We start from the raw sequence: 71,353 nt of genomic DNA, 5'->3' as shown, positions 1-71,353 counted from the left end.
TCCTTCTGCTCCTGCATGTCTTAAACATACCTTCCTTCCACCCTCATTACTGAACTGAGATTGATTTTCCCCACACAGCTTCTCCTCCAGTGGATCACAAGCCCCTTGAGGGCAGGAACAATCACTGTGCTTCCAGGAGCTGGCACAGGGTTGGCACATAGTAGGTTCTCAGTGAATGTACGTTGAATGAACATGCCTCTCGCTCAGGCCCTCAATAGCCCTCCTTTGCCCTCAGGACTTAAACCCCTCTCCAGATCCACAGTGGAGGCCATGAGTCCCAAAGTCTTCCCAGAAGGAGGGGATGTCATTCTGGGTCTTGGGGGAGCAAAGGGGCAAGAAGGGCACTTTGCCTGACCCTGCTCCTCTTTAAGGCGCCGACCTCTGCTGGAAGTGCTGAAGCATCCATTCAGTTTTGTTTTGCTTTGTTTTTTTAATTTAGAGGCATCATTGCAAGACCAAGGGATGAATTCATACTTTTTAATAAAGGAATCTTCAAATAGCCCTTGTAGCTATTCCATCAATCCACTGGAGCACCAGCCACAGAGACAACTCATTCACTAGGTAATTGCCATCGTTCAAGTGTGGGATGGGACACTGTGAGATGTCACTTAAGTGAATTTTTGCTTAATCAAGTGCCTTTTCCCCATAAGACTTGTACATTCTGAAAGCCCAGAGGATATCAGTGAGGGATGGACTTGGCTAGCCCTGCTTACCAGGTCTCCTTATCCCTCTCCTAAGTAAGACCCCGCTGGGATGTGACTGTGGGAGGGCCTGGGGTCAGATCTCTCTCCTGGAGGCCCAGCAGAGCACACGTAGCTCCAGGTTATCATTACGTGCTCCCCAACCCCCATCTGGTTGCTAGGAAGCTCCAGGTTTGTAATGAGAGCCCCCTTCATTATGGAAAAGGGAGCTTAATGTTCTAGGACACCTTCCTCTCCTCCCCCACCTCCTACTCTTCCTGGTCCTCCTCGATTCACAGGTGCAAGGCAAGCACTGTCCAGTCATCCTTCACGAGGAAGCTGACACTTCTCTGCTTTTTTAAGATGTGAGCTCTGGGCTGCAGACATAGCGATAGAGAACGGCTGTGTTGAGTGAATCACTCTTTCACCCGATTACCCCTGTGATCAGTGGCATTCCTGGGATGGTTGGATGAGATAAAGGCTCAGTTGCTGGACAGGCTGAGTCTACATTAAGAATTAGGGCTCAGGGAGAGGCCAAGGATAGGATCAGTCAGGGCAAGGGAGGGGCTCCGTGTGTGAGCAGGGTCAGGGCTCAGTCTGCTCTCCCTGACTCAGCTCCTTGATCTCTAGTGTAAACTGTACTTCACATACAAAATGCGAAACGACTTGTCACTCTCCTGCCTTAAAACCTCCTATGAAAGAAAGAAAAAAGAAAAAAATTTCAGTGGTTCCTCGTGGCCTTTAGGATCACAAAGCAGGACATTTAAGGGACTTTCCTGGTGGTTTAGTTGTTAAGACTCCCGTGCTTCCACTGCAGGGGGCACTGGTTCCATCCCTGGTTAGGGAACTAAGATCCCACATGCCACGTGGCCAAATGACAACAACAACAAACAAACAAAAAAACAAAGCAGGACATTTAAGACCCTCCTAGCTTGGTGTCTGCTGGTCCCTGCCCTCCTTGCCACTCCCATCCACATAGCTTTCATTCAAGGCAGATGAGCCGCTCGAAGTCCCTGAAGTGCCTGCTTCCCTCTTGCCTCTATGTTCTCAAGGCCATTTGCCTTCGTGGGACTGACCCTGCTTCCCCCTCTGTAGGGCCTAGAAGCTCCAGCTGTAGAACTGAACAAAGTTGGGTTTGATCCCTGCTTTATCACCTGCTGGCTGTGGGACTTGGGGCAAATAGCTTAGCCTCATTCAAGCACAGAGGCAGCCGTGCATGAGCCAGGGTGAGGCTTTCAGGGTGTGTCCCCAGACAGGGTTTTAACACATATGACTCATTTGAATCATTCGTTGTTCCCTGTTGTGTTTATGTCTGACTAACACTTGGCATCCCAGTCCTACCCCTTCCTAGTGGCCTTGCTAGACTGCTGTGACTGGAAGGGTAGAAAGGACACTCCCCAGGCCCTCTTACAGCTGAAGTTGTGTGTGAACGCTGCATTCCAGAAGTTAGAGGCACTTTGACAAGACTGGGATGGCAGATTTGGAGGCTATCTATGGCTGCTTTGGGCTGTTTGGGGCCAGCAAGCCTGGGTGTGGAAAGGCAGCAGCAGTTCAGGGTTGAGTCTTCCGACTCACGGGTGTGGGGAGGCAATAGCACGATCCCTGCTCCCCGGCCCAGCTACGGCAGCAAGGTCCTGAACCCAGTGATTCCTCCCCTACATCCCATATTCTTTTTGCTGCCATAACCAGGTGCCACGAACTTAGAGGCTTAAAACAACACAAATCTGTTCTCTTAAGGCTGGAGGTCAGAAGTCCAAAATCAATCTCACTGGACTAAAATCAAGGTCGGCAGGCCTGGGTCCCACCTGGAGGCTCTAGAGGAGAATCCATTTCCTTGCCTTTTCCAGTTTCTAGAGGATGCTTGCATTCCTTGGGTCAGGGCCCCTTCCTCCATTTTCAAGTCAGCTCTTGCTTCTGTCATCCAATTTCTTTCTTTTTCTTTCTTTGTTTTCTGGCTCTGCTCTCCCGCCTCCCTCTTATATAACCTCCCTCGTGGTTATATTGGGCCCACCTGGATAATCCAGGATAATCTCCCCATCTCAAGATTCCTTTTTTTTTTTTAAGTGAAGTATAGTTGGGAATTCCCTGGTGGTCCAGTGGTTAGGACTCCGAGCTTCCACTGCAGGGGGCAAGAGTTTGATCCCTGGTCAGGGAACTAAGATCCCACAAGCCGCGTGGCAAGGCCAAAAATAAATAAATAAATAAATAAGCGAAGTATAGTTGATTTATAATATTGTGTTAGTTTCAGGTGTATGGCAAAGTGATTCAGGTGGTTATTTTTTCAGATTGTATTCCATTACAGGTTATTACAAGATGTTGAATATAATTCCCCGTGCTATACAGTAAATCTTTGTTGCTTATCTATTTCATGTATAGTTGTTTGCATCTGTTAATCCCACACTCCTAATTTGTCCCTCCCTCCCTCCCTCCCTCTCCCCTTTGGTAACCATAAGTTTGTTTTCTATGTCTGTGAGTCTGTTTCTGTTTTGTATATAGGTTAATTTGTATTACTGATGTTTTTAGATTCCACATATAAGTGATATCATATATTATTTGTCTTTCTCTGACTTACTTCACTCAGTATAATATTCTCTAGGTCTATCCATGTTGCTGCAAATGGCAATATTTCATTCTTTTTATGGCTGAGTAATACTCCACTATATACATATATGTGTGTGTGTGTGTATATATATATATATATATATATATATATATATATATATATACACACACACACCACATCTTCTTAAGCCAGTTGTCTGTTGATGGGCACTTGGGTTGTTTCCATGTCTTGGCTATTGTAAATAGTGCTGCTATGAACATTGGGGTGCATGTATCTTTTCAAATCAGAGTTTTTGTTTTTTCCAGATGTATAGCCAGGAGTAGGATTGCTGGATCATATGTTAGCTCTATTTTTAGTTTTTTAAGAAAACTCCATACTGTTTTCCATAGTGGCTGTACCAATTTGCATTCCCACCAAGAGTTTACGAGGGTTCCCTTTTCTCCACATCCTTGCCAACATTTGTTGTTTGCAGATTTTTTGATGAGAGTCATTCTGACAGGTGTGAGGTGATACCTCCTTGTGGTTTTGATTTGCATTTCTCTAAAAATTAGCGATGTTGAGCATCTTTTCAAGTGCCTCTTGGCATCTATATGTCTTCTTTGGAAAAATGTCTGTTTGTCTTCTGTCCGTTTTTTGATTGGGTTGTTTGTTTTTTCAATATTAAGTTGCATGAGCTGTTTGTATATTTTGGATATTAACCCCTTATCAGTCACATTATTTGCAGATATTTTCTCCCATTCCGTAGGTTGTTTTTTCATTTTGTTGATGGTTTCCTTTGCTGTGCAAAAGCCTTTAAGTTTGATTAGGCCCTGTTGGTTTGTCTTTGATTTTATCTCTTTTGCCTTGGGAGACTGACCTAAGAAAATATTGCTACCATTTATGTCAGAGAATGTTTGGCCTATATTCTCTTCTAGGAGTTTTAAGGTGTCATGTCTTATATTTAGGTCTTTAGACCATTTTGAGTTTATTTTGGTATACAGTGTGAGGGAGTGTTCTAATTTCAATGATTAACATGAGGCTGTCTGGCTTTCCCAACACCACTTGTTGAAGAGACTGTCTTTTCTCCACTGTATACTCTTGCCTCATTTGCCATAGGTTAATTGACCATAGGTGCATGTGTTTATTTCTGGGTTCTCTATTCTGTTCCACTGAGCTATATGTCTGTTTTTGTGCCAGTACCATGCTGGTTTTTTTTTTTTTTTTTCAGTTTTTAATTCTTTTTTTTTTTTAACATCTTTATTGGAGTATAATTGCTTTACAATGGTGTGTTAGTTTCTGCTTTATAACAAAGTGAATCAGTTATACATATACATATGTTCCCATATCTCTTCCCTCTTGCATATACCATGCTGTTTTGATCACTATTGCTTTGTAGCATAGTCTGAAGCAGTGCCTCCAGCTTTGTTCTTTCCCTTCAGGATGACTTTGGCAATTCTGGGCCTTTTGTGGTTTCATATAAATTTTAGGATTATTTGTTCTAGTTCTGTGAAAAATGTCATGGGTATTTTGATAGGGCTTGCATTAAATTTGTAGATGGCTTTGGGTAGTATGGCCATTTTAATATTAATTCTTCCAACCCAATAGCAAATGGATATCTTTCCATTTCTTTGAGCCATCTTCAATTTCCTTTATCAATGTTTTATAGCTTTCAGCATATAGGTCTTTCACCTCTTTGGTTAAGTTTATTCCTAGGTATTTTTTTAATGCAATTTTAAATGGGATTGTTTCCTTACTTTTTCTTTCTGATATTTCATTATTAGTGTAAAGAAATGCAAAAGATTTCTGTATATTAATCTTATATCCTGCTACCTTGCTGAATTCATTGATTAGTTCTAATAGTTTTTGTGTGGAAACTGTTCTCTACATAGAAGTATTATATCATCTGCAAATAGTGACAGTTTTACTTCTTCCCTTCTGATCTGGATACGTTTTATTTCTTTATCCTGTCTGATTGCTCTGGCTAGGACTTCCAATACTATGTTGAACAGAAGTGGTGAGAGTGGGCATCCTTGTCTTGTTCCTGAATTTAGTAGGAAGGCTTTCAACTTTTCACTGTTGAGTATTATGTTGGTTGTGGGTTTGTTGTAAATGGCTTTTATTATGTTGAGATATGATCCTTCTATACCCACTTTGGTGAGATCAAGATTCTTAACTTACATTGGCAAGGTCTTCTTTACCATTGTAAGATAATATTCACAGGTTCCAGAAATTAGGATGGGGATATTGGGGGGGTGCATTATTCAGCCTACCACAATGCCTTTCTAAAGTGGCCAAGGTAGCAGCCTCCTGGCTGGTCAGTTCTGTAGTATTCTGGGAGTCATTCCTGGAGACCCAGCCTCAAGCCTGCTCCTTCAGCCCTTCCAATGATTTTGTGAACACCCAGGACCCTGCGTTCAACCTCTTTCTGCTTAAAATACAGTAGCTTCTGTTTCCTACACCCAACCAAGACTAAAATACCAATTATCCTTCAAGTCTCAGTTCAAATGTCACCATCTTTGGTAAGCCTCCCCCAGTTCCTCCAAGATTCCTTCTCCCTACTCTGGACCCCACAGATCCTCTTAGATCAAACCTCCCTAGTGGATCATGACCTCTCTACCCAGCTACAGCACGGGATCAAACATAAAGGAAGGCTGCATAAAGAAGTGAACCAGAGGCCATCAGCTGAGAGCAACTTCCTAAGCATTAAGCCTTGGATGTGGACTGAGGCAGGCATGGCCTAGGAGGGACTGGGATCAGCCAGGGTGGAGCCAGGCTACCTGGGAATCTAGCAACACAAGGAGGGAAGCCTGGGATAGGAACACCACCTCAACCTTGCAAAACTCCCGGGGCTCAGAGGAAAAGCAAAAGGAATCTTCAGATGCAGAAGCAAGCCAGCAGCTGCACACACGTGAAACAGTACATTTTTCAGCTCCAGGGCTGCTGTCCAATCTGGGGCTTCATGGCCCTGAATCCAGAAATGCAGAAACAATGGCATGTGACAGAAGGGACTGATCCACAGTGGATCTCCTGATCCACAGGAGAATGTGGAGGGTCAAATCTAGAAAACAACCAATAAGCAGAAGCTGAATCTCCCTTGACGAGGCAGAAAAGGAAACAGGCCAAATGATGTCCTCAGTCTATGGCAGGCCCTGACCCTACCTCACCTGGGACAGGACAAGCAGTCTGGCCCCAGAACCCAGAAGGGCATGCCCATGCCTGGGTGTAAATGGAGCAAGCAAACTGTTCCTTAAAAGTGTCAGATGCATGCAACGCATCAAAGAAGACTCTGCATGCCACCTTAGATGACGTGAATATGAAGATGGGACAATAGGGAAAGACAGCCCTGCAGAAGACCACCTCCACTGGCAGGCAAGAACTAAAGAGTCCAAACTAGAAAATGCAGAGGTTCTGTCCTGCCTGTGGCTGTTGTGTGCTGCGACATCAGGCAGACCCCACGCCCTCCCTGGGCCTCAATCTCTTCCATCTGTACAGTGGGAACGGTAGACTCCATGCCTAAGGGTTTAGGGAAATAAGGAAAACAAGAGAGCGCTGCGCAAAGTAGGGGGTTAGGAAGGGCAGAGAAGTGGGAGATGCAGACTCTGCGCCATGGCAGGAAAGAGGCTCTGCCCGAGGAGGGAGGTCTGGGAGGCCTGGGGTGTCACTAATGAGGTCCCAGCAGATAGGGCTGGGCATGAGTGAGCTTAAGGAACCAGCCCTCCTCCATTCTGACACTAGGCACACTTCAAATTAATAATTAAAATGCTTCCTGTCAGATTCCAGCCTGACACATAATTAGAGCAGCTCCAGGCTTTAGGCGATGGTGATGAAAACAGTTCTTGTTAGAAAGAGGCTTTTCTGGGGATGAGCTGGGGGAGGATAGAACCCTCCTCCCCAGATTTTGCCAGCACGTCCTCCCTCCATCTGCATTCCGGATAGATATAGACAGGGGTTTTCCTTCCAGCCTGGGGAGGGGTGGAGGTGTGAGAAGGAGCATCCATTTCCCCATCTGCCTGCACCAGGGGGGGTTGGACAAGGTGCATCTAGCTGACATGAGAGGACAGCGCAGGGGTCTGGGCAAGGAGGGCAGGCGGGGACTCCTTGGACTTTCAAAGGCCAGATAGAAGAATCTGGGGCCAGCTGCAAATCCCGAATGCCACCCCAACCTGTGTATACAAGGTATGGCTATCATATCCTGTCTTCCCAGGACTGCTGGAGAGTAGCTGAGCTCAGCCACCAACTCTTCAGTGGTCAAAGCAGCCCAGGCCCCTCCCCATCAACCCACGGCAGCCATCACTTCCTTCTAGAGCAGAGCCCTTCCTATCAACAAAGTGGGGCATGGACCCAGGAGTCCTAGCTCCCAGCCCCTGGGCTTCTCAGCCCCCCAGGAGCAAAGCTTGGAGGGGCTGTCCATGGTTCCAGAGAAACTTCCAGTTTTCAGGCTCTTCCCCTATCAGGAGTTCTCCCAGAGCCTCATCCAGTCAACTCCTTCCTCCAGAGTCCAGTCCCTAGCCCTATCAAACCGTCCTACCTCCTCACCTGCCACCAGGTCTGGCCCCCCAAGAGAGGGAAGGGACCACCACCGCTTAGCTCATTCAGGGAGAGCCGTGAGTGCCAACCCTGGGGCTTCACCCTGATGGGGATGCCCTTAAGAGCTTGGCAATCAGCGCTCATGCCAAAGCTACCTATTAGAAGAAGCAAATCATTTTAGAGTAATGTTGTGTTGCTTCATTGAAGTTGCCTTCATAAATATTTTAAATGTGTTTATTAGGAAAACCACAGGAGCAGAGAAGAGGCTGCTGAGGCTGGGAGGAGAGATGGCTTGTGAAGTCTCAGCCGCCACTGCCACCACCACCAATGAAACATCTACTCCCTCAGAGGGGCCGACCCTGTGGGGCCTGCAAAGAGGAGAAGCCCACTTGGTTGGGCTGCCCTCTCCCCCTGGTGAAGCTGGCTGCTCTGATGCCATGTTCCTGTCCTCAGATTGAACCCCAGAAGGCAATATAACAGAGTCCTGTGGACCCAGCGCTGAGCTGGGGCAAGAGCCCTCCTCTGAATGCTGCTCTGAGTTGCTGGGCAACTGCTCCCCTTCTCTGACTCAGTGGTACAGGGGAAAGAGCTGGGAGGTCCCCTCCTGGGCAGGCTGAGGTACCCAGATTTGTGGATGCTGTCCTTCACTCTCCTCCCCCCGACTCCTTCATCTACTCCCTTCTCCCCATGCACGTACCCATCCAGAGCCACATCAGACCAGGAGCAACAGAGCCAGAGCAGGTGCACAGAGCCAGACAACCATCCCCGGGAGGCCCTCAGCCCAGGCATCTCAGCCTAGCCTTGTGCCACTCCAGTGGGCAGGGAGAGCCCAGCTCAGGGACCTGGGGAAGGGGTAAGAATGGTGTCTCCTGCCCCATTATCCCTCTGTGGGGGTGGGGCAGGGATGGAGGTGCCATGGCTGCCTCTGACACAGCTCCTCTCCTTGGGTAAGAGCCTCTTTCTGTTCCCCAAGCCAAAGCCAACAAGCCAATTAAACCCTGAGAAAGCAGAATCGATCTGCAGGCCAAGGGATTACATTGATCTGCTGTGCTGGTACCCAGGGGGCCATGGCTGCCTCCCCCTCGAGCCTGGAGCTCCTTCTACTGCCATCTTCAGCTGAGCAATGAGCAATCCTCCCCCTTCGCATCTCTATCCTCCCGCACCCCTCCACCCCTGCCACACCCTGTCCGACTGCCTATCCCCTCTCTGTTGGTCTGGGCTGAGCCTGAGGCCATCTGTTCAGACCTATTCATTCACATCACATAAGTGCCGGTGAGGTGATGCCATGAAGCCTCTGTCCTTTGGGCGATCTCTCTTCATCTCAGTCAACCAGGGAAGGGGGCTACTGCTCTTGACCTCAGTTTGCAGTTGTGACCTGCAAGGACACAGAGTACCCAGCACCCCAAGGGTTAGCAGGTAGCATTCCCCACACAGAGCGTGGGAGTGGGTGAACATGGAGCTTAGGGAACCTTCTCCGGTAAATAAAAAAGGAGAATGACTCGCAATTACCATATCAATTGTTTCTGGGTAAATAGGTGCTGAGATTTTTTAAATAGATTGGTCCTTTAAATAGGTTAAGCACCCTTTGGCAGCCTCATTTACATTATTCATTTGCTGGGAAATCCTTTTTTCCGGGGATGGTGCAGAAATAAACTTCAGCCTCAGTCTGAATTCCATTCAGAGACTGGATTAATGTGGTTTGGGTACTTCGCTGCCTGCAGTGTACCAGAGGACAAGGGCTGCTCTGTGCCCTGGGCTGGGTGGGGGAAATCCAGACCTGCTCTAGGGAGGATATGAACTCCCAGAGAGCAGCGAAGGAGCCAGTGCTTTATTATGGCTGTGAAACACCGAGATGCAGTCAGGGATCCAGGGGGATACACAGGAGGGAGTACATAGGATTTCCATAGGCAGAGAAGAGAGAGGGCAGACCCAGTGGAGGAAGAGCTTGAGCAAAGGCTTTTATAAACAGGATTGAATATGATCCATAGGACTTCTTCCGCTCCCTCAGTCACCTGTGTCCCCTTCTCCCTCATCACCCATCCTCCAGACAGAGCAAAATGGACCCCTCTCCCAGTATTGCCAAGCCCACTCCTCAAATGCCCCAGGTCTGGAGTCCCTGGCCACCAGCACATTGTCTTGTAGGGCTGACCCAGATCCTTCCAGCTGCAGTGGACGGGCGGACACTCAGAAGGGCAGCCTGGATGGAGATACCAAGGAAATCAGCACCCTGGCCATGACTCCCCGGTCACCAAAGCCCTCAGCGTGGTCACCCAAGGAGGCTGAGCTTGCTCTGCAGCCTGGCCAGCTTCAGGTTCTCGGAATGTTTGCTGAAGCTGTCACCAGTGAGCACGTGGACTTCAAAGTAATTATGAAAGCTATAGGAACAAGAAGTAATGCGTTCATTCATTAGCAGCAAATTACACGAAATTATCCTAGCAAATAAGGCAAAAATGTCAGCTCAGTGGCTGGCAGAGACACATGTTGGTTCTTACTCCCAGCGCCCTGAGAATGGGGTCACGTTCTGCAGGAACCGCTTAGGAGAGGATATTGAAACACAAGAGGCAGGAAGGGAATGGGATAGGGTGCAGACTAGGACCCTGGGAGCCTGACAGTCTGTGAATCATGGGACTAGACAGGTAGACTCCAGATAGGTAAGTTTTGAGACTGAGGAAGGACTAGAGGCCAGAGACCTTGCAGGAGGGTGGTGGAAGGCAGTGGAGGAGGAAAGATGCTATACTCTTGTCACTCTGGATAGAGCAGGTCTGCAGAACCATGGAGGCCAAAGAATATCCTGGGGCAGAAGCAAGTTTGAGACAGGGAGGAAAGAAACAAGAAGAACGTGAAGGGTGCTTCCTTGAGCCTGGCACACGCGCACAGACTGCTGGGCTGCAGCGAGCAGGACAGATGGTCCTTCCCTTCGTGGTGCTGGAGGGAGGGAGGGAGCCAGAACCTGCCATGTGACTGTGCACATCTGGAGGCCTGGGGGCGACAAGGGAGAGAGACAGAGGGAGAAGGGGAGGCAGTGGGAGGAAAAGGAGGGACCCCCCCCCTTTCTCCTGTCCTCAGGTGAAGGGGGCTGAGTCATCATCCCTGACACCCCATCTTTTCTCACTTCCCTGGAGCCTGGGTGCCTGGTCTGACCAAGGGTAGGAACTCAGGGTTCTTGCTCTCCTCCGGGTCCCACAACACAGGGAATAGGGTCCCGCTCTTCTCCACACTAAACAAGATCACTTCCTTTAACCTTCCTTGCACCTGTATTGTCTGTGATTCCTTTAGTGAGAAAACAAATACCCTTTGGTCTGATTCAGTCATCACTGAGAACAGCTGGCTTGTCTCATGTGCCTGGTCTCCAAAGCCTCAGCTCAGGGCCGTCTCTCTCAATCCTATTTCGCATTAACTTGTAAGCTAGGCAGGAGCCCCTGGGGTACGCACATCAAATATTTAGCAATGATCTCAACCAGCTGCATCAGAACTTCTAGGGGTGGGGCCCAGGCACTACTATTAATAAAACTTTCTTAAGTGATTCTAAGGTGCAGCCAGGCTTGAGAACCACTGGACGAACGTGATCTGGAGTTGTATCGCTAGGAGCATAGTGCTTAAGGATCAAGGAAGTGAGAGGCTGATCTACTGTGAGCTGTAACATTGTGATCCATGGCAGGGCCTCCATCTGAAAGGGACAATAATGAAACATGTCCAGAGGAGGGCAATAGGGGTGAAGAAATCATATCAGCTGAGGGAAGTTGAGGCGAGGGGGGGTTCTTTTGCTTCTCAGGTGCTGGGGAAAGGCTGGGGACAAAGGTCACAGACCCTCTGTCTCTGAGGGCTGGGATGTGCACGCCCCATGAGACCCAGTGCTTCCTAACGAGCACCACCTCATTAGTGGTGAAATAGTGTCACCATAATTACCTGGACCTGGTGGAGCCAAATGGCCAGGTCATGAACACCCTCAGACACAAGTGCAGGGAATTTAACTTGCCCTGAGGCACCTGCATCCAGTGAGATGCTGATGAACGTGGCCCCATTCCTGTGGTCAGGTGTGGTGGGTACAGGATGCAGGGCTCAGCCCAAGGCCCAGCACACAGATGGCTGCTCCCACCCCACCCAGCAAGAGGCGGACGCACTCACCTCCAAGACTGGGGTCCCAGAACCACGAAGACCGCTAGCTCCTGGGGAACGGAGGCGGGGCCACCACAAGGTAGGTGATGAAGGGGAAGGTGGTGCAGGACGGGTGGGGGAGAAAGAGAGGCCCACAGGCCCCGTCTGCTGCTGAGTCGGGCTCCGCGGCCGAGTCCCTGAGAGCCTGGCTGGGGCGGCAGTTCCCAGCACCATTTTTGCCCTGTCTAGAATCCATTTTGCTAGTGGCCCTAAGTGTTCTTCATTTGTAAGTTCTTGCTGCCACAGGGACTGGCTACAAAGGCAACCCAGGGGCTTCCCTGGTGGCACAGTGGTTAAGAATCCGCCTGCCAGTGCAGGGGACACAGGTTTGAGCCCTGGTCCGGGAAGATCCCACATGCCGCAGAGCAACTAAGCTCGCGCGCCACAACTACTGAGCCTGCGCGCCTAGAGCCCGTGCTCCGCAACAAGAGAAGCCACTGCAATGAGAAGCCCACGCACCGCAACGAAGAGTAGCTCCCGCTCGCTGCAACTAGAGAAAAGCCCACGCACAGCAACGAAGACCCAGCGCAGCCATAAATAAATAAATAAATAAATTTATTAAAAAAAAAAAAAGCAGCCCAAACAATTGGCAGCTCTACCAACATTTAAAATCCACAGGCCTATGACCCCATGATCCCACTTCTGGGGCTCCATACTGTAGAAACTGGAGCACGAGGCTGCATTATTTGTTTCCAGACTATAGAAACTGGCAAAACATATAGTAGAACAGCAGTGCCATGAGATACTATGTAGCCATTTTAAAAGAATGAGGGAAGTCTCTTGCTAGGAGCTAGACACAAAATAGTATATACAGTAGGACTCCACTTACATGAAGTTCAGGAACAAGCAAAACAAATCCATGGTGAGGGCAACCAGAGTAGTACCTCTGGGTGGGGCCATTGACTGGGCAGGGGCAGGAGGGAACTTTCTGGATTCTGAAAATGTTCTATATCTTGATCTGGGTGATGTTTACATGGGTAAATACTTCTATAAAAATTCACGGAGCCATACCCCGAGGACTAACATCTTTTACACACTAGATGTGTGATACACCTCCACATAAAAAGTAAAGAAAGAGAACTGACTTGAGAAAATGGTAAAGAAGACAGAAAAAAGGTTGCAGAACTGTATGTACGATTTCATTTTTATAAATGTGTAAGCCTGGGGAAAAGTCTGGAAGGATATCGAACCCTTAGCAGTGCTTCCCTCTGAGTGGGGGGACTGGAGCTGAAGACAACCACTCTCTACATTTCTGTATTGTTTGCGTTTGTGGTGTTTGAAGCCTCTGCCCCCCCACACTCTCTACGTTCCGGCTGCTCACTTCACGGTAGCTCCGCTCCTGCTCCTCTGTGAGTGCCCTGCACTTGGACGCCTGGGTTTTGGACTCCTCGGAGCAAACTTTGGCTTCATGTCTCAGTTTAAGACTTGGGCTTTGCATCAAGATCTTTGGCCATTGCCCAGCTCAGAATCTGCCAGGGTCTCTGCTCATTGGCCCACATGTACCAGCATCCCACTTAGCAACCGCCTCCCGGGATGAGCAAGGTCAGGTGCCTCTCCCCGAACGGGCCCCGTGGAAGGTGCCGTCCCTGCCTGTGAGCGGAAGCAGAGCGCTCTGAAGAGGAAGCAAGCAGGTAGAGAAAGGTAGGGCATCCCCCCACACACACCCAGTCCCCTCCTCCTGAGTAGTCAGGGTCACTAATTGGTCTTCACAGCCTTGGTTACATATGGTCCTGGAGGTGAGTTCTGGTCACGCCTCACGCCAGGAAAATGAACCCTTGCTCTGTCCCCTCTTTAATATGGATGTGACACCTGCAGGCTACAGCTTGTCACACTGTGAGAATTATTTCTCCATTAAAACGCAGGAGTTGGAGTTTTGCCCAGGAAGGCAGCTAAAAGTACTGCTCTCTGGGGCACCAGTCACCAGGGGACTTAGCGGCCACCTTCCTCACCCTTCAGCCCCCAGGGAAGTCCCACACCTGCCGGGTCCCTCCCGTGAGCATTTGATACAGCATCATGTCTGAGCCATATCCCAGCCCTGTCAGAGAGAAAAAGCACTGGTTACCGTGCCTGTTTTACTGACGGGCAAACTGAGGTTCAGACAGCTTACTCTGGGTCACTGTGCTCCATCTACAAAATCACGGAGGGCGCAAAAGTGTGCAGCCCGATTGCAGGGGGCGGGGGGGGGGGGAAGATAAGCCGTCACGCGTACCCAGCACTTTACAGTTTGTAGTGCCTTCTTCCTGCTTTGTCCAACCCTCGCAACGATCCTATGAAAAAAGAACTACTATTGTCCCCACATTACAGGTGGGGTTGATGCCTGGTGAGGTGAGAACACGCTCAAGGGCACAGGGGGAGATAAGGGGCAAAGGCAGAGCCTCAGCACAAGGCTTTTGATTCTAAAACCCACCCAGAGGACCGGGGTTGGGACTTCTAGCAAGGTGACCGGTCTCATTCCCAGGGTCATCGACTTTAGAAGAAGCACCCCAGTTTGTAAAGAATGCCACATACTTTTCAGAAGAGGACTCATCACCCCTTCTTAATAGATAAGGAAATGAAGGTTTAGAGGGATGAAGGACTTGGTCACGAGTTAGTAGCAGAGCTGGGAAAAAAAAAGTCAAGTGTCCTGACCCCCAGCCCAGTCTCCTCCAGCTGCCCCAGGGCCTGCGGAGCTCGGGGACTGACTGGCTGGCCAGTTCTGAGACCCTGGCACCCAGGGGCAAATGAGCACTGTGCACTGCAGGCTCCCACGTCCCTGAACCCGGTTCTCTGGAAACTGTTTGCCTGCCACATTCAACCCCTCTTCCCAGTCTTTGGCGCTGGAAGGTGGTGAAAACCTCAGGCCCATTTTTCATATAAGGAAACTAAGGCCCAGAGAAGCTAAATGCCCAGCTCAGGATCACAGGGTAGAACTAGGTCCTGGACCTGGACCTCTGACTCGGGCCTGGTGCCCATTCCACTGGGTCAGCCAAGAACAGCACACAGAGCTCCTTTCCTGTGTCAGCTTCTTATTGGGTCTCAGCTTCCCCATCCATGAAATGGGGGCATTAGCCCTTAAACAAGCCTGGGGTCTGAGTCTTCTGAGGCAAAGCTATTAGTCTTCTGAGATAAAGCTATTTCAGGGTGGAACCCCAAAAAGTGACCAAAGGGCCTGGCTTTCTGGACAGCCAACATCACTTTACCAAGGGGGAAACTGAGGCTAGAGAGGGGGTCATGGAGACCCAGTGACTTAAGGACAGTGGCAGTAAGGAGATCCAGGTATCCCTACTCTGGCTTCAAACGTCCAGGAGGGAATCCTTCCTGCCAAGTCCTGCTGCCCGCCCTACTGCCACACATTTTGCAGAGAAAACGCTTTCTACAAAGGCATTTATTTTTCCCCAAATACACCCCCAGTTAACAAAATTACTCAGAGTCCCACATTTAAATTAGAAATCCCCACATCTTTCATTCCTGGTGAAGGGAGGGATGTCAACAGGAGGACATCAGATCATCAGAAGTTTACTCCACTGGAGGCTGGGGACCGGCCAGAGACAAGCCAGGAAGTGGCTGCCCAGCCCCAGAATAGCACCATGGTGGGAGAGGGGGCTGTCCCTGCCCCCAGGCTCCAACCAGTGAGGAGAGGCCCCAGGCTTCCCCTATGCTGCGGCTCTCAGCTTCCCGGGGTCTGTCAGGCCTTGGCTGCCTGCCCCCCTGCTCATGCCTGGAAAGACACTTTGGAAACCATCCGATTCTCCAGTCGTGGTGAGAGGCTTTGTCCCTCTCTCCAGGTTTCTGCCCCCACCCTCTGTTCTGGGTAAGGATTAGGGACGGGATGGGAGTGAGGTATCCAGGGAAATGTGGTACAGAACAGGAGTACAGTAGGGAGTGAGGCAGGAGCCCCCTCACAACCACTCTTTCCTCACGGGTTTCCCAGCTGAAGGGCAAGCTCCTTAGGGAGGGGCTTGTCTTCTCACGCAGGGTCCCCAGCACCTAACACAGTGCTGACACCCCATAGATGCTCAGTGAACATTACTTGAGTGGATACACGAAAGGAAAGTCAGGAAAAGCAGAGGGACAGAAGCTGACCCCAAGGGGGCCCACGCAGCTGCCCAGAGACCCAGTGTGACCAGCACGTGCTTCCCGTGGGGAGGGCGGGCAGAAGGTGGGGCTCACGGGGCACAGCCCAGGGCGCCACGGAAGAGACGGGGCCAGGGGAGGTCCTCACGTGTTCCAGCACGTGCACCTGCATGCCTGCATGCCTGGGGGAGGGGCCCTGTCTTCACTTAGTAGGACAGGGCAAAGGCCAACTTTAGGGACAGAGCAGAAGGAGAAGCCTCTAGACTCGAGGAAATGCTAAGGCTGCAGTGGCCCTGTCAGAGGAGACAGAATTACGGGCAGGTGGGAGAAAAGGCTGAGAAGGGATAATGGGTGACTGTGTATCACATCTTTGAAGAAAAAAGGCAGCCAGCTGGTCCATGTAGCATATCCATTGGAGAAAGAAGGCGGCAGGATGATTTATGTATCGTGTCACTGGAGAAATAAGGCAGCAGGACGACTTGGGAATCATGTCCATCGGAGAAATAAGGCTGCGGGGTGGTCTATGTATCGTGTCCTTTGCAGAATGAGTAGACCCGCTAGAGTAGAAGCCATCTGTTAAGGGCAGAGAAGCCCCCAGCCCAGGGCTCACACTGAGGCCCCAGTGCAGCCAGAGGTGGGAGCCCCAGGGCAGGGCAGCAGCTCCCTGGTCCTCGTGGTCAGGCTATTTCTGGTCCATCATCTGCATTTCGTGATGGGAAGGAGAAAAAGGGGGGAGAGCATTAAATGCAGGAGTTCTACTGTCGGGAGCGTGCCAGAACCCCAGGGATGCGGTCACATACTCAAGGGGAAGAGTATGTGTGACAGGGCCCAGCAGTCTGACTAGCAGCCCCCTGCATCAAGCGCTGCCCTCGAGGCTCAGACACACACACACACACACACACACACACACACACACAGCAGCTGGGCATCAGACAGACCACGAGGGTGCCTGGGGGAGACTGCCCAGTCCTCGCCAGCCTCTTTCTCAATCCCCAGGGGTTCACCCACCCTGCACACAACCCTCCCCTCTGTCTGGCACACTCTTCCCTTCCCAACCCTGCCCCCACACCCTCCCCGTCCTTCGATCCATCTTCTTCACCCCATAGATTCACACCCCTGGCCTCACTCCACTCCCTGACCTGAACGGAGAGTTTAGAAGACAGACCGGGGCATGTGCGACCCTGCTTCTCCCTCTCCCATCCTTTGGGCTCCGTCTGTCCCTGGAGAAGTAGCTCTCCCTTCTGGGGACTGCCTCTGTGCTTGTCCGGCCTGGCCAGAGGCCAGGGGGCCAGGCTGCCACACTGGGGCGCAGGATCAGGAGGCCCACTGCTCCACACACCCAGGCCGACGTTTCCATCTCCATCTGCTCGATCCTTCTATGCCTCATTTGGTTCAGGACAACGGGGAGGCGGATAATTTATCTCCATCCCTCCAGACCCCAACACAGGCCTCCACTCCTGCCATGAAACGTTCTACAGCATTTTGAAGGACTTGCTTTACAGAGCACTTCTGCATTTGGCACCTTGGCATCTCGTAAGGAAGGTGTGACAGGATTTCACTCTATTCCACAGATGAGGAAACCCCCTGGGAGGTTATGGGCAGAGACTTAAAGCGAGGTCTCCCCTAGGGGGCTCTTTCTTCTGCATGATGCTGCCTTTCTGAAGACCTCTCACCCAGCTTTTATCTTGAATTCTGCACAGGTTTCTGAGGGCCCCACTGCCCCCCACCTCTGGGAGTTTCCTGAGCACAGGGCCTATGTCCTTTCTTCCTTTCTTCCCAGAGAAAAGCTAAATGCAGGGATAAGCCTCCAGGGACTTGGTGAAAGTTTATTTCCTAACAGGGACAACAAGGCAACCTGAAAATTATTTAAGGCTCCATAACCTCTGGCCAAAACTTAAGGTCCCAAAACCTTTGATTTTCTAGCTGGAAGCCACTCATATTTAATGACAAGTCTGCATCAAGGAATAGTTTGTTCAAAATACACACGCACACAGACACACACACACAGAGATACACATATATTTATACACAAACACACATACGTAGGTGTGGCTCTCGGTTACTTTTAATAAGGAAGAATCTCAAACTAAACTAACCTCCAACCAACCACTTGCTAATGTAACTGCTGATGTTACAGTAATCTAAATAATAATGATTGCTAACACGTACTAACCACTGACTATGGACCAGGAACGTGGCTGTCTAGCTGAAAACCACATTTCCTAGCCTCACTTGAGTTAGGAGTCATGTGACTAGGTTCTGACAAATGGACATAACCGGGAGTGACAGGAGCTATTTCTAGTCAAGCCCTAGAAGAAAATGTCCCCTCCCTCTCCTCTTTCCCCCTTACTTCTGGAGGGGGTGTGGGAGCTGGAGCAGCTACTCTGGACCTGGGGCTGGAAGCTTTGAGTGGAAGAAGACAGAAACCAGGTAAGTGGAAGTTGGTTCCAGGGCACCAGTGGCCTTAAGACAACCTCGACTCCTGTCCTGGTTAAGCCTCTATCATATTTGCGTCCTGTTAGAGCAGCGGGGACCTTGGTTTCTCTGCCATTTCAACAGGGGGGAATCGAGGCTGCTCTTCTGGGGAGGGAGCCTCAGGGCAGCAGTGAAGGGTGATAATCACCCCCACCAACAACAACCCTCCCCAGCCTCCTACACACAGGTGCACAAACACACAGATACACAATCTCAAACACCACGTGTCTTTACCTTCTTTGCTTTCAGAGTGTTTCAGAGGCCGCAGGGCTGCAAAAAAAGGAAGGAGTACACAGTGAGGGGGGCACCGTGAAAAGTGGTGGGGTAGGGTGTTGGGCAGAGGCACAGGAGCCAAGCAAGAAATAAAGGCTAGAAGAACTGGGAGGAGAAGGCAGGAGGGAGAGTTGAGAGGGTGAGGGCAACATCACAGCACCAGAAAAGGGGCCCTCGGCTGCTATCCCAAGTCCCAGCTCCACTCTGTGGCTTGTCACTCCTCCCCCGGGCTTCAGTTTTCTGCATCTCTATAATGGGAACAACTCCCCGGCCCTCCTATGAGCTGGAGATGTGAGAGTACACTGAGCTGGCTCTACAAATAGGGTGAAGTGAGGCACTAAAGGAGGCTGCAAGTGTCCCCTCGTGGGCCCGGGATTGTGCAGAACTGAGACCCAGTGCTCTCTAAGCCTCCCTCTTCTCCCCACTCCCTCCTTTCTGCCAATTATACCTGCCTCTGAACATGAAAAATGAGGCCTGATCCCAGGGCTGTCTCCACACTGGCCACAACCGGGGACACCAAAGGCAGAGAATTAATTGACATAATTTACAGCAGTCCCCAGGGATCAATTTCCTGCCCTTCCTTCTGCGGGTGTTGGGGGGAACCTGTGTCAACTGGCACCATCCCAAATGGCTCAGTGGGAACCTGCCTCCCCCAGCCAAGAAGCCCAGGGAAGAGACGGCAGTGAGGCCTCCAGTGACTGTGGGGCACCAGTACCTTGGCACCCAGCCCCCGCTGGGCTCCAGGCTTGTGCCATGCCCTGTGCAAAGTCACTCGAGATAGCTTCAAAATGGCCCTCTGGTGCCATCAGGGCAGGATGACATTTTACAGATGAGAAACTGAAGCCCAGAGGAACAAAGCACTTTGACCAAAGTCACACAGCCTCTAACCAGAGTGGGACTGTGTCAGGCTGATAATACAGTCCTAATAACAGGACTGCAAAGTATGGAGCCCTTATAGGCGCCAGGTATGATACTAGGCCCTTTAGATACATGATCTCATTTAATTTAACCCACACAACCTATGAAGGGAGCAGTTAGGAGGAAACTGAGACCCAGAGAGGCAAAGTGACTTGCTCAAGGCCACTCAGCTTATATGAGCTGGAGCTGGAACTAAAACCCAGGCTTCCCTGTCTCCTGAGCCCTCACTCCACCCCTAGGAAGCCACCAGACTCCAAAGCGCAGGTCCCTCAGGGTGGAGTGGCCTGGTAGGCAGGTAAAGACAGAGGCAGGAGAAACGAAGCAGCACCCGGGAGACCTGCCTGAGGTCTAACGCTGAGCAAAGACAGACGCACCTAGGTTGGGAGGCCTCAGTCCCCGGGACACACTTCATTCAAACCTTCAAGTGAACGTGGCCCCTCCAGACTCTGGAGTCCTCTCCCCTGTTCCAGCTCTTAGCTCAGACTTACCCGTCTTGGATCCTTCTCCATCCCCATCCTGGTCCTCAGCGCCTGGAAGAGTGAAACAAAACTTCCTCAGCCCCACTTTCATCATTGAACTTCTGCTCCTGGGAGCGCGAAAGCAGGTAAATGGGGCTGAGCAGGCCTGGTCTATGGTCCAAATGCTGGACACAGGGTCAGAGCCTGAGACCAGCACAGAGCAGAGCGCTGTGGCAGGACGAAAGGGACCCCAGCCTGGAGCCCACCGCTCACCTGGCCAAGGACCATCTACTTGCCCCTGCACCATCCACCATCCACTCACTCACCAACCCAGTCAACCACCACCTCCAACGTGCATACCCACCCGTCCATGGCTCCCCATCCTTCCGCAGCCTGCCCAGCCACCTGCCACACAGGCAGCCACCCACCTGTTCCAACTGACCGGTCTCCTCTCCGTTCACATACGCTCTCCTTCCTGACACCCAGTCATCTCCCACCCCTCACCATCTACTTCCATGTTCACCCACATACCACCCACCAGGGTCAACGCACCCACTCGCCAATGTCCACTCACTCACCCACCACTCACTGGAGTCAACTTACCTATCAAGGTCAAACCACCTACCTATCAATGTCAACTCACCACCTACCAATCACCAAAGTCAACTCCTACTGACCCCCCAGCCCAAGCAAACAGCAGCTGCTTCAGACTCTGCCCACTTGGAGGCAGACACACCCTCTCACGGTGACACGCAAACCCACGAAGCATTCACGCTTGTGCTACTCGAGTTCCATGTGCTTTCACTCACAGACACACTCATGTGACATAGGCTCTCACAGTCACGCTTGTTTGCACAGACACATCCATCCCCTTGTCACACATCCACCACTCACTCCCAGTCACACTCATATCCACACTCATCCTGCCATGTCTGCACACTCACGGGCAAGCTCACACTTGTTTACAACACATGTTCAGCCTCAAGATCACATACACACACACAGTCTAGCTGCATTTGCACACCCACACTCATTCTGTCACTGGAGAGTGACACTCGTGTTGATGTCACAGACACACTAACATACCCAGAGACACACGCACGCACACACGCACCTCCCCCTCTCTCACTCACCTGCATTCTCCTCCTCACAGCTCTGTTTGATCTTCCTCCAGCACACGAAGGCCAGGGCCACCAACAGTGCGACGAGACAGACAGAGAGCCCCACGGTCACCCACAGGGCCTCAGGGGGGAATGTCATGGGCTGCCCTGGGAGGGGAGGTGGGGAGAATGGAGAGAGACTGTCATGCCTGGCCCCCAGTGGCCCTGAGGACAGCCCCTCTGGCTCCAAGGTGCGAACAGGGGCTCCTACCCTCATTGGGCCCCGACACCATGAAGAGAGCTTACTTAAGTTCCCGTGCCCCTTCCCTGCCCATCCATACACCCTCTAAACCCTGACAGCCGTGGCTGCCGTGGACATGCCTCAGCCTGGGAGGGCTGAAGAGTCTGTGGTTGATGATGCTCAAGAACCTTCCATGGCTCCCTACTGACATGAGAATAGCGCTTCAATCTTCTTCTCTGTAATTCCACTGCTCCAGCCAAACTGGTGTCCTAACCTTTCTCTGCAGAGGCTCCTTCCAGCCCCCTCACCATTGCTGTCAGTTTCCTCTACCTAAAAGCTGCTCCCTAACTCTCCATCTAGCTTACGATTCCTCCTCGGGAGGCCCTCCCTGATTACCCCAGTCCCACCTGGTGATACCCCCCATCTTATAGATCAGGAGTTGGCAAACTACAGCCCGTGGGCCAAATCTGGCCGGTGGCCTGTTTTTGTACACCCTTGAGTTAATGATAGTTTTACATTTGTAAAGGGTTACCAAAAAAAGGAAAAGCAGCAGCAGCAGCAACAAAGACGGTATGTGGCCCACAAAACCTAAAATATACATTATCCAGCCCTTGACAGAAGATGTTTGCAGATTCCCGTGTAAAGATGAGGGCGGACACTGAGGGTGCCAGAGTGAAGGTTCTGGGTTTACCCAAGAGGAGGAGACTTGCCAGGGGAATGTTTCTGTGCAATGCTGAGAGCCCTCCTGTTAGCTATCTCAGGGCAGAGGGAAGGAGCTGAGCCACCCTCGACTGGGTCAGGGCCAGCAGCTGTTCTGAGCACACCATCCTCCAGCCCAGTCCCAGGACCCACGCGGGGTCCTGAGCAGAGGCCCTGGAGACAACAAATCTAACAAAAGCCAGGGGGAAGGCAGCTCCTGCAGAAGGTGCTGTCAGGGCAGACAGCAGTGCCATGAACCCTTGGGCAGTGGAGACCGTGACACAGATGAAGGGATTTGCCGCCGACGTCACTTTCAACGGGCATGGCTGGCAACGCTGCCGCTCTGGATATTGGCAGCAAAGGGACCCATCACCCTGGCGAGCAGGAGCAGGGGAGGAGGACAGGAGCTGATACGAGGGGCCTGGAGGGTCAGTCCCTGAAGCTCATGGAAGGGACCCCTGGGAATCCCAGGGTGGGGCTCCTGCAAGCAGAGCCACGGAAACACCCAGGAGGAGGGGCTCTTGCTATGTCCACCCTCAGGCTGGTGTTGGTGCCTGGAGCACAGGTCAGACTTGCCCTCATCCCACCAGTCAAGGACAGAGCGGGGCTCAGACCTGCATCTCCAGGCTCCATGTCCAGTGTTTGCTCCATAAAGTCCCCTCCACCCACAGCACCCGCAGGTATGGGAGAGACCAGGCTGGAGGACTGAAAGTCTGAATCCCAGAGTGTTTAACAAGGCTCAAAGCTGCCTGAAGCAAAATACAGGCCAAGGGCTCCAAAGTAGGCCAGACCTGCTCTCACAAACACAGGAGGCTGGGTGGTGGGGAGGAGAGAAAATGAGGCTGAGAGGCTAAAAGTTGGATTCTGGTCTGGTTCATCTGCTCACTGCAGGCTGCCGGAGCCAAGGTCCACAGACCCCCGTGTTTGAGTTTAGAGGGGCCACAAACCCTCAAAACTTAAATGCAAATGACTGCATTTATCATGTATCCAATTTTCAAAGAGGTGTCTAATCACCAAAAGAGTCAGAGCCACTGTGCTAGCCTGTGGCCTTGGGAAAGTTCTCTCTTCTCTCTGGGCTTCAGTTTCCTCACCTGTGAAATGAAAGCACTTTAAATGTCAGCTACTAAAATTTTCAATAAAGATTCTTCTCTTAGGTGGGGTAAATGTCCCCAGTGAGCAGGAGCAGGAAAGGAGGATGGCAGCTGACATGAGGGGTCGGTCCATGAAGCACACTGAAGAAACCCCTGGGGATCCCAGGGTGGGACTCCTGCAACAAAGCATGGAGCAGAGCCACAGAAGTACCCGGGAGGAGGGGCTCTTGCTATGTCCACCCCTAGGCTGTTGTTGGTGCCTGGAGCACAGGTCAGCCTTGCCCTCATCCCACCAGTCAAGGACAGAGTAGGGCTCAGACCTGCATCTTCACGTACACGAGTATAACCACATTTATATTCACAAGCCCTTTCTACACAGTGTGGCGAATATCCAATTCAGCTCGGTGTGCAAATTATCACAGAGTTCACCAATCCTTCAAGGTCCCCTCAACTCCCACCTGTCCCTAGAGACTTCTCCTGAAACTCCAGCCCATTCTGACCACCCCCCCTTCTCTGAAAGCTTCACATTCTCTGTCAATCCTGCTCTATCTAATATTTCTGATTCTCTCCTGTGGATACATCAGACCATATACTGTTCTCTAAAAGGTCAAAGAGACCCCTCGGGACATCCAACAGCCCAGGGCAGTGACTCCTCCACAAAGTACACACCTGAGGGTCTCCAGAAAGAGGGTGGGATCAATCTTGGGGAGGGGGTGGGCAGAGGGAACACAGCCTTGCCAGAAGGAAAACCCTAAAAGAGAAGGAGGAATGAGCCTGAATTCCTAGAAGGCAAGTGTGATGGGCACTGCCTCTGAGCTTGCAGAAGTGAAGGCCACGTAATGTCCATGTAAGTGGGGGGAACAGGAAGATAGGAATAAGTCTGTGAATCCTGAGGCTTATGCAGAAACTGGCCACCAGGGGGATCGGGACTTGCATGGGCTGCGGGTCGGGTGGAAGTCATGGAAGAGAAAATAGGAGAACCAGATGGACAGAACCTGCTGTCCTGACCCCAGAGAATGCAGGGAGACCCCTGGGAAAGCTTAGTTAGCCCATGAGGAGGGACAGAGGAGCCAGAATGAGGTCCAAACAAGGATGAAGACTGCCTCCCCTGGCCTGAGTGTGGGCCTGAGCCCTCTTCACAGAGGGGTGCCCACTCAGGTGGGCACTAAAGGAAGGGAAGTGTGTCTGGGCTAGGACCCCAAAACCAGAGATTGAGGCAACTGCCAAAGGGGCAGTGTTGATCTAGTGTTTGACCACATGGGGGCAGCAGAGAGAGCCCGGCTGTTCCAAAGGCTGCCTGGGTCCCGCTCAACTCCATCAGGAGAGCTGACATTGATGGGGTGAGGGGTATGGCCACCTGGAGAGGCCCAGCTGTCTCTCAGGGCCTCGCAGTCAGATGGTGCCCAGCATCAGATGGTGATGTAGCAACACCTTCCCAGCACTTGGAGAGGTTACCGTAGGGAAGCACTCCAGAGCTATGCCTTGTGGCTGCTCCAGAACTCCCGCCCACACCTCCAGATCCAGGCAGGTACTCAGTCCCCTGTACAAGAAGCACAAGTACCACCTAAGACACTCTTAGAAGGGCAAACACTACAAATGATTCCTATCAGCTCGATAAAGCAAGTCCCTTAAGGACTTCTTGGGGGAGAGTTTGAAACACCTGAAATATATGAAAATGTTTTAAGTCTTCTGACCACCCAAGCCTACCTAAATTCCAGCTCAGGGTCGAGATAAAAGGCAATGGTCCCCTCTATCCTTCCCCAGCTGTTCGTCTGCCCCTACCTGTGATGGTGACAGAGCCATGAGCGTCCTGCTGCAGCACAGGGTTGCGCACCAGGCAGCTGTAGGTGCCATTAGCGCCCAACACCACCCTCAGGACACTGCGCACGTCGAACAAGCCCTGCTCGTTAGCCATCTGCGACGTGGTTACGTTGCCGGTCAAGGGCGCACCCTGCCCATCCTGCCAGAACACTTCGGCCTCGGGGTAACCCCGGTAGCTGGAGCACGTGATGGTCACCGTGTCCCCGGGCCGCAGGTCCTTGTTGGGCTCCAGGGTCATGCTGGGCTTTGAGTAGGGGGCTGGAGGAGAGCAGAGGGTAGAGGGCAGAGGTCAAGGTAAGGCAAGGGCAGCGGGACACAGTGGAGGGGAAAGGTGCCTGGGGCTGTGAGGACTCGGGTTAGCACTGGGGCAGTGGGTAAAGGAGCTGACGTAAGTATGAGGGGTGTGCAAAAGGGAGGGCACCCCCCTTTCGCGGCTCTCACCTGCCACCTGCAGGCTGACCGCGGCGCTGCCGAAGTCCCGGATGCTCACGAAGCAGGTGAAGCTGCCCTCATCAGCCACGCGCACGCGCTGCAGCCTCAGGGACGCGTTGCCCTGAGCCAGCAGGTCTGGGAAGAGCGCAGTGCGATTGGCATAGGCGCTACCCTGGTCGCGGCCCTCGGCGAAGCTGTGCACCAGCTGTTTGGTGTCTGTCAGCTGCCAGATGAGGTTGAGCTGTGCCAGGCTGAAGCCGGGCTCGGGCGAGAAGGAGCAGCGCAGGGTGGCGTCAGTGCCCACGAGGGCTACCACGGGGTCTTCGGGAACCTGGACTTCCACAGCGCCTGAGGGCGAGGTTGGAGTGGCAGGCAGTGAGGAGGGGCGCCGACACTCTGGGCTACCACCCCACAGCACCCTGCTCCTCCTCCATCAACCCCCGAGTCCCGTTCCATCTTCCCATTTTCTCCCCAGACCTAAAAACAGATTAAGTCTCAGCACTTCCAGACGTGGAGTCTCCCTAGTCTTCTGACAAGAATCACAGCAGTTTGGCCTTGGCCTGAGAAGGTCCATCCCCGGGGGTGGGGGGTGGGGGTGGGGGGGGTACCCGGCCTGGAGCTGCCTCCAGCCCTAGCAAAACTCCCCTTTCCGCCAGGATCCATTTCCCTCTCCTATCCTTCCGCTCTCTTCTGAGATCTGAATGCTTCTCCATTCTCTCCAGAGGTTTCCAGAGCCCTGGAGTCAGGGGACCCAGAGAGCTGAGAGGACCTGTAGTCATCACCCTCACCCACTCCCACCACGGTTAGATTGCCGCCTATGCACCCTGTTTATCTTTTCCGTTATTATTATTAGGCATCTCACTGTTCCGGGAGACTGAAGGTATGGAGCTAGATTCAGATACCGTGACCCCTGCACACAGGACCACCCCCACCCCCAGGGGGACATTTAAGAAAACAAAACAAAAACCTGTGGGGCTTCTATGCGGTGTAATGGTGACAGAGCCATGAGCGTCCTGCTGCAGCACGGGGTTGCGCACCAGGCAGCTGTAGGTGCCATTAGCGCCCAACACCACCCTCAGGACACTGCGCACGTCGAACAAGCCCTGCTCCTTAGCCGTCTGCGACGTGGTTACGTTGCCGGTCAAGGGCGCACCCTGCCCATCCTGCCAGAACACTTCGGCCTCGGGGTAACCCCGGTAGCTGGAGCACGTGATGGTCACCGTGTCCCCGGGCCGCAGGTCCTTGTTGGGCTCCAGGGTCAGGCTGGGCTTTGAGTAGGGGGCTGGAGGGGAGCAGAGGGTAGAGGGCAGAGGTCAAGGTAAGGCAAGGGCAGCGGGACACAGTGGAGGGGAAAGGTGCCTGGGGCTGTGAGGACACGGGTCAGCCCTGGGGCAGTGGGTAAAGGGGCTGCGGGAAGTATGAGGGGTGTGCCAAAGGGAGGGCACCCCCCTTTCGCGGCTCTCACCTGCCACCTGCAGGCTGACCGCAGCGCTGCCGCTGCCAAAGTCCCGGATGTTCAGAAAGCAGGTGAAGCTGCCCTCATCAGCCACGCGCACGCGCTGCAGCCTCAGGGACGCGTTGCCCTGAGCCAGCAGGTCTGGGAAGAGCGCAGTGCGATTGGCATAGGCGCTGCCCTGGTCGCGGCCCTCGGCGAAGCTGTGCACCAGCTGTTTGGTGTCTGTCAGCTGCCAGATGAGGTTGAGCTGTGCCAGGCTGAAGCCGGGCTCGGGCGAGAAGGAGCAGCGCAGGGTGGCGTCAGTGCCCACGAGGGCCACCACGGGGTCTTCAGGGATCCAGACTTCCACTGCGGCGCCTGGGGATGGGGTTGGTGGGGTGGGACGGTGAGGAGGGGACGGGACACTCCGGGCCTCCCCTGTCCACCACCCCCCCCCCTTTTTTTTTAAGGCCTAAGAGTTTATTACCTTTGGTTCTAATTCAATCAGCAGGAATATAGTAAGCACCCGCTATGCCAGGGGTAAGAGTTAGGAATGCCACGGAGAACAACACCAAGGTCACACCTCTACAGAGCTTACGTTTTAGTGGGAGAGAGGGACAAACTAGCACACAAATTCTTATTAGTATGTGATTAGGGGTATGAAGGAAGAAAGCAAGCCAATGGATAGAAAGCAAGGAGGTAGCTTTTCGAAACTCTGGCAGGTATTTTACACCTGTCTGTGCTGGTTGCATTTCCCAAATATATATTATCTTTATAAATTGTAAAAAGGGAGTCTTAAAAAAGTATGCACCAAAATGTTATTAGTGGTTTTCTCTGGATGAGAAAGAATCACAAGTGCTTTTTCATTTTTCTTTTCCTAAATACACATGATTAGTTTTTATGCAAGAAAGAAAGAATACCCATGCATTTAAATATGGTGGTGAGCCACTTTCTCCATAAAGAGATATTAAGCTGAGATTGAAAGGGAATGAAAAAAGAGTATGACATAACCAGAGACAAGCCCGGTGGGGCAGGTTCCCCCGCTCCTACCCCTGCCCTCTATCCTGTGGATTTACCCTGCAGCCTCCCACCCAGTCACCTCTGCCTCCAGTCCAGCTCTTCTTTTAGAGCCCTGGAAAGTTAAGTAGGGGTTCCTGATAGCTTTTCTTTTGGTGAGATGTGTCCCCTAGCCTGGCACTGCCATTCTTGGGTAATGGTTAGATTGTGTGATTTGGGCATCAGCAAAGCAGGCACACTCAAAAAGTGTGAAGATCAAACAGTCTCGAAACAAAGCTAACTGAATACTGCACTCATTAAAGGTTTCTCACACTTAGAAAAATAGCATTTTATAGTTAGTATTTTCATCATGAATAACATACAGGGAGTGGGTATCATCATCTTTGCAGTGTGTAGTGATCTCTAAAGGTCTTAAGTGGGCATTGGATCTCTTGCCACAATGCCAGGTGCCCCTCTCCAGTTGGAGACCAACAGGGTGCCCCTTGTATCGGGCATTTGGGGGATGAAACCGGAGGAATCACCCAGACAAAGCCCTTTGTCTAAAGAAATCAAAGAATCAATAGCTCTGGGTAAAGCGGTGCTTCCTCTTTCCGACCACCAGATGGCACCAGACACTCAACTTTGTCTTCCCCTTGGCGGGAGAAGGCAAACTCTCCCTAAGAGCAGAAACTGATTAGGATTTGAATTATGATGATGCTGTTATTAAAGTAGCTGCCATTATTGAATGCTAACTCTGTGCCAAGAACTGTGTGGGAAGATTTACACACCTGCTATGTGGCTGGCATCAGTCTTGGCCCTGGGGATACATCCTGCTCTTTGAGCAGAGCAGGCAATAAGCAAGCAAACATATAATACGTCAGGTAGAGATAAATGTTGGGAAGAAGCATGAAGTAAGGTCGGGGAAGGGGAGGGAAGATGAGCTATTTTATACAGGTAGCCAGGAAAGCCTGGGGAAGGTGGCATTTGAGCAAAGGCTTGAATGAAATAAGGGATCAAGTCATGCAGACATTCAGGGGCAGAAAGTTTCAGGCAGAGGGAACAGTATGTGCAAAGGCCCTGGGGAGGAAGCACACATACAGTTTGTTCGAGAAACAGCGCTATCACATTTAGTGCTCACATTACCATTTTACCAAAGAGAAAACAGAGGCTAAAAATGTAAAGTAAGTTGCCTGTTGGATCCCAGAGGCAGGAACGAGGTGGATAGGGCAGAGAGGAGATTGGGAGGAGGTTAGCCAAAACCTCCCCAGCCCTGCTAGACAGAGAGACTTGGTGGGAGTGGTCCCCTCCTCCCCCACCTCCAGGCCCCACTCTGCTCCCCTCACCTGCGAGGCAGAACCACAGCACTCCCAGGGCAGTGGCCACACGCATACCCGTGCTGCCTGGTCCACACAGCATCTTCCCGTGAGGCAGCTGACAGCTGGGCTCTCCGTGGTGGAAGGCTGCCCCTGCCTGCGAGGAAGAGGAAGTGAGGCCTTTGTCACAAAATGTCCTCCCCAGGCCCTCTCTCACCTCTTCTCCCCTGGACCAACTTGGTGGAAGGCTGCAACTGCCCGCTGGGAGGTCCTCCCTCCTACACCCGCACAAGGCTCCCTGCTGAGGGATATTTTGAGAGATGCTGGCAGGAGGGAAGTGAGTCACTGGGGAGGCTGGACCAGGGGAGCAGGGCAGGGGGCAGCTGGGACCCACCCCTTCTAAGATGTTAGTATGCAAGCAAAAGGAAGGAGAGGCAAGGCGGCAAGGCAAGTCTGCCTGCTCAGGCCAAGGATGTACACGGATTGGCTCAAGACAACAGCTAGTCGGGGAGAATAAGACTTAGAGATTGGCTAAGAGGTTGGAAGTTTATCCTAAAGGCAGCTGGGAGCCACTGAAGGTTCTGGAATAGAGGAAAGGATATGGTCAGAGCTGTGGTTCCTAAAGATTACTCTGACAGCATGTGCAGGATAAATGAGAAGAGCTGGACAGAAGAGACAAAGCAGGTCTGGGGGAAAGTGACAGCATGGTAGGACAGGGGAGAGAGAGAGGGAGCAGTCAGGGTGTCTGTGGTTTTGAGCCCAGTGACCAGGTGGGGCACTCACGGAGACAGAGAATGTGGAAGGGTTCAGTGTAGGGCACGTACAGTGAGCAGTGTTTGTGCAGGAACTTCCAGGTGAGACTTCTAGAAGGCAGCCTGGTATATGAGTACGGGGCTGAAGGGAAAGGACACTGGCTAGTTTAACTTGTGTGTATTGAGTGCCCAAGACAGATCAGAAATGGACGAGGCCTGGACTGGGGCTGACCCCCCAAGCGGAGTCAGGACCGAGTGAGGTATTTCTGTGATATACGTCAGACCTGAGCCAGGGAGGCCCAGACCTCCCTGGGTCCAGCCCTGCTCCTGGTCCTCGCTGCCCTCCTGCCCGCCCCCAGCCCCACCAAGCTGTCCCCCTTCTCCCTGTGTCCCACAGCTGCTGCCTGATTGTTCGTGCCACCTCCTGACCAAACCACGTCACCAGGGTCGATTCATGCTATCCAACACGATTTCACAAAAATATAAAAGGTTTCACATTCTCCAAACCACCCAGGGAGCCGGGCTGCCTTACTTGGTCCCATTCTGCAAGAAGAAAAAAATTAAAGCCCAGATAAGGGAGGGGACTTCGTTAATGTGATGTAATTTGCCAGCGAGCACAGATGAGAAGGGTTTGAGTTCCCCACCTCCTGACACACCTCTCTGCCCTTCCAGGGAGCAAATGTCATCAACAGCCATTAGCATCAATTCCAGTCACAGGCACCCAGCCTCAACCCTCCCAATCCCAGCCTAGCACCCCACTCCCCACCCCATACACACACACCCAGCAGCTGAGCTGAGGGAGTCCCTTAGCCAAGCCGGGTGCATCCTGCCCAGCCCATCCTCCACCCCCAGCTGTCCGTGGCGGGGAAGCCCTGAGCAGCCACTTCCTTCCCAGACACTTCCGGTCCAAACCTGGCGGCCTCAAAGCCTTGCCGCCTGCTGAGTCAGCAGCCTTCGCGCTCCATTCATAAAATCACCCTTGGCGGGCGCCACATCCTGCCTACAAGGGCCACCACAGCCCAGAGGAAGTGCTGGCAGGCAGCGGCCTGCCATGCTTGCCTGCCCACTGAAGGAATCACAGGGACTAAGGTTAAGAAGCTCCCAGATTCCAAGTCTCCCTTCCTTTCTTTCACCCCCAGACAGAACCAAGGCCTGTCCTTCCTGGGCCTCCCTCACCCTTCCCACTGCTGCCCATGCCCACCGTCTCCCACCCTGACCTGTGCGACCAGCACTCCTGTGATCCTCCTGAGACCCTCCAGTCCGTCCCTGACAACCCCACACTTTACATGTCTCCTCTTAGGACCTGAGGCAGGAATCTGCTCACATCCTTCCCCCACAGGGACCTCTCATGGTTCCCTATTTACCGCAGGAGTAAACCCACACTCCTCTGCCTGGCACTCGAGACCTTTCTTGTGACCTCTCCTTCATCCATCAAGCTAATTCCTGCCACTGGGTTGTACTTGCCAGGGTCGCTTGGGACTGCCTGCCACCTCCACGAATGTGGGGAGGTCAGGGAGCACCTCTCTTCCGACCAGACCTATCAGGTTCCCCAAGGGCCGAGCTGTCCTTCCCTCCAGAGGGAGGATGAGAGGTTCCCAGGGGTGGGCATTGGATTTGCTCCCTTCAACTCCCTTCCTAGACTCTGGACTCAGGGAAGTTCCCACTCTCATGCTTTCCCTGGGGAGAGGCCCTTGACAGACCAGAACCGAGGACACCAAGAGACTCCCACCCCGATAGCTGGGCTCCCAGAGCTGAGGGCAGGAGGGAGGAACACATCTCAGAGACACGATGTTGCCAGGGAATGGGCGCATGGCCTGTGACCAGTGGGACAGATGGGCTGCCCAGTACACAGAGCCCCATGGAGACACACAGACCTCACGCTGCATTCATACCACGTTGCCCACCTTTTCTACAAAGGGGAATTGTCATCCCCAGGCAGGACCTGCCCTGGAGCCAGCATGTACAGCCCCTCCCAGTGAGTCAGCAGCCGGTTCTTCCTCCTCCTCCTCCTTCCCCCTCGTCAACCCCAGTTCCAGCCGAATGTGGGAACTCCACGGAACCCTGCCAGGAAAGACCACAGGGTGCCTTGGCTTTCCCAGAGGAGCAGGAGTGAGGGAGCCAGGCCACCCTTGGCCTGAGGGTACAGTAAGTGCATCCAACCTCAGCAGAGGTGGAGCCACAGGGAAGCTCCCAAGAGATGACCCAAGATGTACCCCCATAAAGCCAAAACCAAAAATCAAGGGCTGAGGCTGGGCTCTATATCAAGATGCCCTGGACCTGGGGATATCCAAGAGGAACTCCTTGCCCCTACCATGACCACCAGTAGCACCCCATATTCTCTTAACCCCCTGCCTCTTCCAAATTCCTGCAGGGGCTGCTTGGACAACATTTCCCACAGAGAGGGCAAGAAGGGTCAAGCCACATAACCAGTGCCAATCTTTGCTAGCCAGCATAGGATAGAAGCACACTTCTGAAAACAGCAGTTAAGCCTCTGGATCCAGCTATGCCTGAAGCAAGCTGCACACCTAGACTGCCCAGATACTTGAGCCAATCATTTTTTTCCCCCCTCAGGCCAGTTTGAGCTAAGTTTCTATTACCTGCAATTGAAGGAGTCCTTGAATATACATTCATTTGTGTATTTAGTTATTGACTTAACTATTCACCAAGTGCCTGGTAGGCAGGCACTGGGAACAGATAGGACTAAGCTGCGTCTGTCCTGCATCAATAGGGAAGTGCACAGAAATCACCGCAGCTCCGTACAGAGTACTGTTTAAGATACAGTGAGGGCTATTTGGAGGCACCTCAGAGATATGATAACCCTAAAGGTGAGTGCTGACAAATGATGAGCAGCTCCCCAGGTAGACAGGCTGGGAAAGGTGGTCTCTCCCCAGCCCCAGGAGACCTGTCCTCTTGGCACTGCTTGTCTGCCTCTCAGCCAGATCTCTTTGCAACAGTAAAAAGTGAGCCCAAAGTTTGGGTTCTAGTCCCAGTTCTGACACTTTGCTGTGCAGTCTTAATAGGTGACTTCCCGTCTCTGAGCTCAATTTTCCCATCTATAAAAGAAAAAACGCTTTACTGGATGCTAATGGAACGTCATTAGTACGTTAAGCCTTCATGTACTCTATCCTTAAGGTCCAGCCAATTAACTGCCATGCAGGTCACACTGAAATGTACAAAATGACTGTGGTAGAAACCACTAGTGTTCCCCTTACATCTATTCTCTTCCTCTTCTGTAGAATATTTTGTTAGGCAAAACAAGAGGCATAGGGCCTCTTGGCTAAAGACTACAGATCCCAGCCTGCCTTGCAGCAGGGTATGGCCATGTGATCATTTTCTGGTTAATAGGATGTGGGAGGAACTGATGTGTACAACTTCTGGGGCATGCCTTTAAAGAGAAGGAGCATACCCTCTCTCTTCTCCTCCCCCTTCCCACTGGCTGGAACACAGACGTGGTGAGCAATCTAGGACCATGCTGCCAAAGGCAACACCCTGGGGACTGCAGAACAGCAGGACAGAAGGCCCCTGAGTGGCTGCAGTATCAGCCCTGGACATACCCGGACTGTCACTTGGGTGAGAATAAGCATCTATTCTAGCGTCACCGTTATTTTGGATCTTTCTTACAGCATCTGAAGTGACTAATTTAGGGACTCATCCCTCCCTTCCTCTCCCGCCTTCTCTTCCCCCTCTTCCCACCCCGTGAAAATTGCTACTGCTCAGAGCAGCAAAAGGAAACCACATCTAAAATAGGTGTTTCAAAACATGAACTGAACACTATCTCATCAGAGTCACTTAATGATACCTGGGCACAGCTTAGGAGATATTTCAAGGGTAGACATGACTGGTCTTAGGGATTGTTTGTATGCGAGGGGCTGAAAGAGCCAAGGATGTACCGACGGCTTCAACCAATGGGTGCGTGTGTTACACATAGAAGATGGGGAGACCTGGAAATGAGGGGGAAGAACAATTCTGATTGGGCTTGGAATGGATCACCCATGACAAAATGTCTGATGGATTCCTGGACACGCAGAGCTGGAACTCAGAACAGGACGGGGGAGCTGTTCATGGAAGCCAAAGTTGGGATCACTGAGGGAGCTCATGGAATGAGAAGAGGCCCCCCACCCCCCGCAACAAATCCTGAAGAAGATGCAGAAGTTAATGGTCAGGTCGCAGAACGGGGAACCTTTCTCTGGCCACTCCCACAACCTCTGTGTGCTCCCTCTAGTGACGGGCACCCACTACCTCCCAAAGAAATCCACTGGCTTTTGAGCAGCTCTCATTGGTGGAAAGCTCTACCTTTTACTGAGCCGAAGTCTGTCAGCCCATATCATTCCTCATTCGACCCCTTGGAGCATGCAGAACGAGTCTGCCCCCTCCCTTATAACAGCCCTGCAAGTATTAGATCTTCCTCTCCCTGGTAGAGGTCATACTGGGCAGCCATGCCACATTTTTCACCAAAACAACCCAAAATAATAGACTGTCAAATCTGTGGCCAACAACCAGCAGGCATTTGCTCACATTGCTGCAGATCCACATCTCTGCCATCCTCTTCTGAAAACTTCAGGGAAGGGGTGGAGCTTTATAGGATGTTTCATTTGTTACAATTACATTTCATCCAGTTAAGCTGAGTCCCTCACTCCAACTGCCATGATATATTTTTTTTAATTATGGCAAAATACACACAACATGAAGTTTACCATTTGAACCTTTTTTTCTTCTTTTTTGCCTCACCCCATGGCTTGTGGGATCTTAGTTCCCCAACCAGGGATCGAACCTGGGCCCTCGGCAGTGAAAGCGTGTAGTCCTAACAACTTGACCGCCAGGGAATTCCCATTTTAACTATTTTTAAGTGTACAGTTTGGTGGCATTAAGTGCAGTCACAGTGTTATGTAACCATGCCACGATGTTATGTAACGATGCCGTTTTTGAAGTACTGTTTTGACAGTACCTGGTGCATAGAAGGTGCTCAATAATTTTTTGGTGGATGAAGAAGAGAACAAATGAATTTATCTAAAAAGGTTGCCCTCCTCTCCCCACTTTGTTTCTTGTGTCATCAAGGTCCTCAGGGAGAGGACAGGAACAGGAAAGCCCTACAGCACTAGGGTCTGCCCCAGGATCAACGTCCATCCACTATTCAGGGCTTTGGGGTTACAAGTTTTCCTACTTGTGCTGCCACTCACCCAGCAGCCCATCTATCTCATCCCCAAAGTGTCACCGCTTCTGGCGGGGACCACTCAAGTGGAGAAGAACCAGAAAAAAGGCTCATTTGAAGAAGCTGGACTCTTCCTCAAGTGCTCAATTGACAATTAGTTCCAGGGTTTTGTCAGGGATTAAGGTTACCAATCTGTTCTTCCCGTAATCTACCTTATTCCCCATAAAACTGGTTATTTGCCCATCTTAGGTCTTCCAGCATTCATTTATCAATTCACACAACAAACATGATGCAGGTTTATAGCCGGCATTACGGGAATGGAGGGTCAAGCACTTCATGGAGGAGTGGGGAGGTTTAGTTGGACCTCATAGAGGAGGAGACATTTCAGCTGTCTGGCACAGGGGGCAGCACCAGCAAAGTCACAGGGAGGAGCAAGCACCCACAGCATATTCTGGGAAGACGGGGACTCCGAGGAGAGGCAGTCAGGAGATGAGAGGCAAGGGAGGTGCTCAGGGGTCAGTTAGGGACCCTGGATTGATTCTGTACACAGTGGGAAACTGGAATGCTGCGACCCACACCTTCCCGCTCCCCCCACCCCATCTACCCCAGTTGTCCTGAAATATCCCTGATAGCTTCTCAGAGATCTTATCTCCAAATTCACTCCGCAATCCTAGGGGCCAGAAGACAAATCCATTTAAAGCAGATTATCACCTCCACTCCTGGCCTGAACTTCGGTTCCTTCTTAACAGCTTCTGTCCCTTCTTTCCTTGATACAGAAGCAAAACAGATGCTGCGCAGACCTTCTCTGCCTTCACTAGTCAGTCTTTTTTTTTTTTTTAAATTATTTATTTATTTATTTATTTATGGCTGTGTTGGGTCTTCGTTTCTGTGCGAGGGCTTTCTCGGTGTGCGGGCCTCTCACTATCATGGCCTCTCTTGTTGCAGAGCACAAGCTCCAGACGCGCAGGCTCAGTAGTTGTGGCTCACGGGCCTAGTTGCTCCACGGCATGTGGAATCTTCCCAGACCAGGGCTCGAACCCGTGTCCCCTGCATTGGCAGGCAGATTCTCAACCACTGCGCCACCAGGGAAGCCCCACTAGTCAGTCTTGATACTCTTATTTTGTTCCTCATCCTTTCTTCTAGAGTGCCCCTCCCTCGTTCTAGGCTGGCTCCTGGTGATAACAGGGCTCCACTTTCCTGCAGGGAACCCATTCCATCTGGTGCTGGTGGGGCTCATCCCCAGCCTCAGGCCTCAGCGTGTGACCAGACCCAGCTTACTGGAGAATGCCTGCCCTGCCCCCACTCAGTGATCTGCTTGGGAATGAGCCTGTGAGCCAAGCCACACCCAATCAAAGACCTCCCAGGGCTCTGCTGCTCGCCCTCTCAGAAAACACTCTTTTTTTTTTTTTTTTTTAAACTTTTTTTTTTGGTAATTTATTTATTTACTTTATTTATTTTTGGCTGTGTTGGGTCTTCGCCGCTGCTCGCGGGCTTTCTCTAGTTGCGGCGAGTGGGGGCTACTCTTTGCTGCGGTGCGCGGGCTTCTCATTGCGGTGGCTTCTCTCATTGTGCAGCACGGGGTCTAGGCGCGTGGGCTTCAGTAGTTGCGGCACGCGGGATCAGTAGTTGTGGCACACAGGCCCAGCCGCTCCGCGGCATGTGGGATCTTCCTGGACCAGGGCTCGAACCCGCGTCCCCTGCACTGGCAGGCGGACCCTGAACCACTGCGCCACCAGGGAAGCCCAACACTCTTTCTTGTTGAGGTTGCTAAGAAGGATGTGGTCTGGGGCTGTTGGCAATGAATCTATCAGCTAGCAATAACCTAAAGAATTGATCCAAACACAGAGGCAGAGGTGAAGGCAGGAGGGATACTGAGCCCCGAAAACAACATTTCAGCTCCTAGGCCTGAAGCAAGCTGCTAGACTAGACTGCCCAGATACATGAGTAATCTTTATTTTTTTCCTTAAGCCAGTTTGAGCCAGGTTTCTATTATCTACAGCCGAAGGAGTCCTTGAATATACATTCATTCGTGTATTTAGCTATTCACTTAACTCTTCACTGAGGGCCTGTTAGGCAGGCAATGGGGACAGAGAGAGGACTAAGCCAGTCTCTGTCCTCAAGGAGCCTGCATTACAATAGGGGAGTGCAAGAAATCACTGCAGTTCAGTACAGTGTACTATTTAAGATACAGTGAGGACCACTTGGAGGTACCTCAGAGACATGATAACCCTAAAGGTGAACCCTTAAGATTGACCTGAAGCTCCCCAGGTGGTCAGGCTGGGAAAGGCCATTCCAGGCACTGGGAGAAACCCAGGCAAAGGCAGTGAGGTAGGAAGCAGCATGGGAGGCTGGAGGAATGCAGGCCCTTCCATGTCGGCAGACAGGAGATGTAAGATGGTGGTCACAGGAGGAGGAGAAGCTAAAGGGCAAGCCAGGGCTGGAACAGGAGGTCATGTTTGGATTTAGCTTGTAGGTGATAAGAAAGAAAGGGTTTTAAGTAGAGGAGTAATATTGTTGCCATAGGTAGGCCCAACCTTTGATTAACTGATGCATATGTAATGTTAACCTTGCAGAGGAGGTTTGAATTTTAAAGGATGACATTTTAAAAGGGCAATGGTTTACTCAAAATAAGAGCTGATGGCAGAATTTCGGGCATCAAAGAATTTTTTCTCTAGACCGTGTCCTCCCGGATATGCTCAAAATACCCTGCTCAGCCTGTGTGTAGGACCTACTGCTGGTTCTGGATGTAGCATCGAGTCAGGCAGGGGTCAGCAAATTTCTTCTGTGAAGGTCCAGATAGCAAATGTTTTAGGCTTTGCAGGCCCTCCCATATCTGTCACAAGTGCTCGACTCTGCCCTTACAGCAGGAGAGCAGCCAGAGACAGTGCATAAATGCATGAGCAGAGCTGTGTTCCAATAGAACTTTATTTATGGACGCTCGGAACTGAATTGCATATAATTTTCATGAATCACATGATTTTTTTTTTCAACCATTAGAAATGTAAAAACCATTCTTAGCTTCTGGGCTATACAAAAACAAGCGGCAAAAGATTTGGCCCAGGGGCCATAGTTGGCAGGGACTGGTTTACAGAAACACTAGCTCCATTCTCAAAGATACCCAGGCAGCAGCAAAAATGGAAAACTACAGGGAACTGGTACATTAATGATGGTGCATCTATATAATGGAATAGCATACCGCCTTTCAAAAGAAGGTGTACTTACATGGAAATAAGCCCATGACATAGGTCATGTGAATAAAGAATATTGTGAGTTATATGACCTAATTTCTATATTAATAAATGGTCCCATGGTCCCAGATCTAGTCACCTACCTCTCACTCCGTCTCCTATATTTCAGTGCAGGCCCTTCCTTCTCTGGCACTGAACCCCCTGGAACTTGCTCCTAGGCCCTCTCCTTAATTCTCTCTACTATTTTTTCCTAGATGATTTCATCCACTCCCATGGCTTTAAATATCATTTATATGCTGGCAACTCCCAGATTTACTTCTCCAAGTCCACACCTCTCATCTGAGCTCCAAACTTAAACCCAACTGTCTCCTAAATATCTGTGTTCCAATGACTCACAGGCATCTCCCTCTTAACATGTCCCTCTTCAAACTCTTGATTTCTTCCCCAAACCTGTTCCTCCCCAGCCCTTCCCACTTCGTAAAGGCACCATCTTCCACCCCCTCTGATCAAGCCAGAAACCTGATTTCTCACACCCTTACAATCCGTCACCAAGAACAGCCATCCCTGAGCCCAAAATATATCTCAAGGGTCTGCAAGCTACAGCCCCAGCACCAAATCCAGCTTACCACCTGCTTTTGTTCAGTTCACCAGTTAAGACAAGGTTTACCTTTTTAAATGGTTAGAAAATCAAAAGAAGAAGACTATTTCATGACACATGGAAATCACATGAAATTCAAATTTCAGTATCCGTAAATAAAGTTTCATCGGCACACAGCCACACTTCATTCATTCACATATTGTCTGTGGCTGCTTTTCCACTACAACAGTAGAACTGAGTAGTTGCAATAGTCAACAAAGCCTAAACTATTTACTTTCTGGCCCTTTACAGAAAAAGTTTGGCAACCCGATATATCTTTACTCTCTCTATTCCCCTCCACCTCTGCTTCTCTCTCTGGTCTGCCAAGTCGCCATCATCTCTTGCCTGCAAGACTACAAAAGCCTCCTCACCGGTCCCCCACTTTCTCTCTTGTCCCCCAACCCAGCTCTATACTCCCATCTAGACTCTACACAGCAACCAGAAAAACTGCTGTAAAAACAAAAGTGCATCATGTCATCACTTTCAATATCTAATCAGCTCCTCCATGGCATACAGGGCCCTGCCTGGTCCAGCCCTGCCCACCTCCCCAGCCTCACCTCCTCCCACTGACCTCTCATCAGGGTCTCTTACAATGAGACCCTCTTCCCTACCTCACAGGGTTTTTGCAAACACAGTTCCTTCTTCCTGGATGACATCCTGAGGGTCACCTTGGCAGAAAAGCTGGGTTGGAGGTCTGCCACTGTAAGGATGTCCCTGTTCTGCGTTGCAGTTTGTTTACCTCGTGTCATGCTGGGACCTCCCTGAGCAGGAACCACGTCTGCTTTATTTACTATTGGATCCTTAGTTCTACCAAAGGCTTGGCACATAATGAGTGTTCAAAGCACTGTTCAATGAATGAATGAATGAATGAATGAATGAATGCCTGTGTGTTTAGATAGATAGAGAGATGGATGGATGAATGTTTGTATATAGAAAATGGGTCTGGAAGTGTGATAGTAAACCCAACTCTGGGGCATGGGGATGAAGGTAAAGGTCTACTTCCACCTTCTAGTTGATGTACTTCTATAACTTTGACAACGAGCATGTAATTCTTTTGTATTAACAAACGAAAAAGGAAAAGAGCAACATAAAGATTTATGTGGGTTTTAGACCAGGCTCTATCACTGACTTGCTAGGCTCCCTAGAGCAAGCCCATTGCCTCTCAGGGTCTTCATCTCCTTAACCCTCAAAGGAAGGTCCTGGTCTCCTTCCTGTGCTATGACCACGATCACATGCTGGGCTGGTGTGGTCACGAGAAGCTTCATGGAAGGAGTGAGCCCTGGTGTTTTAGAAGATGACTCTGGAGTCGGAGATATAGGTTCAAATCCAGACTCTGCCACTTCCTAGCCATGCGACTTTGGGAAAACATCCTCTCTGAGTCTCAGTTTGCTCATTTGTGCAATAGGAATTTAAACTCTACCCTCATAGGATGATTATAGGACTCAACTGAGCAAAATTATCTAAACTGTCCTAGTTAGTATAGGTGCTCTGTAAATGGAGTCTGGGGAAAGAGTCGAGGGGATCTCCAGAGTTCCCTGGGAATCCTGTTGGCCTTCCTTTTTCCTGATAATGAGTCAGTTTGGGCCTTTGGAGTTCAAGGCTGTCCACTGGGCACTGCTCCCCAGCCCCGTGATCCCACCCAAGAGAAGAAATCAATTCTTCCTCTCAAAGTGATTTCTGTGTGAGTCAAGACGGCAGTGTGTCATCAGCGCCAGCCCGGCAGAGTGGGGCTGGCATCCGCAGCTTGCTTCCCTTATGGCTTATAGGAAGAACAAGGAAGAGGGAGAACAGGACAGAGCAGAGCCCCTGGCCTCCCCAAGCCAGACCATCCCCACCGAGGCACCCTCTCCACACTGAAGTCAGGGCATCAGAACCGGAGGAGGCAAAACCAGAGAGAATGTAGACATCTCAGTAGATCTGAGAACATGGTGACTTTTGCTACAGCAGCTGGCCTGCCTCTCACACCCTCTTCTGGCTAAGGGGCCACCACAAAATGAGTTTGCATCTTCCAGGGTTCAACAGCCACTTGACAAGGCAGTGTGACACCATCTCAGAACTGGAAGTGTGTGCAGAGGCTATATACGCATGTGGGTGTACACGGGAGGTACACACACACACACACACCCCATCAGAAACACAGAGCCCTGAGAAAAAGTGAAAGCTACACCTAGCTCAGAAGAGGTCTGGCCAGAAAAAAAGGATTCAAAGGAGGGGAGCGGAGAGAGGAAGGGAAGGCATGAGAGAGCATAAGACCAAATCAGAGGGCGGATCCCAGGTCAAGCCCTGGCAGGCCTGCGGCACACATATCTGCATTCACCCAACTTCTGCGGAGTCCTGTTAAGTGCCTACCTAGATATGTCTGGAAACCCCATCCCTTCCAGAAGCCTTTCCAGACTTCACTCAAGGAAGGGTCCACTTACTTCAGATGTGTTCTACCTAAACACCTCCCTGCCTTCACATTCTTTAGGTTTCTACCCTGAAAGAGGTTCACCCTGGCAGAACAAGGCTGCAGACCCCTCTCCACCTAAGCACCAGCCCCCCTGGATCTCCAGGGATTCCTCCTCGTGAGTGTAGCAGGCGCCACCGGTCCTCAGAGCTTGAAGGCTCCTTGGAGTTCACCTGTCCAGTGCCCACTTCCATGCCCATCACAGAGATGGGAATCTGAGCCTAGAGAAACGAGTGTAGGCTGCCACGCTCAGTCATCAGTCACCATGAGAGGTGACTAAGGGCCTGCTCACAAGTGGCCCTGGGCCTCAATTCCTCACCTGTTAAATGGCATCATCAGGTTGCCTTGCCTGCCCCAGGGTACAGTATGAGCTCAGGTACAGCAGACAGGCCTAGGTTCAGATTCTAACTCGGAAGCCTTGCTAGACACATGATCAAGTTTAAATGACTTAACCTCTTTGAGATTTGATTCCACATCCCTAAAAAGCGGGTAACAATCCTACCCCACAGAACTGCTGTAAGAATAAAATAACATACACAGAGGACTTAAAGCCCCTAGCACTCAAACAGTGGTAACGATTATTACTACTTTTGTTATTATTGCCATGGGCATGGGGAAAAGGCCTCCTGGGATCCTCTGCACTGAGCCTCCTCTGACAGGCTATATACATCTATACATCTAGGTCCCTGGGAACAGTACTCTTTCTCTGACCCCCTTTGCTCCTAGGACCCCATCAGCACCCAAGCTCCAAAGCAGCAAATCACAATTCGGCTCCATCTCTGTGTCTGGCTCATTCCTGGTGGTCCTCTCTCCCTTCCTCTTCCCAGTGGGCTCAAGCCCCTACTGCCCCTGCTGCCACCACATCCCCCAGTACAGGGCCTCCCCCATAAGCACACATTCCAGTGTCTCCCCCATGGGAGGCCCAGTTCCTGGGAGCCTACACTGACTTAGGGTGACCTGGGAGCCCTGCCTCCCAGAGGTAGTATCTCTCCCTGCTCCAAGGTTCCCAACAAAAGATGTTTCTCAAACTCCACTCCCAGCGAGTTCCCTCCAACATACCCTCCCTAAGCCTCAGGAAGGCCAAAGGTCCAAAGACATTAGGGGTGTGGAGGAGGCTTTCATTCTCTGGACCACAAAGAGAATGAGGAAGAATGGGGGCAGCTGGCTGGGAGCACTGGGCAGAACTGGAGGGTGTGAGAGGGACTCCTGAAAGGCACGAGTGTGCTGAGGACCAGGCCTCTCGAAGAGTAAGAACTCTTAGCAATGGTTCCAACTGGGCTGCAAGGACAACTACTCTGGGATACCCAGGTCAGCCCTGCCCTCTCCCCAGCTCCCCACATGAATCCTCTGCCTTGCTGTGGGGACCCTTAGCACATCTTATCAGGCTCCAGAATGAGGGGTAAAGATTGTGTCTGCCTCCAGAGTGGCAGAAAGAGCTAGTTCTGGAGGGAGACAGCATCCCAGCCCCAGAATTTGCCAACTGCATGTCTTTGGGCACAGGACTTCTTTCTGGGCCTCAGTTTACCCATCTATACAATGGAGCTAATGATACCCTACCTCATAGGACTGCATCCAGCACAGCCCCACGCCCCCAAACCTGAAAACTCAATGCACCTATCTGGAATCTCTTACTGCAGGGGTGGCAGAACTGGGGTTGGCAGGCAAGGGATACATAAAGCACACGTGGCCCTCTCCCAGATGTTTGATCCATTCTGAGCCAATGAGACCAAAAGAAATCTCTCAAAGATCACATGGACCGGTTCCCACCCTCTTTGCCCTCCCCCAGGCCCTGACTATGCCTTCCCTCTTTTGCCAGTGGACCTCCCTGTCATTCCTGCCCTGGGGGTGTGGGAAAAGGACAGCAATGGAAGTGGCCACCCACTCAGAGGATAAGCTCATGGGCAGTGACATCATCCTGCCTGCCCTTCTTCCTCCTCCCCTGACCCCGTGACTCAGGGCCACGGGTTCAGGCTCTGTTAATCTCAGAGGCTGCTTGGATTTGGGTCATTTTTCTTCACATAGCACAAGCCCTGTATGTCCAACCAAGAAGCAGCCTGCAATAAGCCAGACACTTGTTCTACAACACTTTCTAGGAGTCTCTTTGGGTGCTGTGGAATCCCAATTTACAGCTCTATGATCACACTCAGTCTCTGACCCCAAACAGTATTGCTCAGCTCAGCATCAAACCCAAATCCTACTCCAAAGAATGAAGATTGACGACTCCGTAGAAGGTTACAGTAAAAGCATAGAGGAATTCCCACCAGAACTTTCAGAAGTCAACCTCAGCAGAATAAGGACACAGGCTCTACAGAAGGGACAACACTTCTATAACTGTCCTTTCCACAAATATTCATGCACCTGACCCAGCTATCAGGCATCTGAGTATCTCAGACATTCAGCCAGCCTGCTTCCATCGGGTGCCCAGACAGAGGTGCAGAGGGCTGAGGACAGGAAGGAAAAGTGGTCCTCAAATCCCAGAACCCCTTCTCATCCTAGGGCTTGCTTTAATGTAGGCTTCCCATCTCTAACAAGCTGGATTGTCTGATTTCTTGGAACACAGGAGTCTGGAATGAATTGGAAAGCTCACTGAAAGCAGGCAGGAGAAACCACCAGTGATGTCATTGAAGAGAGAAAAGAATTCCAAAGTCAGTCATGGGACCAATACAAGCATCAACTGAAGCCACTTAGTGCAAAGCTCACTCCCTCAAGAGTCCCCTTGCTATACAAGTCCTTAGTGCAAAAACTGATGTTCACAGTGCTGATCTGAAGTCATGAAGGAAAATTTCACTGACATCAGGAGTATCCTGATGTCAGACTGTGATATGTGTAATACAGCGGAGAAAGATTTCCATGCTTAATGGTTAACGTAAGTGTTAATGCTTAATCTCAGGAACTCCAGATATCAGGGAATATACTCACCCAAAATATTCCCATTTCCAAAAGAGCTGGAAATATGAGCCACCACTCATACCCACAGCCTCAGAGCCGTGCCACTCAGATCAGCCCAACCCATTGGACATGTTTAGAGTTAAAATTCAAGTTTAGACTTCAATTTCTCTCAGCCTCCAAAAGCACCCACCTGTGTGCAGGCCCCCAAACTATAAGGAAGGCTGCACAGCATCAGATTTCCTAGGGACTTCTGGGAGGCGAGAGGGAGTCAGAGAGGAGGCTGAACTAAATAAAGAACTCTCTTAAAAACAGAACAGCTTCATTACTTTCTAATATAGAAGCTAACTGCTAAAGACAAGCATGTAAGAGAAGGACCTAGGGCCTTCATTTAATGATGAAATCAGACTTATTTACAATTATCCACATCCAATTTGAAGGTAGTTTTTCTCAATTAAGTCAAACAAACCCTCCCAACTCCCCAATGGTTTTTGCCTTCCTATTTGCTTAATGTTTTCCTCGATGATAGATCCCATATCTGAGTCATCCATCACACATTTCTCATTAGGGCAGGTTTGGCTTAGAAAGAAATCCCCTTTTCTGGCGTTTCACTGCCTTAGGCCCCCAAACCTGCCAATTCGCTAGCTAAGCAGCAATAGAGGACTTGGGACACTGGGATTCAATCCCCTCCCCTCTAGTGTGTCCCCACCCTGGGTCCCTACCTTTCCTCCACCCCCTCTCCATCCTACCCCACCCACCATCTCCCTGAGACTTCCCAAGCCCAAATGGCCCCACCCCTGCTCCCTCATGCTCTGCCTCCCAGCCCCCAACACCTATGCATCCCTTCACCCAGGCCAGCTGTCCCTGCCCATCCTTCTCAGAATCTGTCCCCTCGTGCCCACTGCTGCCCGTGGAAGCCCTCCAGTGGCCCACTACTTCATCCTTCTGGGCCAGGCAGAATGGACCCCCACTCCCCGATCCAGCCCCTCGCCCTCCTCTCCCTGGCACCTCCCCCTCCTCAGAACTAGTGGTCAGGTCAGGATGTTTTCCTCTGCAGGGACTCCGGGAGACTCTACTTCCCTCCTAGCTCCAGCTAGCGGCTTCGTGAAGCTTTCCAGAATCAACACAATGACAGATCTGCCTCTATTCCCCCTGCACACCCAGGGCCTCCGCGATCACAGCCACCCGCCCAGCCTCCTCCGGCGGTTTCCCGAGGGAGGGCAGGTCCCACACTGCCCCAGGCCCCGCCGGCCAGGGAGGGGAGGCAAGGTTGGGGGCGGGGCTGGACTCTGATAGCCCCCTGCCGCCTCCGGGACCCAGAACCGGGGTTCACCGTGCTCCCCGCGCGGAGGACAGCCCGGGCCCGGGGAGAGGGCTGGGGTGGGGGCGCCCTGCGAGAGACGGGGCTCACCGCCCGCTCTAGCAGCCCTGCAGCAGGCACGCTGCCCGGCAGCCCGGGGCAGGACTCGGCCGCAAACAAAGGCCGCCCGGAAGCGCGCCGAGCCCGCCACGCAAGCACTCACCGCGCCGCGCCTGACTCCCGGGACTCGGGGACGCGGCGGAGCGCTGCCGAGTCGCCGCCGCCGCCGCGAGGCCGGGCGCGAAAGGGGTCCGGGGGCGTCCCCGGGAGTCCGAGGGGCGGGGCGGGCTGGAGGAAGCTGCAGGCCCGGAAAGGCGGCCCGGGTGCGCCCCAGAGGCAGGATTGGCCCCGCGGCGAAGGTTTGGGGCAGAGGCCTGAGCCCGCCCGCTGGGCAGGGCACCCGGCCGGGACCCGCCCCTGACCCGGGTCCAGACCCACGCGGGGGCCCTCGTAAAGGGGCGCTGGTCTGATCTCTGCCCATCTCCCACCCTGTCCCACCCTCCCAAGATCCGAAGTTTATTTTCTGCTAGGGGGACAGGTGAATGGTCACTGACCACCCCGGCTCCCCCTCCAGGCCGCTGGCAGCAGAGCCGGAGCTCGGATCTGGCTGTCTGACCCCCAGTCCAGTGTTCTCCACCACCAGGCTGGTACCGTGGCCTGGAAAGGGTTAATTCGACTATGAGGCATTGAGAGCTGCTGGGAGCTCTCTATAAATACAGTGTGTCGTGGGCGCCTGAGCCAACCGCAGGGTAATTTCCACCTAGCTGGTTTTCCCCTTTTCCTTCCACCCCCGGCCACCCGGCCAGCCCTGCCCCCAGCCCCATGCCAGGCTAGTGGCCACCCCAGGCCCCCAAAGGGGGAGCAGCTCTGACACGCCCCCAACCCCCTCCCCATGACCTGGGGCTCTGTCTTTATAGGAACGAGTTCCAGCCTGGGAGGAGATAGGGGGGTCAGGCTTGAACCTCCAACCTGGGGAGAGATGGGGGTCAGGCCTCTGCCTCGGCACATGCGGCCCCTGCACCTGTTCTCTGACCTGTTCTCCATTAGTTACAGACAGCAACAGCTAAAGTGTAGCAGGCTTCTGTGGGCCAGGGTAGAGGCTAGGAGCTTTCCATGTGCGGCCTCTTTAAATCCTCACAACAGCTGGACCATGTAGATAACATTATCCCCATTTTACAGGTGAGAAAACTGAGGCTCAGAGAGATTAAAGGGACTCCAATTTATCTTACGGCCAGACCCACCACCAAGTGCCAGCAGCAATATGGGAGAGGGCTTAGGAAACATGCATGGATACATGTTCATCTCTGTGTGTCAGCCACTGTTTTAAGCTCTTTATCATTTTATCTCATTTCATCTTTCCAGCAATGCAATGAGGTAACTGCTATTATTATCCTCATTTTCACAAATAAGGAAATTAAGACACAAGGAGATAGGTAACTTACTTAAGGATATCCAACCATTAAGTGGAGGAACCAAGATTTGCCCCCTTGAATGTAAGTGCTGAATTCAAACTTAATTGTAGTGTGTTTGTGTGTGGCAGTGAGGCATGGGTGTGTGTATTTGTGAACACCTGTGAGTAACTCTCTGCATCTAAGTGCACATGTGTTTCTGAATGTAAGTTTGATAGCGGCTGTGTCTGTGTGACTGCTCCTAGGGATGGGGCAGAGAGTGGAGGGATCAAGGCCAGGCCATCTGGTCCAGAGTTCTTGCAGGTCATCAGCCTTCCCTCCAATCCACACTGCTTCTCTCTGCTCTGTCCAGCCCTGTCCAGCCTGGCCCTGGCCTCACAGTTCTCAGGATGAGTAGCCCTGAATAGGCCTCAAGACCTGGGGGAGAAGCATCCCAGGGAGAGGGGCCCCTGAGCTGAGAGATCCAGGAGCCCCACAGCAGGACTTAGAACTAATCTAGAGGAGTTTGCTTTCCTTTCCTCGACCAGGAGTCAGTCCTGTGCTTTGTGCCCCAAGGTGGTGACACAGGTCCTGTCCCAGAGGACTAACAGTCTGGCAGGGAAGGCACAATTCAGCCGTGATGGACAGTGAAGGAACAGCACAGGGTAGTTTATAGCATAAACTATATAGTATATAGTTTATGGCAGAGGCTTGGGGAAGACCTTTATCATAATTGCTAGAGAGATCAGGTCAGGAGGGAAGGAAATGAGTACTGGCTGTCATTCCTGGAAGCAGTGGCTTAAGAAGGTGCTGATACCCCCAGAAAGGGCAAACACTGTGGGCAGGGGATAGGCAGAGTGTCTGTAGGACAGGCTCAGCTGCGACTCAGACATTTGGCCCTGGACACAAACATCTAGACCATCCCAGCACACAGGAATCTCCTCAGGTCAGGGAATGTTTGTTCTATGCCTAATTGAAAATACAGTCTTCCTCAGACTCCCCTGCAGCTAGAGGCAGTCGCATGAACTAATGTGGCCAATGAGATGGAAGTGAAATTCACTGGTTGGGGCTTCAGGGAAAGCCCTTTGTTAAAGGAGATTGTTGACACTATAGAAAACATCATGGTGGTTCCTCAAAAAACTAAAGATAGAACTACCATAGGATCCAACAATTCTACTTCTGGGTGTATCCAAAAGAATTGAAATTAGGGTCTCAGAGATATTTGTACACCCATATTCATAGCAGCATTATTCACAATAGCCAAAAGGTGGAAGCAACGCAAGTGTCCATCAATAAAATGGAATATTATTCAGCCTTAAAAAGGAAGGAAATTCTGACACATGATAGAACATGGATGAACCTTGAGGACATTATGCTAAGTGAAGAAAGCCAGCCACAGAAAGACAAATATTGTATGATTCCACTTATATGAGGTACTAATGTAGTCAAATTCAGAGAGAGAGAATGTAGAATGGTGGTTGCCAGGGACTGGGAGAGGGAGAATGGGGAGTTATTGTTTAATGGGTACAGAGTTTCGGTTTTGCTGAAAGGAGACTGGAGATTGATAGCACAACAATGTGAATGCACTTACTACTGAACTATACACTTAAAAGTGGCTAAGATAAATTTTATGTTGTGTTTATTTTTCCACAATTAAAAAAATAGAAAAGAGCAGGCTTAGCTGGCATGAGCCTTGCCTTTTGCCTTTCATTCCCTTTTCTCTTTGTGCCTGAAGTGCAGGCACAAAACCAGACAGTAAAGCAGCCATCTTGCAACCATTAGGACAAAAGCTAAGTATGGGTGGCAGAGGAGAAAGTCAGAAGGAACCTGGTTCCTGAAGGCATTGTGGAGCTGCCACCCTGGCCCCGGATTGCTTCCAGCCCTTGGCCTGGCCCTCGAATTGCCATTGCTCACTCAGGATTGATGAGGGAGGAACGGTGACCCTTCATAGTCTTGTCCTCCCCAGGCTACCTATAAGGAACATCAGACCACCATTCTGGCAAAGGGAAGGGGTGTTCTGACCCTCTTATTACTCTCCCCAGGACAGAAATTCTGAGTTCATGGTGAAATTCAAAGACAATTTCCTTTGGCCTCCTTTGACATACAAAAGGACAAGTGTCTCCCTCGTCTGTTTGAATACTCTTAAATCCAGCAACTGGATTCCTTAACCTAGCTTTAAAGTGGGGGCTATACAGATGTTTTCGGCTCTATAGAACAGCTAAGCAGTCCATCTTTCAGAAAGCAGCTTAGAGACATTGACATGCCTCACCTAAGGACAATACTCAAAATCTTTCATGTCTGTAAGAAAGAAAAATCAATTCTTGGTAGCACTGGGGTTTAAGGCCCAATTTGAGCATTTGTTCTGAGGATCCCTGTGACACCAGTATTTGGCATTGGCCTACCTCCACTCAGGCTGGTTGCTGCAAATCACCTCCTGAGTTGTCTGCATTTTCAGGCCTCAAGTCCTTGATGTCTTGGCAAGGCCACATCCCCCAACCTGCCCCGCTCACTCCCAGCCAGCCCAGACTGTCTATGTCGACTCTGTTTCCCTGAATGAATGGATCCAGTGTAGAGTTGAATATGGTGTAGAGTGACTACTGCAGGTTCCTGCTAGAAAGTTTCTTATTTCTGGTACTTGAGTGTTGGAGTAGACTTCAGGTGTCTAGATCCAAATACTTCCAGCTGGAAGCTTCTGGCTGGCAAAATAAAATAATAACATTTATTATTAAATGATTATTAAAATAATAATCTGGGAGGATCATCTGGGAACACTTCACCCCCAACACACACACACACACATACTACAAAGTAACAAAACACTCCCTAACCCCTAACCAGTCTTGTATAACTAGCTACCTCTAACTGACCCACCATCCCTTCTTCATTATCTGTCCCAGGTGGAGCCATTCAGCCCCCTCCCCCTTGCCTCCTCTTTCTCCATAACCCAGGCTTACAATGTTCCCAGTCCTAGGAATCCATCTCAGAGCCTGTATCCTGCTGCTGGAGGGTCAGGGTCCTCCTCGCAATAGGAGGGTTGGGCCAGAATTAAAGAACAAAATGAGAACATAAAAACTGCACCATAATGCCAAGGGAAATCTGTCATCACGATGGGAGTTGGGTTTTTTCTAATGACTTCTAATCACGTGAAAGTAGTTGAGTTATTAGCACTTGCAGGGCCCTGAGAGCGAGCACCTTCTTCAAGTTTGCATCATAGATGCCTCATTTAGGGCACCCTCACCCTAGTCCTGCTCTTAGGTTTGGCCTATGACAGACTCAGAGAAGAGTGCACATAACAGGATGACAAAGAGTTCCAGCTGGAAGAATAAGGCACGGAGAACGAGGCGTCCAGCATCTGAAGTCGGCAGTGGAGATCCTTGTAAGGAAGACAGTGGATAAACCTCTTGAAATCCAGACATCCCAATCTCAATCCAGGTGCTAAGCCTTAAGTACTAATGTTGCTGTTTTCAGTCACATGTTCTCAGTATGGTCATTTGGTTTTAGTTGGGCTTGAGAAAGTGTGCCTGGGCGTCTTCAGGACATCTTACCATAGTCCCAGTCTTGGTAGGGACACAAGGGAAGGCTTCACTGCCCCAGTGCTGAGAACAATTTATTCAGTCCTCCCTTATGGGTCATTCTTAACCTGCCAGTTCTTTATGTCAATCTCTAATTTCTGGGGCAGGACCACCGATTGCCAGTCCTGGCCCCCTTTCCCTCCCTGTCTTCTCTCAGCCCACTGGCCCTCTCTTTGGAAGAAATACATTGTGATGGCAGTCACCTCTCTCGGACCATGTCTTGACCACTGCCAGGTCTCCACTTGGGTCCCTGCTGCTGGGGAAGACAACCCGAGACAAGCTGTGTGAGCTGCAGCATCTCCAGTCAGTGACCAAAGGTTCAGTCCTCTTACAGGACACCTCCCTCCCTGCTTCTTCCCACCAGCTGGAAACCAGGCTTTCTTCCCACTGGCCCACTTCACCCAAGGTTCCCGCATCAGATGTGGGGTATTATGCCTCATTGGCTTAACTGCTTTTTCCACGTTTGTGGCTGGCAGTTGCTAATGAATACAATCTTGCATTTGTTTTCTTAAAACAGGACTTTCAGCACAATAACATATTTGGCACCTCTCCTCCTTTCCTCATTTCCCATGATGAGATCATCACAAACACAACTTCTAAAGAAATCTCTACAACCAGACTTTCCGAGGAAACCCGACACCTCCACAGACGAATGGTGGTGGGCCTCGGGTTTCTGAGAGGGAACCTTAGCAGTAGCAATGACTGTCCACTCAGAGAGATGTGTGGCCACCTCTGAGGAATGACCCCAGCCACCAAGTTTCTCCCTTCACCCTAGAAATTTCCCCATCAGCCCTTCACCATTCTGTTGGGGTCAGCATTGCTGTCAAAATGTGGTTCCTCTCCATCACTCCACACCCTCCGCCCTCGGTAGATATTCACACAGGGGATATTCTCCATCCCCTCCCCTCAGGGAAAGGGAGTCTATCAGAAGTGGTTCTCTCAAACTGGACAAATCGGTTACTTCCTTCCCTAAGTCCCCCTCAGGGTGCAGGTGCCTACTTCAATCCTGATCTGATCTGACATGTGCTGTCAACCGTGTTCTCTGCTTGTCTCATGCCTTATCTCCATAGGCATTTTGAGAGCTCCCTTGGGGCAGGAACCCAGGCTCATTCTCCTCCAGGTTCCTCACCCATGCTTCCCACATGTTGTAACTGAAAGAAAACTTGAACTCTGGAGGGAACGCCTTAACCCTGGCTGGCGGGACTGTGGTATAGACAGTACAGTAGGCTGGAAGCCAGGACACCAGGGCTCACCTCCCAGCACTGCCAAGGACTGGCCATGTGGTGGGGGGGGAAGTGGGTCAGCCATTCAGGGTCTCTGCCTCCTTTTCCTCCAAAAGAATCCACCCCACGCTCTCCTGCAGCCGGCCATTTCTCACTGAGAGCACCAGAAGGATTTCCCCCTCGGGGGAATCACCCCCTGGTGATAAGTGGAAAGGCAGCTGAATAGGGCTTCCATCCCCACCTCACCCTAGGGCCACAAGGATGCTCCTCAATGCTTGGAGCTGGAGGAGGAAGTGGGAGGAGAGAAGGGGGGAAAGCAGAGTGGACTGGGGCTCTGGAGGTCAGGGAAGGGTTCCCAGGGGAGGTGGGCTTCTAGCTGACCTTGAGGGAAGGGACTAATTTAACAAGTGAACAGCATCAGGGTCCTGCCCAGGTCTAGCACTTCTCTAAGACAATGCACGGGTTGGGAAGACCTTGATCTGATTACCCCAGTGTGTGCCTCATGGATCTGAGAGGAGGAAAGGGGTCAGGTGATGGAGGCAGAAGGGGGAAACCCTTGAGAAGAGCAGAGCTGGGAGGGGAGACAGAGCACCTGGGCCCACATACTCTGCCTGCCACACACCCTGCCCCCCCGCCAGTGCTCTGGGTGAAAGGTGGGTGTTGAGGCTGGCCCTCCTCTTGTGCTCTCTCTCCTACTCAAGGGCATCACACTCCGGTCATTCTGCCTCTCTCCTGATCATCAATCTGTTCACTCTCTCCCCTGATTCATTCCCTCTCTTTCTTGTAACACTTCCAGCTTCTAGAACACTCCCCTCTCTTGCTTTTCTTCTCACCTGACTTGTTGCTCCTTCTAGTCTCCTATGCTGGGTGCTTCTCTTCTCCCCAACCCCTGAACGTTGGGGAACCCCAGGACTTGGTACTCAGAACTCTTTTCTTCTGGGTCTAGAGCCACTCCCTTGGTCATCTCATCACTTTAAATACCATCTATGTGCCAATAACTCTCCAAAGAAAATCTCCAGCTTGGACTGTGTTTTGAATTCTATATTTCCAACTGCCTACTTGACATCTCCATTTGTCTCCAATAAGAATCATGATTTCCATTCCCCCCCTCCCCACTGCCAGTGAAACAAAAGAAAACAAAACAAAAACAAACCATTTCTCCTGCAGCCATCTGCACCTCAGGTGATGGCAATTCTTCCAGTAGCTCAGGCTAAAAATCTTGCAGTCACCCTTAATTTTTCTCTTTCTTGCACACCCCATATCACCAATCCTACTGGATCTACCTTCAGACCAGATGAACTCTCTCCATCTCCACTGCTACCACCCATCTCCATCACTTGCCTGTATTGCAATAGCCTCCTAATTGGTCTCTTTGCTTCTATCTTTCTCTCTGTAGTTTATTTTCTGTACAGAAGCTAGAGTAATCCTTTTAAGCGCAGGCAAATTAAGTCATTCCTCTGCTTAGAATTCTCCAGGGTAAAAGCTGAGTCTTTATGTTGGCCTACAAAGTCCTACATGACCTGGCTCCCTGCTATCCTTCTGATCTCATTTCCTACCATGTTCCCTGTTGCTTCCTTTACTCCATCATCCTTTCCTTGCTGTTCCTTGAACACACAAGGTATGTTTGCCTCAGAACATTTGCAGTTACTATTCCCCCTGACTGGGACATTCTTCCCCCAGATGTCCATATAACTCATTCCCTTACTTTCTCCAGGTCTCTGTTCAAATGTTATCTTACCAGGGAGGCCTTTCTTGACCACCCTATATAAAATGATACCCGCCAATCCCCCATCCCCAGTCATTCTTTAATTCCTTTACTCTGCTTGATTTTTTTCCACTTAGCATTTATTTACCTTCTGACAATATTATAATATTACTCATTCACACATTTATTTTCTATCTCCCCCCATAGAATATAATTTCCATGAGAATCAGGATTTTCTTTTGTTCGCTGCTGTATTCCTGCACCCAGAATAGTGCCTGGCACATAGTAGGTGTTCAATTAAAGTTTGTTGAGTGAATGGATGGGTGAATGGAAGGACCAGTAGTTGAAGAACACATGGATGAGAAAAGATTGCAGTTTGTTCAAGACATGAGAGACCTGAGCATGTTTATGTGCCTGCGGGAAGGTACCAAGAGAGAAGAAGTCCCATGAGGGAGAAGAGGTATGATACTTGGCACATAACGATCTCTGAGAAGGCAGAAAGACACAGGATTCGGAGCCTAGGAGACCCACTCCTTCCTTGGGCTGGGGGGAAGGAGCTGATGATGGGGTAATAAGGATGAGAGATGGGAAATCAATGGAGCCCTCACCAAAGGCTTCATTTTTTCCCCTGTAAAGCAGAAGGCAGGATCATCTGCTAAGAGCAAGGGAAGTAAGTGGATGGAGCCTGAGAAAAGGGTAAAGATTTGGGTTAGCGGCAATGAGAATGAGAGAGATTGATCCTCTGGGACACACAGCATGGTTTTTAAGTAGTCATGAAAGATCACAGTTTGGAACAGCAATAATCGCATGTCCTCTTCCCCCCATCTGTTTGGGGGGTTGCAGGCAAGATCACAATAGGGCAGATAGCTGCTCTGTGGAGGCAGGAATCTAGGTCTCCAGGTTCAGAGTCTGTGCCCTACCTCCTGAGCCATCTCTTTTCAGGGCTTCCCCTCCATGAATGAAGCTACCTGACCCCAGCTCCTTCCCAAGGTCTAGCTTCCTCATGACTGTAATTCAACCCAAGTGTGGCAGGACAGGTTACTGGGAAGCAGACTTGAAGATGGAGATTAGCATGCAGGAAGTTTATTAGGGATGCTCTTGGGCTCAACGACTTAGGAAGAAAAGAACTGGGCAGAGAGAGACTTCGGGCCACAATACAGTGGCAGGAATGGCCTGAGCCAACCCCATGGGGCACTCTGAAGCTGGGATGACCACTTTAGCATTGTCCTGTGTTAGAGTCAGGGCTGGCCTTTTGTACCCAAGCACTGTTCCACCACTGGATGTGGGTCTCCTGGGAAGGGGGAACGGCCTGATCCAGGTTACTTTCTTTGGCAGAAGTAGTTTCCAAAGAAGACTTACAGCTGAGAGCCATCTTCCTGCAGTACTGCTAGAAGCTGGGGGAAAGTTCTTCAGTCACGAAGGGGGATCCCAGCAGCACACCACAGCATGCACTGTACTATTAGTAGTAATACATGTTTAATTAGCCCTTGCTCTATGCCTGACCCAGGGTATCCCTCAAACTCAGTGGGGTCTGAGAAGTTTCAGGAACTTACCTGAGGAATCTGGGTACAGGTACTAGACTCCTGCATGGGAATAAGAGGCCTTGGGTTCTAATTCTAAGTCAGCTGTTGACTCACTATGTGACATCAGGCAAGTCTCTGACCTCTCTTAGCCTGAGTTTCCCATATGTGTATGAGGCTTGAGCTGAGGTACTTGATCAATAGTCTATGGCCTTATGATGCCTAAAATCATGGATGGCAAGGAGTGCCTTGGATGGCACAGTGCCTATGCCTCATTCTTGGACCTCAAAGGCCATACCACCACCCTATCCCTCTCACTTCTAGAGCTGTCACACTCAGGTCTTTATGGGCAGGGACCACAGGCTGAATAATCAAATACAAGTCCAAGGTTAGATTTAGGAGACAGTGAGCATCCTGGTGCTCTTTCCAGCTCCCCCAAGCCTTCTCAGAGTGAAAGTGGGTTTTAGCTCTTCCCAGAAGTATTCATGGTCTCTGCCTCTACAAAGAGACACCACAGAGTATTTGATAGATGAGATACTTGGAGGTCATTCAGGTTACCGCCCTGTTTTCTGGCATCATAGGCCACACAGAGACACCCCTATCTCCTAGGGGGTTATGACCTCACATTAGTCATTAGCAGCTCCTGGGGGCGACAGGGACTTTGAAAGACCAGAGGACAAGATAAAAGTAATTTGGAAGTCTGCTTTTGATTTGGGAATGATAAGGAATCCTTAAATTATCCCCCGCTCCATACAACCCAGCCCCTGCCACCAGGTTTACATTTCTCAGGATAGTCCTCTGTTCACCTCGCTCAGCTGCTCATTTTGGGAATTGTTTTTGTAGATGGTTTATGTTTTTCTTCTAACAGGAAACTGTATTCATTTCTCGGCTCTCCATTTTGTTCTCTGACTACTCATGACCAGAATGAGGTCAGGGAGAATGTGGCACCTCCACCCACATGTTTGAACTAATGTGGAATGCAAAGAAGAAAATGAGCCAAACAACAGCTGGGCCTGATCCCTGGAGTCACAGCACATGAGAGGAGGAAGGCCCTCAAACACCATCTAGTCCGTTTGCTCCCGTGTTACAGATGGGAAAGCTAGGGAGAAGGAAGATGAGACCCCAGCTTCTTACCAAGTAGGAGATCCTTCAAAGGAAGAGGAGGAAGGCTTTCAGAACATGGTCTTGCGTTTGAAATGACAGAACAAATATATAATCAATTTTTTAAATAACCAATACAAAACAGAAATAGGAAATAAGATGAAGAGCCATTGGCAGGCCAGAAATACTGGGAAATTTCTAGAAAATGGAAAGCAGATGGAGATTTCAGAGTCCCGTCTTGATGCTGAATTAAGTAGACTGAAGATTCCCTCCCCCAAACTCAACCCCAAAGACACTGTATTAGTGACAGACGGGTGATGTATCCCAGAACCTAACTCTGGAGAAACAGAAGCCAGACGGATCCCAGTCTGGCAGAATACTGCAGATCAGAGGTGGAGAAAGTCAGATATCATGGATGGATGAGAATCTGGGGGAAGGCTTTCTAGTTGTGGATTTTCTCTCCTCCACAATTCTCCAGATATATGGTAGCCTGCCCTTTCACGTCTGTGGGCAGAAAACATCAACATAGCACCAGCTGGAAATGGCAAGGTAACCTCAAGGCAGTTTTGGAGCCAGCTAGGATGAGAAGTAGATTCAACAAACAAAGGCAGGCAGGCAGCCAGCCACTGAGCAGTCTCTCCTTCTTCCACACCTTGATTGGGATAAATGACTACACAGAGCGAGGCAGCTCTTAGAAAAGAGGAGCGACTAGGGCAAAGCTCAGAGATGTTCCCTGGAAGGCAGGGTTCTCTGGCTTCTCTGTGGTCGTTAACAAACAGGGAACAGATGCTCAGAGGCTCTACACCCTGAGGCACTCCCCTCATAACTTCACCAGGAAGAGCCAAGGCTGGAACCCGGTCTTTAATCTCACTCCTCCTCCCAAAGTACACATTATTGGCCAAGAGAGCTGACACTTCCAAGGGAACATGAGCTCAGAGCCAAAAATAACCAACAAAAGAATGACTATAGCAGAAGTGAAGTGAACAGACTGGGCAGAAGAAGAATTTACATTAAGGACAATACATGTATCCCTTCAAGACATAAGGGAGGACATTGTAAATATAAAGCAAGAAAAACAATTATTAAAAAAATACTAGAGGGCTTCCCTGGTGGCGCAGTGGTTGGGAGTCTGCCTGCTAATGCAGGGGACACGGGTTCGCGCCCTGGTCTGGGAGGATCCCACATGCCGCGGAGCAACTAGGCCCGTGAGCCACAATTACTGAGCCTGCGCGTCTGGAGCCTGTGCTCCGCAACAAGAGAGGCCACGATAGTGAGAGGCCCGCGCACCGCAATGAAGAGTGGCCCCCACTTGCCGCAACTAGAGAAAGCCCTCGCACAGAAATGAAGACCCAACATAGCAATCAATCAATCAGTCAATAAATAAATCTTTAAAAAAAAAAATACTAGAAATGTTGGGAATGACAAATATAATCATTGAAACAAGTAACTCGGTAGATGGGGGTAAATAGCAGAATGTATTTCAGTCCAAGAACAGATGAGAGAGTTGGAAGATTAGGCAGAGGACAAAAACCAACATAAAAAATATCAGGAAGGATATAGAGATGGAAAAGATAAACGAAAGTTAAGAGGTATGGACGATAAAAGTGGAGTGGATGACATGAATTTAACTGGAGTCTCAGAAAAAGAAAAAGAAACAGAAGATAAAGTATTTTAAAATACAATGTCCAATTATTTTCCATAGTTAAAGATACGGGACCTTTGATTGAAAAGAACCCTCAAGCATAGGCAGTCTTCTTTCACAGAACATTTGTTATATGCTTGAGTGGCACAGGAGGCTGGGGGGAGGTGTGTGTAATAGGGAGGGTGCAGAATAACAAAGTGAAATTTCCCACAGACTCAGTACTTAGGAGACAAAGTCCTGCTAGAGGGAGGAAGGTTTGTGTCAAACACATAGCTGGTCTCCCTCTCATGATATTTGCCTAATTTTGAAGCTGTATTGGTTGGGAGGCTAAAGAGCTAAGTTCAAACATCTGAAAGGCATAAATGAATTTCCCACGGTGCCTTATGGTTAAGGGAGTAGAGACTTGACTAGCTCTCAACCAAACCAGAGGGAGACTGAGTCAAAAAGAACTACAACCCAACCTCAATCTAGATAATTTTCTAATCACATTGTTGTGACTGGCCCTGTATTTTATCTGCCCAGTATAGGAAGGGTAAAACCTATCTAGGGAAAATTCTTCAGTCTCAGTTCATGTATATACTATCTCCAGTGTACAATAAAGAATTATAAGGCATGTGAAAAGGGAGGAAAATGTGATCATATATTCTCAGAAAAAAATAGAAGACCCACAGCTGACCCATATTTTCCAGTTAGCAGACAGGAGTTTTTATTTTATTATTACTTTTTTTCTTTGAGAACACCCTTTATTCAGCACTAGTGATGCAATACGTACAGCACCAGGGTCTCCTGATTTTCACTCCATCACTGAAATGCTCCCATGTATCCCCCTAGGGATGGTGCTGTCTGAACTGTAGTCCACAGTAGCCACATGTCGCCATCTTTGTTTCTTTGTCCTAGTTTATGTACACTTTGAGGTGGCCTTGGACCCCGCCACCCCTGTCACATGGTATCACTTGACTCCCAACTTTGCTCACAGGCTACTCTGCTGTCAGATCGACAGTGAAGTTTTCATTCACCTCTTTCCGACAACCTACAAATTGAACTTTCCTGTAGTCTTTATGGTCATAGGCCTGGCCAGTGTGCGTGACCTTCTCACCAGTTGGCAAGGACCGCACCCCGAAGCACCTGGCTCCCCTGGGCAGGCTCCATACCACCAAGCCGCCCTGGGCCAGCAGCTGGAGGAAGGTCACCACTGCTGCCATCTTGCCAGACAAGGTGTTTTTTTTTAACATTAAAAAAAATGTTTATTTTATTGAAATATAGTAGATTTACAATGTTGTGTTAATTTCTGCTGTACAGCAAAGTGGTTCAGTTATACATATGTGTATTCTTTTTCATATTCTTTTCCATTATGGTTTCTCACAGGATATTGAATATAGTTCCCTGTGCTATACAGTAGGACCTTGTTGTTTATCCATTCTATATGTAATAGTTTGCATCTGCTAATCCCAAACTCCCAATCCATCCCTCCCCCACCCTCTCTCCCTCTTGGCAACCACAATTCTGTTCTGTATGTCTGTAAGTCTGTTTTGTAGATAAGTTCATTTGTGTCATATTTCAAATTCTACATATAAGTGATATCATATATGGCATTTGTCTTTCTCTTTCTGACTTACTTCACTTAGTAAAATAATCTCTAGTTGCATCCATGTTGCTGCAAATGGCATTATTTCATTCTTTTTCATGGCTGAGTAGTATTCTATTGTATATATCCATTCATCTGTTGATGGACATTTAGCTTGTTTCCATGTCTTGGCTATTGTGAATAGTGCTGCTATGAACATAAGGGTGCATATATATTTTTGAATTATAGTTTTGTCTGGATTTATGCCCAGGAGTGGGATTGTTGTATCATATGGCAACTCTATTTTTAGTTTTTTTAAGAACCTCTATACTGTTTTCCATAGTGGCTGTACCAATTTACATTCTCACCAATAGTGTAGGAGGGTTCCCTTTTCTCCACACCCTCTCCAGCATTTATTATTTGTAAACTTTTTTAATGATGCCCATTCTGACCGGTGTGAGGTGTTACTTCACTGTAGTTTTGATTTCCATTTCTCTAATAATTAGCGATGTTGAGCATCTTTTCAGGTGCCTGTTGGAGAAATGTCTATTTAGGTCTTCTGCTCATCTTTTGATTGGGTTGTTTGTTTTTTTGTTATTGAGTAGTATGAGGTGTTTGTATATTTTGGAGATTAAGCCCTTGTCAGTCACGTCATTTGTAAATATTTTCTCCCATTCCATAGGTTGTCTTTTTTTTTAATTTTTTTTTATTTTATGGTTTCCTTTACTGTGCAAAAGCTTGTAAGTTTGATTAGGTCCCATTTCTTTATTTTTGCTTTTATTTCTATTGCCTCAGACAAGGCATTTTAAATACCTATTACAAGTATGTTAAAGAGGAAAGTGGAAAATATGACAATATTGTTAAAAAGAATACTTGAGCAGATAATTGTAATCTATAAAAATATCAAATGGATTTTCTGGAATTGCAAAGTACAATATCTGAAATTACAAATTCACTGGATGGGTTTAAAAGCAACAGACAGAATTGGTAAACACAAAGGTCAATATAAATTATCCAAACTGGGACTTCCCTGGTGGTCCAGTGGTTAAGACTCTGTGCTCCCAACGCAGGGGGCCCAGGTTCGATCCCTGGTCAGGGAACTAGAGCCCGCATGCCACAACTAAAGATTCCACATGCCACAGTGAAGATCCCATATGCTGCAACTAAGACCTGGCCCAACCAAATAAATAAATAAATAAATTTTTTTTAAAAAAAATAAAAGAGTAAATTATCCAAGCTGAAGCCCACAGAGAAAAAAGAATGGAAAGAAGAGAGCACAAAAGACATGTGAGACACGATCAAAGGTTTATGTGCAATTGGAGTCCAAGCAGAGAGGAGAGAGAGAATGAGATAGAAGCAAAGTTGGAAGAGAGAAAGATTAAGAACTTTCCAAAACTGATCAAAGATATCAATGTACAGATTCAAGATGCTTAGTGAAAGCATACATACAAATTGGATAGATACGAAGAAAATAACGCCTAAACACTTAATAAGCAAATAGCTGAACACCAAAGCTAAGAAGCAAAAAGCAGCCTGAGAATAGGGACACATATGTACTTTCAAAAGAGCAACAATAAGATTTGATAATTTTGCATCAAAATTTTGGAAGCTGTGGAAATTGAATGATATTTTAAGGTGCTAAAAGAAAAAAAAACCGCAAACATAATTCTATCTCCAGCAAAAATAATTCTATCACAATTCTATCTCTTCAAGATATGAAAGCAAAATAATGACATTTTTCAGATCAAAAAAATCCAAACCAAAACTGCAGCCAAGATAATGTACTATTGGAGAAAGGATAGTCAAATAAACCAACAAAATCAAATAGAGAGTCCAGATATAGACCCACATATATAGAGTCAAATGATTTTTTGATTAAAATGTCAAAGAAATTCAATGGAGAAAGGAAAATATCCTCAATTAATGGTGTTGGAAAAATTGAATATCCATATGAGAAATAAAGGACCTCAACCCCTACCTCACAATATACACAAAAACCAATTTGAGAAGGATCACAGGCTGAAACATAAGAGCTAAAATAATAAAGCTATTAGAAGTACTAGGAGAATATTTTTGTGACCTCTAAGTAGGCAAAGATTTCTCAGGGAGGATTCAGAAAGTATAAACCATAAAAAAAAGACTAATTAGTTGGACTTCATCAAAATTAAAAATTTCTATTCATCAGAAAACACCATCAAGAAAATAGGCAAGCCAGATTGAGAGTAATATTCACAACACATCTATCTGATGAAGGGCTTGTATCCACAATATATAAAAAACTCTTGGGCTTCCCTGGTGGCGTAGTGGTTGAAAATCTGCCTGCCAATGCAGGGGACACGGGTTCGAGCCCTGGTCTGGGAAGATCCCACATGCCGCGGAGCAACTGGGCCCGTGAGCCACAACTACTGAGCCTGCGCGTCTGGAGCCTGTGTTCCGCAGCAAGAGAGGCTGCGATAGCGAGAGGCCCGCGCATCGCGATGAAGAGTGGCCCCCGCTTGCCGCAACTAGAGAAAGCCCTCGCACAGAAACGAAGACCCAACACAGCCAGAAACAAATAATAAATAAATAATAAATAAATTTAAAAAAAACAAACTCTTGCAACACAATGATAAAAATAAAAACAACAACAAAAAATTTTAAATGGGCAAAAAACTCAAACATTTCACAATAGAAGATATACAAATGGTCAATACATAGATGAAAAAAAAAGGGCTCAAAAGGTTAGTCATCATGGAAATGCTAATTAAAACAGTTAGGCATCTATGTTCATCAGTGATATTGGCCTGTAGTTTTCTTTCTTTGTGACATCTTTGTCTGGTTTTGGTATCAGGGTGATGGTGGCCTCGTAGAATGAGTTTGGGAGTGTTCCTCCCTCTGCAATATTTTGGAAGAGTTTGAGAAGGATAGGTGTTAGCTCGTCTCTAAATGTTTGATAGAATTCACCTGTGAAGCCATCTGGTCCTGGGCTTTTGTTTGTTGGAAGGTTTTTAATCACAGTTTCAATTTCAGTGCTTGTGATTGGTCTGTTCATATTTTCTATTTCTTCCTGGTTCAGTCTCGGCAGTTTGTGCATTTCTAAGAATCTGTCCATTTCTTCCAGGTTGTCCATTTTATTGGCATAGAGTTGCTTGTAGTAATCTCTCATGATCTTTTGTATTTCTGCAGTGTCAGTGGTTACTTCTCCTTTTTCATTTCTAATTCTATTGATTTGAGTCTTCTCCCTTTTTCTCTTGATGAGTCTGGCTAATGGTTTATCAATTTTGTTTATCTTCTCAAAGAACCAGCTTTTAGTTTCATTGATTTTTGCTATTGTTTCCTTCATTTCTTTTTCATTTATTTCTGACCTGATCTTTATAATTTCTTTCCTTCTGCTGGCTTTGGGGTTTTTTTGTTCTTCTTTCTCTAATTGCTTCAGCCTCTACAAAATACTAGCAAACAGAATCCAACAGCACATTAAAAGGATCATACACCATGATCAAGTGGGGTTTATCCCAGGAATGCAAGGATTCTTCAATATACGCAAATCAATCAATGTGATACACCATATTAACAAATTGAAGGAGAAAAACCATATGATCATCTCAATAGATGCAGAGAAAGCTTTCGACAAAATTCAACATCCATTTATGATAAAAGCCCTGCAGAAAGTAGGCATAGAGGGAACTTTCCTCAACATAATAAAGGCCATATATGACAAACCCACAGCCAACATTGTCCTCAATGGTGAAAAACTGAAACCATTTCCACTAAGATCAGGAACAAGACAAGGTTGCCCACTCTCACCACTATTATTCAACATAGTTTTGGAAGTGCTAGCCACAGCAATCAGAGAAGACAAAGAAATAAAAGGAATCCAAATAGGAAAAGAAGAAGTAAAGCTGTCACTATTTGCAGATGACATGATACTATACATAGAGAATCCTAAAGATGCTACCAGAAAACTCCTAGAGCTAATCAATGAATTTGGTAAAGTAGCAGGATACAAAATAAATGCACAGAAATCTCTTGCATTTCTATACACTAATGACAAAAAATCTGAAAGTGAAATTAAGAAAACACTCCCATTTACCATTGCAACAAAAAGAATAAAATATCTAGGAATAAACCTACCTAAGGAGACAAAAGACCTGTATGCAGAAAATTATAAGACACTGATGAAAGAAATTAAAGATGATACAAATAGATGGAGAGATATACCATGTTCCTGGATTGGAAGAATCAACATTGTGAAAATGACTCTACTACCCAAAGCAATCTACAGATTCAATGCAATCCCTATCAAACTACCACTGGCATTTTTCACAGAACTAGAACAAAAAATTTCACAATTTGTATGGAAACACAAAAGACCCCGAATAGCCAAAGCAAGCTTGAGAACGAAAAATGGAGCTGGGGGAATCAGGCTCCCTGACTTCAGACTATATTACAAAGCTTCAGTAATCAAGACAGTTTGGTACTGGCACAAAAACAGAAATATAGATCAATGGAACAGGATAGAAAGCCCAGAGATAAACCCACACACATATGGTCACCTTATCTTTGGTAAGGGTGGCAAGAATATACAGTGGAGAAAAGACAGCCTCTTCAATAAGTGGTGCTGGGAAAATTGGACAGGTACATGTAAAAGTATGAAATTAGAACACTCCCTGACACCATGCACAAAAATAAACTCAAAATGGATTAAAGACCTAAGTGTAAGGGCAGACACTATCAAACTCTTAGAGGAAAACATAGGCAGAACACTCTATGACATACATCACAGCAAGATTCTTTTTGACCCAGCTCCCAGAGAAATGGAAATGAGAACACAAATAAACAAATGGGACCTAATGAAACTTAAAAGCTTTTGCACAGCAAAGGAAACCATAAACAAGACCAAAAGACAACCCTCAGAATGGGAGAAAATATTTGCAAATGAAGCAACTGACAAAGGATTAATCTCCAAGATTTACAAGCAGCTCATGCAGCTCAATAACAAAAAAACCAACAACCCAATCCAAAAATGGGCAGAAGACCTAAATAGACATTTCTCCAAAGAAGATATACAGATGGCCTACAGACACATGAAAGAATGCTCAACATCATTAATCATTAGAGAAATGCAAATCAAAACTACAATGAGATATCATCTCACACCGGTCAGAATGGCCATCATCAAAAAATCTAGAAACAATAAATGCTGGAGAGGGTGTGGAGGAAAGGGAACACTCTTGCACTGTTGGTGGGAATGTAAATTGATACAGCCACTATGGAGAACAGTATGGAGGTTCCTGAAAAAACTACAAATAGAACTACCATACGACCCAGCAATCCCAATACTGGGCATATACCCTGAGAAAACCATAGGTCAAAAAGAGTCATGTACCAAAATGTTCATTGCAGCTCTATTTACAATAGCCAGGACATGGAAGCAACGTAAATGTCCATCGACAGATGAATGGATAAAGAAGATGTGGCACATATATACAATGGAATATTACTCAGCCATAAAAAGAAATGAAATGGAGGTATTTGTAATGAGGTGGATGGAGTTAGAGTCTGTCATACAGAGTGAAGTAAGTCAGAAAGAGAAAAACAAATACAGTATGCTAACACATATATACGGAATCTAAGGAAAAAAAAAAAAAAAAAAAAAGGCCATGAAGAACCTAGTGGCAAGATGGGAATAAAGACACAGACCTACTAGAGAATGGACTTGAGGATATGGGGAGGGGGTGGGGTGAGATGTGACAGGGTAAGAGAGTGTCATGGACATATATACACTACCAAATGTAAAATAGATAACTAGTGGAAAGCAGCCGCATAGCACAGGGAGATCAGCTCGGTGCTTTTTGACCACCTAGAGGGGTGGGATGGGGAGGGTGGGAGGGAGGGAGATGCAAGAGGGAAGAGAAATGGGAACATATTGTATATGTATAACTGATTCACTTTGTTATAAAGCAGAAGCTAACACACCATTGTAAGGCAATTATACTTCAATAAAGATGTTTAAAAAAAAAAAAAAAACAGTTAGGCATCATTACAATAAGGACAATACATACCTGACATAGCGAGTAAAATGGAATAGATTTACAACAATTTACAATACTAAATGTTGTATAAGATGTGGAGCAACTGGATCTCTCACATGTTGCTGGTGGAAGTATAAAATGAAACAATCACACTGGAAAACTGGTGGTTTCTTAAAAAGTTATATATGCAACTACACTATGACTCAACAATTCCACTCCTAGGGAAATAAAAACATATGTCCACAAAGAGCCTTGTGTAAGAATGTTCATAGCAGTTTTATTCATAATAGTTCCAAACTGGAAATAACCCAGATGCCCATCAAAAGGAGAATAAACAAAATGTGGTATAGTCATACAATGAAATACTACTAAGCAGTAAAAAGGAACACACTACCGATACAAGTGACAACATAGATGAATCTCTAAAATATTATCCTGATTGAAAGAAACCAGGCATATAAAAATACATTCTGCTATAATTCCATTCACATGAAATTCTAGAAAAGGTAAAATTAACATAATTACAAAAAGTAGAATAGTAGTTGCTTCTGGAGAGGGGAGAGGTTGTAAAGGAGCACAAGGGGGCATTCTGAGGTGAAGCAAATGTCTGTGTCCACCAAAACTGATTAAATAGTTCATTGAAGATCTATGATTTTCGCTGAGTATAACTTACACCTCGAAAAACATCATGCTTAATGAAGGTATTAAAATTATGAACAAGCCAAGGATAAATAATATCCCCACCACTATTCAACCTTAGCATTATAATAATACAAATTAAAAAGTGAGGAAAGAGATTTAAGGTTTGGAGAAGAAGAGAAGAAAATGTAATTATTTTCAAATGATAAATGTGATCATATGAATAGAAAACTCAAGAGAATATCAGATAATTTTTTAGATTAGTAAGCCCAGTTGCAATATTAACAAAATTTAAAAATCAATAGCCTTCCTCTACATCATTTATTAACAACCAGAAAATGTAATATAAACTCAGATACCATTCACAGTAGCAATAAAAAACTATATAATATATAGAAATTAACCTATCAAAGAATATACTAGGAAAGCTTTAAATATCTAATAAAAGACATAAATGAAGACCAGGATATATGGAAAGATACACCATGTTAAAGAATGGGAAATTTTAACATCACAAAGATGTAAATTATCCTTCAAATTAACTGATACTTTTAGTAGAATTTCTATCAAAAATAATCTAGAAACTTTACAAATTGATTCTGAAATGTACAGGGAAGAATAGAAGATCACTGATCACTAAAAAAACTTCGAAGAAAAGCAGAGATTCTCCCTAATATATATTAACACATTCTACAAAACCATAATGCTAAAACTAGTGTAGAACTGGAGTTGAAACAAATAAATAGGTCAATGGAACAGAAACAGATGTTAATGAACTTGAAATATGATAAACATGGAATCAGAAATCAGTGGAAAAATAATGAATTTTATAGTTGATGATATTGAGAATATTGGCTCATTGTAAGGACTACAATAAAAGATCTCTACACCTTTTAAAAAGTGAACTCTTGGACTTCCCTGGTGGCGCAGTGGTTGAGAATCTGCCTGCCAACGAAAGGGACATGGGTTCAAGCCCTGATCCAGGAAGATCCCACATGCCGCAGAGCAACTAAGCCCGTGCACCACAACTACTGAGCCTGCGCTATAGAGCCCATGAGCCACAACTACTGAGCCCGCGTGCCACAGCTACTGAAGCCCATGTGCCTAGAGCCCGTGCTTAGCAACAAGAGAAGCCACCGCAATGAGAAGCCCATGCACTGCAACAAAGAGTAGCCCCCGCTCGCCACAACTAGAGAAAGCCCATACACCGCGACGAAGACCCAATGCAGCCATAAATAAATAAATAAATAAACAAATAAATGTGAACTCTAGATATATATAAAATCTAAATGTGAAAAGTATAATATGGAGTTAACAGAAGAAAGTATATGATCACATCTTATGACCTTGGGATGGGAAAGGATTTCTTAAACAAGACCCCCAACGCAGAAAATTTCATCTGGAAAAAATTGATGACTTGATCTACATCAAAATAAAGGATTTCTGCTCAGTGAAGGACACCATAGACAAAGTTAACAGATCAGTGGCAGAGAGAAGATAATTTCAACACTGAAAACTGATGAGGGAGCAATACCTTCTAGACCCTACAAGGAACTCTAACAAGTAACAAGAAAATGACAGGAGCCACAATAAAAATGGACAAAGTATGTGAGACTGGTAGTCATTAGTTCCATTCCCCCAATATCTCTGATTCTCCTCCTGGATATGTGGTAGGATTACACCTTCCTGTCTCCATGAAGTTAGAAGTGCCATATAACTTGCTTAGTCGGTGAAATTTCAGTGGAAGCGACAAGTGACACTTCTAAGCAGAAGCTTAAAGTTCTTAAATGGTTCTGCAGAAGCAGAGCCATTGTGCAGCTTACCACATTTTTTTCCCTTTGGTGTAGTGACAAGCAATGTTAGCAATGGTGGTGACTCCATTAGCCTGGGTTTCTGAGTGGCTCTGATAAGTGGAGACTCCTGCTGACTCGCAGTGACCCAGAAATACTCCTTTGTAGGTTTGAGCTGTTAAGATTTCATGGTCATCTGTCACCCTAGCATAATTTAGTCTATCCTGACTGATAGAGAAGTGGGGTCCTACCAAACAATATTATCTAAAATTTGTGGCAGTGATTAGGAACTGGTCATCAGGTGGTGAGAAAACTGTGAGCAGTTGTTGGAAGGACAGCAATTCATGTTATGTAGTGGCAAAATATTGGATAAAATTGCCACCTGCAATAACCCTAGGGGAGAAGAAGATAGTAGCGAGCATTAGTTTCTGTTGACTGCATTTGAAATAAGTTCAGAAAATAACTGGCACATTTCCAAGCAGGAATGGAAGGAAATTGAGAGGGACCAGAAAACTGGGGTCTTGCACAGTTGGAAGTGATAACTGCTTCTCGACCCTAACAAGTGAAAGGAAAAATGAGAAGGACTTGAAAGATCAAAGGCCAATTAAAATCTCAGCCTTTTTTCAAGGATCAAGTCAAGTTTGTGGCTATTTCATCCAGTGATAAAAACTTTTGAATGGATTAAGATGTCTCAAAGTGAGGGTCCAGCTGAAGGTGAGGTATTCAGTAATTCCTTCTAATTTGACAAAAGAGATCTTGGGATAGAGTCTAAATGTGCAGCTCTTCCACAAAAGCTGAATACCTTACCTGCAACTAAGTGAAAGGGAAGGGGTGGGGAATAGGATGAGAAAGAAATGTAGCAAATCCAAGAAGTTCATTTAGAAAATAACTATGGATGAGCTCTGTCATATGGAACTGACTGGAATCAAATAAATAAGAAGACTAGTAAGTTTTTGAAGAGCATTATGTTGCCAAAGAAATTTTAAGTGTAAACTTTAAAAGTCTATGACCCTTTGAGCCTTCAAAGGACTCTAGGGTCCCCAACCATCAACGGGCAGGAAATATGGTAATGCCTACATCAGATAAGGCCAAAGAAGATGATGGAGAGTAAACAATCTTCCAGAAAGTAGAGCCAGGGGTTGAAAAGGATAAAGGACAAGGTAGCTACTCCCAGGGAAGGAAATCAGGGTCAAAGCAAGGAATACATGCATCCCCGGGATAGAAGGTGGGGATGACTGTATGGAATATACAGGAAACCAAAATATGTTACCCCAAAATATGACACTTTGGCATAAGGACTGTATTGAGCTGAAGTCAATTGAGAAGCAGCAAATACAAGAAAAGCTCCCTGCTCTCTTCCTATTTGCCTTAAAGCAGGACATAAATTTTCAAAGGTGTCCCCCTTCCCTTCTCTACTAGAAAGGACAAAAGTTAATCACCAGAGGTAACTTTAGACCCTATCAGCCTGGAAACACCAGAGGAATCTACATAACAAATTTACTAACTAGCCTCTATCTACCATTAGTTCCCTATATATTTACCTTCCCACAGTTTGCCCATGGAAGCCTAAAAAAATATTTCCATTGTCCTGTCATTTCTCTATGAGTTTATTGTCCTTTGTTGAAGATGCTATATAAACCAGAGTTCTAAGCACCCTCCTTGAGTTACTCTTCCCTGAGTTTCTTCCAGGTATATATGAAATATTCATGTGAATAACCTTCTGTTTTTTTTCTCTTGTTAATCTGTCTTTTGTTATAGGGGCCCCAGCAGAGAACCTAGAAGAGTAAAAGGAAAAAATTTCCTTCCCCTACAATGTTTAGACAACTCCCTTAGGTAGGAAGTTGTCTTAATAAATAAATAATAAAATAAATAATAAATTTAAAATAAATAAAAATAATATTTATTTATTTTCCTTTTTTTTTGGCTGCATCGGGACTTAGTTGCGGCACACGGGAGCTTTGTTGAGGCATGTGGGATATTTTTGTTAAGGCATGCGGTCTGCTTGGGTTTCTCTCTAGCTGTGGCCTGAGGGTTTTCTCTCTCTAGTTGTCGCATGCAGGCTTCAGGGTGCGTGGGCTCTGCAGTGTGGCGCACAAGCTCAACAATTGTGGCGCGCGGGTTTAGTTGCCCTGCAGCATGTGGGATCTTAGTTCCCCTACCAGGGATCGAACCCACATCCCCTGCGTTGGAAGGCAGATTCTTTACCACTGGACCACCAGGGAAATCCCGGGGTGTATTTTTTTTTATGAGGGGAAAAACCCAACTGAATATTTATTGACTAGAAGGACAGATGATGGTTGTTCACCAAATATTTTCAGTTCTCCTCCTTCTGGACAGTAGGATTGTACTTTCCCATATTCTTGAAGTTAAATGTGGCCATGTAACTAGCTATGGCAATGAAATGTGAGTGGAAATGATTTGTGTTGTTTCTGGGTGGAAGCTCCAGAGCCAATGCATGATTCAGCATGTTCTTTTTTCCTCTGGGATAATGACTGGCAGTGTCCAAGATTATGGCTGCTTCATCATCCTGGGTCCCTGAGTGGCTAAAGACTAGAGCTCCTCTGACAAGCCACTATGGACATGTAGCAAGAACAAAAGGTAAACATTTCTTTTTTTAAGGCAACAAAATTTTTTGGTTGTTAAAGTAGCATAATCTAGTATATCCCAACAGGCAATTTGCAGATGGGGAAATCCAAGTGTTTAACATGTAGCTAGGAAGAGATGCTCAGGAAATATAAATTAAAACAACAATGAAATACTACTTCATGTCCCTCAGATGGGCAAAAATTAGGAAGTAGAAAAACAGCAAGTGCTGAAATATATGGGGAAATAAGAATCCCTATGAAGTGTTTGTGGGAGTATAGAGTTGGAGGTAAGCTAGGTATCCAACATCAGAGAATAAATAAATAAATAAATGTAGTGGAGGATTATCATGGACTACCAGATTCCATTCTAAAGTATTAATTGTATATTTATAGAATATTGTGGATATATATTTAAAACACAGTGTTGACTGAAAAAAAGAAACAAATCTTTTAGTACCATTTATATAAGTTAAAAATACAAACATACATGAAGTAAAAATACATTCTTCCTATAAAGAAGAATAAGAGTTGAAATGGTGCATGAAGACCAAAATAAATAATAGTAATAGTAGTACCAATAATGATGATGATAATGATGATGGAGCATTGTAGACTGATGATAACTGATTACTGTGAACTGAGGATTAATTCAATCCAATGCACCAGAGGTCCACAAAAGCAAAGATCAATTAATGAAGATGACATGCAACTGATGGAGAAAGCACAGCAGAGCAAATTGCATCCTAAACAAATATAGCAGAGATTTGAAACATATATTAGAGATGCTTTTTCTCAAAGAGCTTCAAGGAGTTAACAAGGGCAGGGAGCACGAGTGGACCATGGATAACTAATTAAAGGTCTGCCCTGGAGGACTGAGCCAGTCATCATCTCCTCTATATATAGAGCAGCTGGCTGCAATGTTTGGCCCCAGGATAAAGCCATGATTACCACTCTAATCGAATTGGAAAATCTGCCTGAGGGGGACT

General features: G+C 48.4%; 1 protein-coding gene, 1 non-coding gene and 1 pseudogene across 2 annotated transcripts; 1 reads left to right on the top strand and 2 right to left on the bottom strand.

Annotated features, from left to right (window-relative positions):
• Positions 1 to 15,253: 15,253 nt before the first annotated feature.
• On the bottom strand, positions 15,254 to 46,018 carry CD276 (CD276 molecule). The gene is made up of 10 exons (XM_068555175.1): positions 45,791 to 46,018; positions 29,240 to 29,366; positions 26,931 to 27,278; positions 26,433 to 26,747; positions 25,475 to 25,813; positions 24,995 to 25,291; positions 21,215 to 21,349; positions 20,112 to 20,153; positions 18,667 to 18,702; positions 15,254 to 16,657 (listed from the first exon to the last, which is right to left on the bottom strand). Exons 2-10 carry the CDS (start codon positions 29,310 to 29,312, stop codon positions 16,635 to 16,637), a joined length of 1,608 nt encoding a protein of 535 aa, XP_068411276.1. The 5' UTR covers positions 29,313 to 29,366; positions 45,791 to 46,018; the 3' UTR covers positions 15,254 to 16,634.
• Positions 46,019 to 58,605: 12,587 nt separating this feature from the next.
• Positions 58,606 to 58,980, bottom strand: LOC137763089 (NADH dehydrogenase [ubiquinone] iron-sulfur protein 6, mitochondrial pseudogene; annotated as a pseudogene).
• A 1,389-nt stretch (positions 58,981 to 60,369) lies between these two features.
• On the top strand, positions 60,370 to 60,442 carry TRNAG-CCC (transfer RNA glycine (anticodon CCC)). Its single transcript has one exon. It is a non-coding gene; the product is annotated as a tRNA-Gly (tRNA).
• Positions 60,443 to 71,353: the final 10,911 nt, after the last annotated feature.

The sequence above is a fragment of the Eschrichtius robustus genome, chromosome 1 (genome assembly GCF_028021215.1).
Source record: "Eschrichtius robustus isolate mEscRob2 chromosome 1, mEscRob2.pri, whole genome shotgun sequence".
Taxonomy (NCBI): Eukaryota; Metazoa; Chordata; class Mammalia; order Artiodactyla; family Eschrichtiidae; genus Eschrichtius; species Eschrichtius robustus.
Note: the sequence above shows the minus strand (reverse complement) of the source record. Positions and strands in the feature narration are given on the sequence as shown.

Bases quoted from the DNA above. Each gene is read 5' to 3' on its own strand.
- CD276 (XM_068555175.1), bottom strand. From the start codon at position 29,312: ATGCTGTGTGGACCAGGCAGCACGGGTATGCGTGTGGCCACTGCCCTG. The intron at 27,279-29,239 runs GTGAGGGGAGCA...CCCCATCCCCAG, and splicing joins GCTGTGGTTCTGCCTCGCAG to GCGCCGCAGTGGAAGTCTGG. The intron at 18,703-20,111 runs GTAAGTCTGAGC...CTTTTTTTGCAG, and splicing joins TGGAGAAGGATCCAAGACGG to CCCTGCGGCCTCTGAAACAC.